The sequence below is a fragment of the Triturus cristatus genome, chromosome 4_2 (genome assembly GCF_964204655.1).
Source record: "Triturus cristatus chromosome 4_2, aTriCri1.1, whole genome shotgun sequence".
Lineage (NCBI taxonomy): Eukaryota > Metazoa > Chordata > Amphibia > Caudata > Salamandridae > Triturus > Triturus cristatus.
Genome location: NC_140586.1, coordinates 767,029,603 through 767,101,691, shown reverse-complemented (window position 1 = coordinate 767,101,691; position 72,089 = coordinate 767,029,603).

Sequence of the window (72,089 nt, the reverse complement as noted above, 5' to 3'; positions counted from 1 at the left end):
AATATGTTCATAGTAGTTCTTCCAATGCAGACATTTAAACCCGGGGAGAGTGAGGAGACAACAGCTTCAAGTGTACCGCCTATTTCCAGACTTTGCCACCATGGAAGAATGGAAGGTTTCTCAACACGAGTGGTTGAGACCATCCGCGACTGCCCGCATTGAGAAATCTCACCGGGAGGTTGACTGAAGTAAAATTTTCCTCGCTTATGCTCACCAACTTAATGTTGGCAAGCGAGGAAAAAACTCTGCTTAGCTGCAGGGAACAGTTTTTGGGAATTCCGTGCCCAACGTGGAGAGCGGAGTGGGAACAACTTTGCAAACTCTACCAGTGGAGCAGAATTTCACTCTCAGGCCTAGATTTATGTCATCAGCTGGAGCCAGATCTTCTGCCTCACAACTGAAATCCCACATCTATTACACCAATTGTTAAATTCATGGCAGTTCTTCATTTTGTGGCCACAGGATCATTTCAATACACTGTGGCAGTATCTGGTGGTATGTCGCAACCTACTTGCAGTGGTTTACTACAAGAAGTTCTTCTGTCAATGATGAGACACAACAACAGCTTCATCCAGTTTCCATAACATGAGTATTTTTCTAATGTGATGGGTGATTTCTATACTTTGGCTGCCTACCACATGTGGTTGGAGCAATTGATGGCACACATATTGCCTTTGTGCCACCACATGCCCGTGAATAAGTCTACTGGAATCGGAAGCACAAGTGTCTGTGTGAGTTTCCTTGGATCAGCCCATGATTCCTTTGTACTATGGTACAGCAGCATACCCCTGTAAATGTCACAACTTGGACCTGAGAGGGACTGGCATATGGTAAGTACAATCTGACATAATGTTTAGGAATCTCAGCTTATCCTAACCAACCATGGTTGTTGGTACCGCTAGGAAATGCAACAATGCCAGGGGCAGTCTGCTTCAATGAGGCCCATGGAAGAACAAAGAGGCCACAGGAGCAGGATTTGGGGTTCCTAAAGGCCAGATTTCACTCTATGGACAAGACCTGTGGAGCCCCCCTCTACTCACCCGATAAGATGTGCCAAATCACCATTGCCTGCTGCATGCTATACAACATTGCCCTGTGGCAGAACATCCCTTACATCGGAGAGGATGGATACCATGAAGAGCCACCGGGTGATCCTGAAATGCCAAATGAAGATGACAGTGGTGAGGAGGAAGGAGTTGACTTATGTAAGGATGCCATTGACAACTTCTTATCAAAAACAGTGGGAACAGAAGGGTAAGTTTAATGAGGTCCAATGTACATACCCCATCAAGGTTGTGTGCAAGAAAAGGTACAGAGTTCCTCTAGAGAAGATAAGAAAAAGTACTGTCACGTGTAAGGGGTACCAAGTGGGCCTAGCTGTAAGATAAGCAGGTCAGAAGAAGTAGAGAATCCCTTGTTGGAACTAGGGCTCTCACACACCCAGCAAGCTATGTGTCATGCTTCATCATTTGAGCCTGCCCCTCGTCAGGTCGTCGCTGCAATACCTGATGGGCACCCAAAATTGGGGCTCTTTAGCGGGGATCGCACGGTGCGCGCACGGCGGCAAAAAATTCATAAAAAAATAGAATTAAAAATCAAGTTTAAGTGTTTAGATGTTGGTTGGCTCTAAAGAGAGCCGTTGTGTTCATTGTGTGTTTTTTTGTACCTACGAGTAAGTACTCCCCCTCCATCACTCTCCATTACTCACTGCCATTCCCTTACTCATTCACTCTTCTTACCTGTATCCTCTACCCTTAGTCCTTTTGTTGCAGTCAGTCTTTCACTTCCCTTTCATGACTGATCATACTTTCCTTTTCTCACTCATTCTGTCTGTCCTTTCCTCCTCTTCACTCAGTCATTTCAATCATTTCAATCATTCATGTATACACTACACATTCATTCAATAACATTACAACACAGTATATTAGGAATATAGCTCTTCTTGGAGAAGTGAAGTGAGTTCTGAAAAGAACTGTTTTTTTTTGTCTTTTTTGTTTTGCATTTTTTTTTAGCTTTTTAACAATTTTGTATAAATTTTTTTAGAGCACCAAAAAAAAACTGGTAATGAAAAACTGTTCAACAGGAACAAAAATAAAAAATGAAAAAAATTATGGGCTGGAGCATGTGTGCTGCTGTATTTTGTTTTCGATCAAATTAATACTGGTCTCACCGTAGCAAAGAACAGCATTGCACACATTACAGTGTATGTGCACCTTCTGGAAAAGTGGGCGGATGTCCAGTGCCCTGGTACACGGAGAATCGGCGGCCGCAGAGGATGTGCTCGGCTGAGCAGGTGGAGGGTTGTCCCTTAGGGCTCTAGTTGACTCTCGAGCATAAGGTACAGGATGCACTGTCTTGAAGTGTCTCAGCATTGAATAAATACTAAAGGAGTATTTCTTGCTGGGATCTCCTCTGGATAAGACAGTTCCACAAATTGTGCATGTCACCTTCGGGGCATTGACCTTCTTTTGGTCCTCTGGAAAGGTGAAGAATTTCCAGATGAAAGAGTCTTTTTGTTTGGTCTTCCTTGGTGGTACCACAAAGGTCTCCTCCTCACTCCCTGAAGTAGACTGCTGTTCTGCCATTTTCAAGTAAGATTTTACTAGAGTAGCTGTTCAGCTCCTTGTCCCAGGAAATAAGAAGAAATAGTGAGCGGAGTGCGTGTGGTGTTTGAAGATTCTGGAACAGAAACTACTATGAACCAATGAAAAGTGTTGTTTCGTAATCACATGACTTGCCGTGCGCGCACGGTGCTAGCTCGCATGCGCGCACGGTGCACGCACGCATCAGAAATGAATTACTTTTAACCCGATTTCTAAAACATGAAAAGGAGGCAGGGAAGACACTCCCTGACCCCCTAGACCTTATCAGGGGGTCTCTAAAGGACCTCGTAAATAAAAAAAAAACATTTCCTTTAATAAAAAAAATTGCCGGTGCGCGCACCGTGAAAAACCCTTAAAAAAACAAAAAACATTTTAAACTGTTTATAAGTTTATAGAAGATATTAACTATGCTGTTCAACTTTATCCAAATTAAAAAACAAAAGAGCTGAGCCATTCCATATTACAGGATACAGTCAATCGATAACTATATACATAGGTAGTTTATTGTAAAATAAATATATAAAAAAAATAATAATACATACATAAATTAGCATTTAAAAAACCTTACAAAGTTACTAAAAAAACCATAGGTTTCACACACGTTATAGTTAGAAATTAGCATTTAAAAAACCTTGCAAATTCACTTAAAAAACCATAGGTTTCACACACGTTATAGTTAGGAATTAGCATTTAAAAAACCTTGCAAATTCACTGAAAAAACCATAGGTTTCACACATGTTATAGTTAGCTGCACATTCACTCGTAAAAAACCATTGAAATTCCACCGTTATAGTTAGTTCAGGTAACTTAAACTTGCGAGACCGCCACTCTATCACAAGGATGATGTCTTTAGTGATGTCATCAGTGATGTCATTTGAGATGTCATGAGTGATGTCATGAGTGATGTCACTGACCATGTCATGAGTGATGTAATATGTGACGTCATCAGCAGTGGATTGCGGTCGCGCGAGTTATAGTTACCTGAACTAACTATAACGGGGGAATTTCAATGGTTTTCTACGAGTGAAATGTCCAGCTAACTATAACATGTGTGAAACCTATGGTTTTTTCAGTGAATATATATATATATATATATATATATATATATATATATATATATATATATATATATATATATATATATATATATATAAATGCATAACCAATAAAGGCATAAAGAAATAGCAACAGATCGAGCATTTCTCACTATTAAAACATAAGCATGATTAAGACATATTAAAAATATTCACGCCTTTTTGGTAGAAACAGGTGGACAACGGGGAGGCGGTGGGATAGTGAGGAATCCACAGGCAGATACTGTATCCACCAGAAAAAGCGTTACGGAAGGTAAGTAACTTGCTCTTTTGAAGGAAACTTCTGCCTTTTGATTCGTCACCTTTTGAATAGAATCCTCAAGCCGTACCTCACCCGGTGGAGGGTGTCCACCTGACTAGACCAAAAAATCTTGTAAAACAGATCGAGTAAAATGGCCATCCCTCCAAACCTCCGAATCCAATAATAATCGAAAAAAATTTAGTCGAAATTATATTGAAAATAATACTTTAAAAATACTTTTATTGATAAATTTAGACAAACACTTAAAGGAAAACTTTTATTTCGAATTAATTTAAAGATATTTCATACTTTACAAATCACGCCGAAGTCGCGACCCCATCGCGACTTTTCAAAATGGCTACCAGAATGCACGCAGCCATCGTGTAGGGTGCGTGAATGGTGCGCGACTATAGATTTCCTTACTAAAAATTGTTCACAATTCTTTTAAATATACATATATGTATATATATATATATATATATATATATAGTCCGTCAAAAGGCTAACGCCGAAACGCGTCGTCCTTGAAAAAGCTAGCGCACAAATAAAGTTCTTCTGTGCCGTTTCCTGGTGTGCTGTCCCTTCATTCCTGGAATGGTGTTTTGGAGTTAAGGAATCCAATTATATATATATATATATATATATATATATATATATATATATATATAATATATATATATATTTATATTTATATATCACAGAAACACTTTGAGGCGCGTTGCTGGTAGTGAAGTATTTATTTGGCATCCAAACAACACTGCATGCTTTCCCTTTATCTAACGTTCTCATATTTATATCAGCATTAATCCTTCACTCAGCACAAGCACTGATGTAATAGTTGAAAATTGACGACCAGTCAGGTGAGTTAAAAATTGCGTAGTGCTGTAATTCTACTGGTGTCCTTACAAACCTTCACCTCCAGCACGATCGAAGCGGGGATGTTCTCCCCCCGAATCCCTTCCCCAGGCGCTCATAATTTCGCTTTCGTAGCCTCTCCCAAATGGGCTGGGCGCGTGAGTGGGTCATGCTCCTCCATCAACGTTCAAAAGCATTTCTCCTGTTCTGGAGCCTCCAACCCTTCAGGGCAGCCTCAATAACAATGGGCAAGGAGCAGCCCATCCATCAAACACCACAGAAACACTTTGGTGCCGATTATGATCCTGGAAAAAAATTCCCCGTACGACTCGTATCCGGTCTTTTTACCGTACGAATCGTATAAGTGCCGTACAAACTGCCAATTACGATTCGCATGGGAAAAACTCCATACGAGTCGCATTGGGAATAATTCCCCACACGTCCTCGGGTCGGAAAATGTGTCCTACACCTCCCCGGATGATTTACCGTACAAACGTGAAAAGTGAAGTCCGACCGCGCAAGTACGATCCATCCCGTGCGTCCAATGTCACAACCGTATGGTAAAAACACCGTCCGCACCGAACTCCCATTGCAACCATGGAGACATGTGCCCACATACGCGCCGACCCACCCCCCCAGCCCCCGTGAGTACGCGCCGTACCCCCCCCAGCCCCCGTGAGTATGCGCCGAACCCCCGTGTATGTACACCCCTGTACGTGTCGAACCCCCCGTGTATGTACACCCCTGTACGTGTCGAACCCCCCGTGTATGTACACCCCTGTACGTGTCGAACCCCCAGTGTATGTACACCCCTGTACGTTCGAGTCGTACCCCACCCGTGTATGTACGGTGCGTACCCCCAGCGTGTACATACACGGGTGGGGGTACGACTCGAACGTACAGGGGTGTACATACACAGGGGGTTTGACACGTACAGGGGTGTACATACACGGGTGGGGGTATGACTCGAACGTACAGGGGTGTACATACACAGGGGGTTCGACACATACAGGGGTGTACATACACGGGTGGGGGTATGACTCGAACGTACAGGGGTGTACATACACGGGGGTTCGACACGTACAGGGGTGTACATACACGGGTGGGGGTACGACTCGAACGTACAGGGGTGTACATACACGGGGGGTTCGACACGTACAGGGGTGTACATACACGGGTGGGGGTACGACTCGAACGTACAGGGGTGTACATACACGGGGGGTTCGACACGTACAGGGGTGTACATACATGGGTGGGGGTACGACTCGAATGTACAGGGGTGTACATACATGGGGGGTTCGACACGTACAGGGGTGTACATACACGGGGGGTTCGGCGCGTACTCACGGGGGCTGGGGGGGTACGGCGTGTACTCACGGAGGCTGGGGGGGGTACGGCGCGTACCGGGCCCCCTATTCTGGTCGTTTTGCGGCGTACTTCGCTTTTCCGGCACTTTTTGTGTGCCGTAAAAATATTGCCGTCCGGACTGCTGTCGGTTCGAATCGTACTTCCTGGGTCGTGAAACGCTTCCTGACAGCGTCCCGACATCACGTCGGGGCATTCCCGGATCACATTCGTATGTATATTTTTGTCGGACAGTGTTTTTTACGATTCGTACGGAAATGGTGTTTCCGTGCGAATCGTACTTCCATGTTTGTAAAGTTTTACAACTGGGTACGAGTCGGACGGAGAAAACGCTCCGACCGACGGTTCGTACCCGGTTTTTCCAGGATCGTAATCGGCACCTTTGAGGCTCGTTGCCGGTAGTGAAGTATTTATTTGGCATCCAAAGGACACAGCATGCTTTCCCTTTATCTAACGTTTCGGCATTTTGCCTTGCTCACAGAAGGGAAGTCAGATGGCAAAGTGCACTCATGTGTGCCTATTTAAGTCCAACATCACGTGACTGCATATTAGAAAATACTTTTCCCATAGTGCTTTAGTAAGTTCCAATCCTATTCTGCAAGTCCTCATATCTATATCAGCATTAATCCTTCACTCGGCACAAGCACTGATGTAATAGTTGAAAATTAACGACCAGTCAGGTGAGTTAAAAATTGCATAGTGCTGTAATTCTACTGGTGTCCTTACAAATCGTCACCTCCAGCACGATCTAAGCGGGGATGTTCTCCCCCCCTGAATCCCTTCCACATGCGCTCATAATTTCGCATTCGTAGCCTCTCCCAAATGGGCTGGGCGCGTGAGTGGGTCATGCTCCTCCATCAAAGTTCAAAAGCATTTCTCCTGTTCCGGAGCCTCCAACCCTTCAGGGCAGCCTCAATAACAATGGGCACGGAGCAGCCCATCCATCAAACACCACAGAAACACTTTGAGGCTTGTTGCTAGTAGTGAAGTATTTATTTATATATATCTATATATCTATATATATATATATATATTCACAGAAAAAACCATAGGTTTCAGGCACGTTATAGTTAGGAATTAGCATTTAAAAAACCTCAGAAATTCACTGAAAAAACCATAGGTTTCAGGGGTGTTATAGTTAGCTGGACTTTTCACTTGTACAAAACCATTGAAATTCCCCCGTTATAGTTAGTTCAGCTAACTATAACTCGCGCGCCCGCAATGCACTGCTGATGACGTCACATATTACATCACTCATGACATGGTCAGTGACATCACTCATGACATCACTGATGACATCTCAAATGACATCACTGATGACATCATCCTTGTGATAGAGTGGCAGACCTCCTCTCACCCTAATATAACCTTTGATACACACATTCAAAAATAGAGACAAAAAATTTCAAAACAATGGACATACCAATACCAGTTACAACAACCTCTTCAGTAATTCTAAGATCCACATACACATCCACACATTCACCAACAGTCCTATACAGTCACTCATACATATACTCACTCATCATATGTACTCATACACCTATACATCCTGTTACACAATGCCACTCATCCATAGAGTTACTCACACACATAGTCACTCATGCTAATAAAGAATCAAACATACATTTACTTGCATATACAGTTATACACACACCACCACACTTACTTCTACGGAAACTTACACATACTTAGTCTTTTAAACAATCACTTATAGAAACACATATTTATTCATACAGGAACTCTTTCAATCTCTCACTCTCACATATACTCACATATATACACCAATAGTCACATATACTAGTTTAAAACATATGTAGTTACTCATAAAGACACTACTGAGACAGTCATTCACTCACTAACACACCCATACACACACTCATCCACCCACACAGTCCTGCACACATGCTGTGTTCAACAATACAAACAGTGAGTCCCTCATTCATGCACCTATGCACTACGTAATACCCCCCACCGAACCATGCAGACACTCGGACTGATACTCAAAAAACCAACTAATAACCTATATAGACACCCATGTAGCTACTCACCCACCCATGCAGCCACTTATACACAAAGTGAGAGACTGATACAGATATTTACACATTTAAACATTACTCACTAAGCCATGTATTCACTAAGATACACTTAATCAGTCAGTTACACAATCAATTTTTCAAAAAAAATCATCCATTTAGACACTTATATACCCATTTATTCTTCCATCGACCTTGAGATATACATATATAAAACATTTTTAATTTTCAGAAAAACACACATTCACTGGATGATGTCATCAGTGATGTCATTTGAGATGTCATCAGTGATGTCATGAGTGATGTCACTGACCATGTCATGAGTGATGAACTAACTATAACGGGGGAATTTCAATGGTTTTTACTGATGACATTATCCAGTGAATGTGTGTTTTTCTGAAAATTAAATATGTTCCTTTTGCTTTCTTCATCTGAAACAGATCAATATTGTCTCCCATAACTTCTTTTGAATGAAGAGGATGCATGCTAAAATGTTCATAAATTTCTTCTTCCTTTGACTTGTCCACTTTTTCAATTTGTCCAGTTGGTGTTTCTGTGTCTTCTTGTAAACCTTCTTCTTCTTCTTCTTCTATATAAATTGATTCATACCATTTGTTATTCCTTTTCAAATACAAATTTGCTCTTTGTACTTTCCGTACATCTACCAGCTCCTGCCAAATCTTCTTATTCTTTGTAGGTACACCATTAACCAGAATAATTAATGGTTCAGTTTCCAAAGTATCCGCATCAATAGTTTCCATATTTTTTTTCAAATCCAAGGGCAAATACACCACTCTACCTTTTAAACCTCTCAGTAAATCTGAAGGAGGTAATTTACCAGTTTTGGGCTCCATACGTACTATGGTCTGGAACGGATGAACACATTGAATGAGTATAGACTCATATGTATTTAATTCAGAAAGTTCAGCAGGAATAGCATCCAATTCTAAATTATTATGTACAGCTCTGGTCGGCATTCTATTTTCCTCTAACTTGTTGTAACAGTATTTACAAATACGCTGAACTTCACCCAATTCAAAACAATTTTCAAGAAATATAAAGGTGGCAAAATCCTTCCACTTATAATTATCTTCATTTTCACTCTTTCTGTAGAGATCAACATACCTGGTTTGTTTTCTATAATGAGTTCTGCGGCAACAAATACAAGTTATATTTGGTCTTTCATTAGAGATTATTGCAAATTTTGTTATGTGATCATTAAATGTCTTACTTACAGAGGGTTCTACATTTTCTTCCACTTCTTCCTCATTTACTGTGTCCTTCTCTGCACTGTTTTGTTCAGGACCAAAGTAACAAAACTGAATTTCATCAACAACCTTCTCTACATCTGATACCGTTCCACGGAATAGAGCCCTATTCAATTCATCTAACTTTATTGCTGGACTTTTAGCAAAATACAACCGTCTCACAAACTTTCTCATTTCCGTATGATGAACAGCCAGCATCCTAAAATGATGGAAAACACTATTACACACTTTTCTAGATAGACAAGCCAGAGAATGACCCTGCAAACCAGTATTCTCTCTCACTCTGCATGGATCTAGACTTTGAAGCACCTTAATCTTCTGTTTCACACTTTTTTTGCTATATTCTCTTAGAAACTCACGAAATTTATCAATAGATTCCTGACGCACAGTGCAAATACTACTACAATTCCAAGTGTACACTGGGGCTTTAAGACGTCTCCCCATAGCCTCATCCGCCATCACTTGTACCTCATCTCTTGGAACCATTATCTCCTTCTCCATTATGCAACCATTTTTCACTTCATAAGCACGACCTCTGGTGTCAACTGCATGCAGCAAACTATTACTTTGAAAATAGCTCTCTTCATTAAAAAAAGGTTCACTACTTGAACTATGCATCCATTTTCCTAAAAACACTTTACAAAAGTTTGTTCTGTTCACTACTCTTTTCCTTTTGCTATGTGATTTCAGTACATTAACCATTTTGTCTAATGTACGCATCCTATTCAAAATTAAAATGAATAGTTTCCTTTTTAATGCTAATGCCTTTGCTGCAATGGCTTCAATTTCTTTTTTTCTCTTAAAAAACTTTGCCTTTTGCTTATATTTCTTCACATCCTTTATCAAATTGGACATAACTCTCCTCTGAAACATTTTTCTACGTATCTCTTTAAACGCTGTTTTTCTGTTTAAGTTTATCTTTTGAGTTGCAGAAGGTGTATTTGCATTAACTAAATTCTCAATTTTTTCCTGTCCTTTTCGATTCAAATCATTCTTTCCAGTACAGACATTTTGTACATTTTTCCTTTTTTTGAATATGTTCCTTAGAAAATCTTTTTTTTGCTTACCAGAAGATTTTTTCTTCTTCCCAACATGAGCATCTTCAACTAACTTAGGTCCTCCAGTTGTCTTCAAATATAGGTTTTTTTCTGCTCTTTTTTTGCTCTGGATTTTGTAGGCATCTTAAATTTTGTTCACTGCTCTTCAGCAATACCTGAAAAAAACTAAAAAAAAATTCCTTTATTTTATTTAAATATATTACTACATTTATTTTCACATTAGTCACAAAACGAAATTTCTTTGCCAATTTGAAAGCACACTTACTGCTCTTTTTTTTGGCAAGTGATAAACACTTTTACAGACTGACACATTATGAATCCACTTTTCAGATTTTTTACAAAGCACATGTCCAAACTGCTTTTCAGACCAGCATCATTTCTAACCTGGGTGTCTGCCTACACTCCAGCAAGGGCAACCAGCCTTAGTGATGCTGAATGTATTTGCATTACTGACTGAAACCTCAAACCCCACTCGCTTGTGAATACTGTGCATGATTCCACATGGTAAGCAGCTACCTGTGTGCTAAGAGTCTGCTTCTGCACCAAAAAATGGCTCCCCCTTTCCATCTAATGCAACTGTGAAATCACCAGAGCAATACGCAATAAATCTATGCCTGTAATTCCTATTTGCACACAGAGTCATGTTTTCACATTAGTCACAAAACAAAATTTCTTTGCCAATTTGAAAGGACACTTACTGCTCTTTTTTTTGGCAAGTGATAAACACTTTTACAGACTGACACATTATGAATCCACTTTTCAGATTTTTTACAGAGCACATGTCCAAACTGCTTTTTCAGACCAGCATCATGTGTAACCTGGTTGTCTGCCTACACTCCAGCAAGGGCAACCAGCCTTAGTGATGCTGAATGTATTTGCATTACTGACTGAAACCTCAAACCCCACTCGCTTGTGAATACTGTGCATGATTCCACATGGTAAGCAGCTACCTGTGTGATAAGAGTCTGCTTCTGCACCAAAAAATGTCTCCCCCTTTCCATCTAATGCAACTGTGAAATCACCAGAGCAATACGCAATAAATCTCTGCCTGTAATTCCTTTTTGCACACAGAGTCATGTTTTCACATTAGTCACAAAACGAAATTTCTTTGCCAATTTGAAAGCACACTTACTGCTCTTTTTTTTGGCAAGTGATAAACACTTTTACAGACTGACACATTATGAATCCACTTTTCAGATTTTTTACAAAGCACATGTCCAAACTGCTTTTTCAGACCAGCATCATGTGTAACCTGGGTGTCTGCCTACACTCCAGCAAGGGCAACCAGCCTTAGTGATGCTGAATGTATTTGCATTACTGACTGAAACCTCAAACCCCACTCGCTTGTGAATACTGTGCATGATTCCACATGGTAAGCAGCTACCTGTGTGCTAAGAGTCTGCATCTGCACCAAAAAATGTCTCCCCCTTTCCATCTAATGCAACTGTGAAATCACCAGAGCAATACGCAATAAATCTATGCCTGTAATTCCTATTTGCACACAGAGTCATGTTTTCACATTAGTCACAAAACAAAATTTCTTTGCCAATTTGAAAGCACACTTACTGCTCTTTTTTTTGGCAAGTGATAAACACTTTTACAGACTGACACATTATGAATCCACTTTTCAGATTTTTTACAGAGCACATGTCCAAACTGCTTTTTCAGACCAGCATCATGTGTAACCTGGTTGTCTGCCTACACTCCAGCAAGGGCAACCAGCCTTAGTGATGCTGAATGTATTTGCATTACTGACTGAAACCTCAAACCCCACTCGCTTGTGAATACTGTGCATGATTCCACATGGTAAGCAGCTACCTGTGTGCTAAGAGTCTGCTTCTGCACCACAAAATGTCTTCCCCTTTCCATCTAATGCAACTGTGAAATCTCCAGAGCAATACGCAATAAATCTCTGCCTGTAATTCCTATTTGCACACAGAGTCATGTTTTCACATTAGTCACAAAACGAAATTTCTTTGCCAATTTGAAAGCACACTTACTGCTCTTTTTTTTGGCAAGTGATAAACACTTTTACAGACTGACACATTATGAATCCACTTTTCAGATTTTTTACAAAGCACATGTCCAAACTGCTTTTTCAGACCAGCATCATGTGTAACCTGGGTGTCTGCCTACACTCCAGCAAGGGCAACCAGCCTTAGTGATGCTGAATGTATTTGCATTACTGACTGAAACCTCAAACCCCACTCGCTTGTGAATACTGTGTATGATTCCACATGGTAAGCAGCCACCTGTGTGCTAAGAGTCTGCATCTGCACCAAAAAATGTCTCCACCTTTCCATCTAATGCAACTGTGAAATCACCAGAGCAATACGCAATAAATCAATGCCTGTAATTCCTATTTGTACACAGAGTCATGTTTTCACATTAGTCACAAAACGAAATTTCTTTGCCAATTTGAAAGCACACTTACTGCTCTTTTTTTTGGCAAGTGATAAACACTTTTACAGACTGACACATTATGAATCCACTTTTCAGATTTTTTACAAAGCACATGTCCAAACTGCTTTTTCAGACCAGCATCATGTGTAACCTGGGTGTCTGCCTACACTCCAGCAAGGGCAACCAGCCTTAGTGATGCTGAATGTATTTGCATTACTGACTGAAACCTCAAACCCCACTCGCTTGTGAATACTGTGCATGATTCCACATGGTAAGCAGCTACCTGTGTGCTAAGAGTCTGCTTCTGCACCAAAAAATGTCTCCCCCTTTCCATCTAATGCAACTGTGAAATCACCAGAGCAATACGCAATAAATCTCTGACTGTAATTCCTTTTTGCACACAGAGTCATGTTTTCACATTAGTCACAAAACGAAATTTCTTTGCCAATTTGAAAGCACACTTACTGCTCTTTTTTTTGGCAAGTGATAAACACTTTTACAGACTGACACATTATGAATCCACTTTTCAGATTTTTTACAAAGCACATGTCCAAACTGCTTTTTCAGACCAGCATCACTTGTAACCTGGGTGTCTGCCTACACTCCAGCAAGGGCAACCAGCCTTAGTGATGCTGAATGTATTTGCATTACTGACTGAAACCTCAAACCCCACTCGCTTGTGAATACTGTGCATGATTCCACATGGTAAGCAGCTACCTGTGTGCTAAGAGTCTGCATCTGCACCAAAAAATGTCTCCCCCTTTCCATCTAATGCAACTGTGAAATCACCAGAGCAATACGCAATAAATCTATGCCTGTAATTCCTTTTTGCACACAGAGTCATGTTTTCACATTAGTCACAAAACGAAATTTCTTTGCCAATTTGAAAGCACACTTACTGCTCTTTTTTTTGGCAAGTGATAAACACTTTTACAGACTGACACATTATGAATCCACTTTTCAGATTTTTTACAAAGCACATGTCCAAACTGCTTTTTCAGACCAGCATCATGTGTAACCTGGGTGTCTGCCTACACTCCAGCAAGGGCAACCAGCCTTAGTGATGCTGAATGTATTTGCATTACTGACTGAAACTTCAAACCCCACTCGCTTGTGAATACTGTGCATGATTCCACATGGTAAGCAGCTACCTGTGTGCTAAGAGTCTGCATCTGAACCCAAAAATATCTCCCCCTTTCCATCTAATGCAACTGTGAAATCACCAGAGAAATACGCAATAAATCTCTGCCTGTAATTCCTTTTTACACACAGAGTCATGTTTTCACATTAGTCACAAAACGAAATTTCTTTGCCAATTTGAAAGCACACTTACTGCTCTTTTTTTTGGCAAGTGATAAACACTTTTACAGACTGACACATTAGGAATCCACTTTTCAGATTTTTTACAAAGCACATGTCCAAACTGCTTTTTCAGACCAGCATCATGTGTAACCTGGGTGTCTGCCTACACTCCAGCAAGGGCAACCAGCCTTAGTGATGCTGAATGTATTTGCATTACTGACTGAAACCTCAAACCCCACTCGCTTGTGAATACTGTGCATGATTCCACATGGTAAGCAGCTACCTGTGTGCTAAGAGTCTGCTTCTGCACCAAAAAATGTCTCCCCCTTTCCATCTAATGCAACTGTGAAATCACCAGAGCAATACGCAATAAATCTCTGCCTGTAATTCCTTTTTGCACACAGAGTCATGTTTTCACATTAGTCACAAAACGAAATTTCTTTGCCAATTTGAAAGCACACTTACTGCTCCTTTTTTTGGCAAGTGATAAACACTTTTACACACTGACACATTATGAATCCACTTTTCAGATTTTTTACAAAGCACATGTCCAAACTGCTTTTTCAGACCAGCACCATTTGTAACCTGGGTGTCTGCCTACACTCCAGCAAGGGCAACCAGCCTTAGTGATGCTGAATGTATTTGCATTACTGAGTCCAACCTCAAACCCTTAAACTATTCTTTTATTATACCAGTACACCTTAATTTATTGTGAAAACATAGTCCATATTATTTTACATGTTCCTCACATTTACATTTCTCCCAAAACAGAAAATAATAAACACAACTTCAACAAAAAGAATTGCATTTCTATTATTCATTTCTTAATTTACCATATACATCCCCTCTCAGACTCTAAACTCACCTTTAAAATTAGTTAGTTGTGAAAGAAATGTGGCACTCAAACAGCAGATTATCAGAGCCAGGATCTCTGTTCTCTACACCTCTCTCCTCTCAGCAGAACCAGATAATGGCAAACTTTCCCTCTCTTTTTCCACACATATACATGTTAGTTTCAAATCTCAGTGCTTGCCCCTTTTTTTCAAATGTAATCACACATTTCTATTGGTTGAAAACCCAACCCTTTTCCAAAAGTACCCTTCCCCCAACTTGACTTCTGCCTAGTACCCTTCCCCCAACTTGACTTCTGTCTGCTACCATAGCAACAGCTCATGGAACACTGCTGTGTGGAGTCAGGTCAGAAGTTCGCCAAACAATGTTTCAATTCCAAAGAGCAAGAGTGCTTGACTTTTCAAACCTAACAGCAAATCCATAGTACTGTTCTTTGGTAACACATTTTTCTGTACCAATACAAAACATGCTTCTATTAATTTACACATACAGCCTAGTTTTTATTCTAGAATGGTATGAAACAGCCAATCAGTTCTTTGTTTTTTGAAAAAAATATGTATGCCTCCATTTCCAAACTGTCTTTCTTTTCATATTGCCATTCTACTGAAAGACACCTCCTGAGTGCATCCAGTTCTCCTTTGAAGATGTTCACAGTGTGGATTGTAGGGCACAGCTATGTCTTCTGGAGTGAAAAGTATGCAGAGAAAACAGATATGGTGAGAGACCTTGCTTTGCCAAATGTAAACATTAAATGGATTGGTCAGAGAGGGTTAAAGTGGCACCGATTGATGCCATTGGTGAAATCCTTCATGCACATCCAACACCCTGACCTCATAATAGTGCACTGTGGTGGCAATGACCTAGGCACTTTGACTGGGGTAGGTCTGGAAATGCTTATGAAGGACACCTTTGCACAACTGTTTTCACTTTTCCCTAAAACTGCCTTTGTGTTTTCTAACATATGCCAAAGGCAAAAATGGAACTGGTCCAATCATTTCTGTCCGCAGATTGACAAAGCAAGGAAGCACGTCAACAAATCTGTTTCTGCTTTCCTCCGTGACTATGGTATGGGTTCCATTTACCACAACAACTTGCGTTATGACATGCAAGACATTTATAGAGGAGATGGTGTACACTTCAATGATGAAGGGAACAGAGTCTTCCTCTTGAACCTTAGACTCTGCATCGGTACTTACTTGTAGGTACCACTAAAAAATCACTTAATAAACACAACGGCTCTTTTTAGAGCCTCCTAATATCTAAACACTTAAATCTGATTTTCATTTCTTTTTTTATTTTCTTTTCTACCGTACGCTTACCGTACGCGTACCCCGTGATTTTTTTTAAAATCAATAAATGTTTTCTTTGTACTTTTCTGTCCTTCTTTGACCCCCTTACAAATGTTAGGGGGTCTGTAACTCTCCTCCTTGCCCCCTTTTCTTGTTATCACTCTTTTTTTTCTGAGTGAAACACACGAAATGGCGGCCGCCGCTTCCTGGTTTCGACCGATTCGAATGTTTACTAAGATCTAAGAGCCAATCAGAATCGCGCTCGCGCACGCCACCGTACGCGTACGGTAAGCGTACCGTAAGCGCACCGTAAGCTGGCTCAGATATATATATTGATTTAAAGGCTATTTTCTCAGAATCTACTGAACAGATTTACACCAAACCAACAAAAGGCACTTCCTTGACCTGAGGACTACCTCTCTGCCAAATTTCAAGTAATTCTGTTCAGCCGTTCGGGCTGTAGCTGTGTCTAAAGGTCCTATGGAAAAATGGATGGGAAAAACGCATTTTGGGACCCCCCTTTTATCTCAGCCCCCGCTTGACGAATCCCCCCGAGACTTTCAGGGAAGGAGCGGAGCATAGCGCCCCACCTATTTTGAAAAATTCGCGAGGATTCGTCGACCGGCGCCAAAGTTATTCAAAATAGAATGTTGCAGATTTCCTATGGAAACGTTGTCCTAACTATAACTACCTACTGGCGACCGCCAGTAGGTAATATATATATATATATATATATATATATATATATATATATATACATATATAAAATAAAAATAACATAGTATTGGGGTACATTAGACTTACAAATTTTCATTTAAATAACCTTTGAAATTCACTGGAAAAACCATAGTTTTCAGGCACGTTATAGTTAGGAATTAGCATTTAAAAAACCATAAAAATTCACTGAAAAAAACAGAGGTTTCAGGCACGTTATAGTTAGAAATTAGCATTTGAAAAACATAGAAATTATCTGAAAAAACCATACGTTTCAGGAACGTTAAAGTTAGTCGGACATTTCACTCGTACAAAACCATAGAAATTCCGGCGTTATAGTTAGTTCAGCTAACTATAACTCGCGCCCCCGCAATACACTGCTGATGACGTCACATATTACATCATTCATGACATGGTCAGTGACATCGCTGATGACATCATCCACGTGAAAATCTGATGCACCTCCTCACACCTGAATATAACCTTTGATACACCCACTCTAAAATACAGACTACCATTTTCGAAAAAATTCGATACATCAATACCAGTTACTAAATACGCTCTGACTGATTCCTAAGTCTACACACATATCCACTCATTCACCCATACAGTCACTCATACATGCAGTCACTCATCAACACAACACTATCATATGAACTCATACACCTATACAGACACTCACACACTGCGACATATCCAGAGTTACCCACTCACTTAGTCAGTCATGCAAAGAATCAATCATACTTCCATTTACTCACCTATGCAGTTATACATACACAACCTCACTTATTCAGACAGATACTAACACATAATTACTCTCTTCACTGATACAAATGCACACTCATCCATGCAGGCAATCTCACAGGCAATCTCACAATTACTGACTCTCACATATAGTTATTTATATACACCATCGCTCACATATACTGCCTTTTACATATGTAGTTACTTGCACATGTACCACTAAGACATCCATTCACTCACCAACACACCCATACACACACTCACCCACCCATACAGCTGTATCCATATGCATTCTTGAACCCATACACCCAGTGAATCAACCACTCACACATCTATGCACAGAGTCATACACCTCCCACCCACCCACACACACACTCAGGCAGCCATACAAATACTCAGGCAAGCAATCAATAGCCCATATAGACACTCATGCAGCTACTCACCAACCCATGCAGCAGCTTACAAAACAAACAACAGACAGACTGATACAGACTCTCACACAGTTTAGTCACTAACCCATGCATTCAGTAAGACACATTTAATCACTCACTTATACAGTCAGTCACATACCTACTAAATCCTCCATAAGGACACTGATACACCCACTCATTCTTCAATACAGCTTGGCATATATATAAAACAAAATTAAACTTTACAGAAACACACAGTCACTGGATGATGTCATCAGTGATGTCATTTGAGATGTCATCAGTGATGTCATCAGTGATGTCACTGACCATGTCATGAATGATGTAATATGTGACGTCATCAGCAGTGCATTGCGGGGGAGCGAGTTATAGTTAGCTGAACTAACTATAACCTTGGAATTTCAATGGTTTTGTACGAGTGAAATGTCCAACTAACTATAACGTTCCTGAAACCTATGGTTTTTTCAGTTATATATATATTACCTACTGGCGGTCGCCAGTAGGTAGTTATAGTTAGGACCCCTTTTCCATAGGAAATCCGCAACATTCTATTTTGAATAACTTTGGCGCCGGTCGATGAATCCTCGCGAATTTCTCAAAATAGGTGGGGTGCTACGCTCCGCTCCTACCCTGAAAGTCTCGGGGGGATTCGTCAAGCAGGGGCTGAGATAAAAGGGGGGTCCCAAAACGCGTTTTTCCCATGCATTTTTCCATAGGACCTTTAGACAGAGCTACAGCCCGAACGGCTGAACAGAATTACTAGAAATTTGGCAGCAGAGAGGTAGTCCCTATGTCAAGGAAGTGCCTTTTGTAGGTTTGGTGTAAATCTGTTCAGTAGATTCTGAGAAAATAGCCTTTAAATCAATATATATATCTGAGCCCGCTTACGGTACGCTTACGGTACGCTTACCGTACGCGTACGGTGGCGTGCGCGAGCGCGATTCTGATTGGCTCTTAGATCTTAGTAAACATTCGAATCGGCCGAAACCAGGAAGCGGCGTCCGCCATTTTGTCTCTCGCACTGAGTGTTATTTATCAAACATGATGCCCAAAAACATGTTACGGGGCTGTTTTGACAACTCCCTCCCACATAGTCATGTTGAGGGAGTCCCCAAACATCCCCCAAGAGCAAAAACGGTTTTATTTCTTTTTCGGCAATTTCGCCGAGTACGCTTACCGTATGCTTACCGTAAGCGTACGGTAAAAAATAGAAATAAAAAAAACACTATCCACACTTACCCCACCCCCTGTGCTTTTGGTGGCCGTAGGCCACCAAATGTACAGGGCTTATTACATCAGTAAAAAAACTATATTTTGGCAACATGAAATTATAAAATCGAAATAAAAAAAACACTATCCACATTGACCCCACCCCCTGTGCTTTTGGTGTCCGAAGGCCACCAAATGTACAGGGCTTATTAAAGTTGATAAAAACCGTGCACGGAACGCACTGCGTTAAGTGGGCGCGCACGCCTCGAATGGCGTAAAGTAACTTAGCATTTAAAAAACCGTACAAATTCACTGAAAAAACCATAGGTTTCACACACGTTATAGTTAGGAATTAGCATTTAAAAAACCTTGCAAATTCACTGAAAAAACCATAGGTTTCACACATGTTATAGTTAGCGGAAATTTTACTGATAAAAAACCAATGAAATTGCCCCGTTATAGTTAGTGCTGGCAACTATAACTCACGCGACCGCAATCTTCTGCTGATGACATATGTGTCTTTATAAAAAAAAATATTTGTAATATATGTATAGCTAAAAATGTATGGAAGAAGACATGGGCAAATAAGTGTCTAAATACAGTATTAGCATCAGCAGAGGATTGCGGTCGCGTGAGTTATAGTTGCCAGCACTAACTATAACGGGGCAATTTCATTGGTTTTTTATCAGTAAAATTTCCGCTAGCTATAACATGTGTGAAACCTATGGTTTTTTCAGTGAATATATATATATATATATATATATATATATATATATATATATATATATATATATTCCTCACTCCTTTCTCCCGTAGGTTCCCCGTAGGTTCCCCGTATTTCACAAAAAAGGCACGAACTCCACTTGATTTGCGCTATTTTTTCATTTATTTTCGCCATGCATAGCCACCATGACACGTTTCAGACCGCCAGGGTCCTTGATCACATCCATATATATATGGAACCACCCTCTAAAAAATGTTTTTAAAACTTCAGGTTCGCCTGTTACAATCTTGCAGCCAACAAAAACTCATCTTCAAAATCAGCATCAAGAAAAGAAGTTTACTCAAATTTAAATACTCAAGGTCACCCAGGCGCCTGATTTAGAACCATGATGAAACATTTATGGCTTAATGTGCAGTCATTTTGTAATAGCAGACCCTGATATTTGCAAGCTCACAGGGTTTGCAAACACAATATAGATGCTTTGTATCTATGAAAAACATTTTTCAAGTCATAAAAGCATTTCCGACTTCCATAGTGGTTTTACCGACCCATATTGAATCAGAATTAGGAGTGATATAAAAGTGGCGTTTCTTCCTAACTGTGAATCGGTATCAGTGATGGCTGACACTGAACAAGGGTAGAGGGGCTGGCATTCGAAAGGCCACTGGCTCTCCTCCATCATCATCTCTCGCTCGCTTCTCTTCCAGTCCAGAGTCAGGAAACACACAGGCTCTCCTTAGCCGATCGCAACGCTGCTGTTGGCAGCGTTGTGATTGGTCTGAGCACTGTGGTTCCCTGCTCAGACAGGCAGTGGGAGGCTGTGTATGTTCTCCTCCCAGGCTGTGCATTACATCCCGGTGGAGAACATGCTAAGTGCGCATGACTGTTTTGGCCGGCCCAAGACAGCCGGCCAAACAGTCATGCGCACTTAAGTGCACCAACCACTCCTCCCTCTGCTGGCTATGATGACAGCCGAGCCCTGCCCCCGACACTCTGCCACAAAACCTGCTTCATCACAGAAAAATAAAATGATAACATTTTGTTTTTCCTTCTGTGCACTGCTGAACAGCAGTGGGGCGGTGCTCATGTGCCTTAGCGGAGGAGCTGCCACTGTTCGGTATGATATGTAACAATGATTTATGACAGCAATTGCAGTCACAAACCATTGATAAGTTACTGACCTTACAAAAGAGGTGATAACTGATTTGCAGAGCAAAAGGTGTTGCTATGGTGACATCTTCCCCTTTTGTGAATGGTGTCTGCAGCCTCTGAGAGAGTAGGCTATGGTCTATGAGATCAGTGCTAGTTTCTCCCGATGGTTTACTACAGCCTTAGAGCCCATAGTAGTGGGCTCTACCAGCCTTTAGCAAGAGAGTAAGCCTATAATTGGCAGTAGAGCACACTACGGAGGGCTCAAAGGCTATTAGAACATTCCGTCCCTAGAAGGCAGAATGTTCTAATTTGTAAAACAAAGGCCTTGTGGAGCTCAAGGGGGTTGAACTTCCCCAGGCTCCGTGAGTCCTTTCTTCACAGCTGTTGCTGCGAACAAACATTGGAATGTTGACGCTACTGGCTTTTTTTCCGGCCATTTGAAACCCGAGCACTCCATTTTCTTCAATAGAGAGCTCAACATTCCAATATTCTAATGTGTTAAACTTTAAAAACATAAAACAGTGCCTCGTTCTTTAAAGTACACTGGCTGCTTTAAAACAAATTCTGTTTTGGAAGGCAAACACAGGGAAAGTGATCTGTTTTTCCTTGCAGACCATCCTCTTTGTGTTTCTAGCCAATCGTAGGTAGCCACAAGGTGGCCTGCATAGTGAATATTCATTAGTCAGGCTGCTGAATAGCAACTTGGCTAATTAAGAATCATTATTCAAGTCATTCTGTGAAGCCCGTGCAACTGGAGATTTTGCGACAAAACCCATTGGTATGCAACACGTCAAATTACAAAATCGGACACTGTCCACAATAATAATGAACTTTTTGTACGCTGTCTATTTGTATTGCTTACTTGGTAATAGATCATTAATCTACAAGCAGTCATTCCTCTGTCCAGTGATTTTCCCCATGTAACAGTAAAAAACATACTGGCATAATATGGATGGAGAGATTTGCACTCAAGTGAGTGCATTGGCCAAAATATCTCTCCTCCTTTTAAAACGCTTCGGTTAGTTTTCCAAGTGTTTTCATTCCTCCATAGAATACTGGCAATTATCATGGAGGACTATCATACATAGACTACTCGAATGGTCTTTAGCTTGGTCTTGCAAATTCCTTATTGCTCAAATTCGATCTGCTCCAAAATTATGCAATGATGCTTGTACTTCAGCTCTAAACAAAATCACCGTGCGTTGCACATAGGGCACATCTTGTAAAATAGCTACTATTACTATGAGCAAAGATACCGTTCGTAGCACATACTTTAATCAATATGTGCAGACCACCTGAATGTCCAAAGGCACAACTAAAACACTTCTGCAGGCCTTCCTTTTAAGCATACATCACAAAACTCTGGAATAATATTCCTAGGCATTGCTGTGCTATTCACAGTCACCTGGCTTTCTACAAAGCACTTAAATTGGATCCTTCTTGCTTGTACTGCCCTAATGGCACTTTATAAGTCCAATCAGAAGGGTTTGCCTGCATGAAGAACACTAGCAGATCAACAGCCTCATGACCAATTTCCATAGCAATGGATGACCATTAGTAACCAGCAGGTACAATCAAACCAGACACATGGATTGGGCTAGTTCCAACAGAAAACTCACTGATTTATAACTGATAAAGGTCTCCACTAGGGCCTGACTCCAAGCGGCCCATCAAAATGCCTGCCATTGTGTGCCTGACCATTAGCCTCATTCAACCATCACCTGGTCTTCATACAAGACTCATGCAGAACACTATAACCCATGGGCATGGCCACAAACCTGAACTTTCTATACTTAATGCAGGTTGATACGCAAATGATCACTATTGACTTCACCTGCTCTTCATTGTTGTCATTTCAAACTAATCTAAACAACTTGATGCGTCATAGTGCTCTGTGTTAATGGCTCAGGTCAATGGCTTTTACCTGGCTTGAATAACCTGTTTGTTTAAACCTGTCTAAATAACCTGTCCTTACTGAGTCTGGCTTCTATACTAGTCCCTTAATACAGGTTACCTGGTAGCTTGTTACTGTCTGGCTAGGCAGATAACCCTTATCGTCCACCAATAGCCATGGCTAGACTATGGGGTTAAAATTTTCACTACCACTTTATTCAGTGTTATATTGTTAAAATACGTAATGCATGGACTAGCTGCACGTTTAGGTATTGAAATGGCCCACCAATAGATTATTGGGCTAAAATTCCACTACTCACTTCACAACATGTTAGTCTGTTGATATGCTGTTAATATGCTAAATGCATAGACTAGCAGTACGTTTATGTATTGCAATGGCCCATATTACATTCTATGGTACAATGGTACATATTACATTGGTCCATATTACATTCTACAGTATTACATTCTATGGTACATTCTATGGTACAATGGTACATATTACATTCTAATCGCACTCAGTTCTCAGTTCTTAGATTATGAAGTTTATTATTCCTTAGCCACAGGCTGGACTCATGCGTCCAAGATATTTTTGTCTGACTCCCATGGGAGAGGAGTTCTCTTCCCTTGTCACCACACCAGTTATCTACCTTCAGGGTTGGGTGTGTGGGTTAGGGATGAGGGTGGGTAGGGTTAGGGTTTTGGATCTTGTGTTCCTTATTCTATTTTCTTTTATTTACTGTTTTTGTCATGCTGATAATTATTTTCTTTGCTCAAATGCCTTGCCTCTCTCCACAAGTGACGATTTTTGCAGGGATTTTCTCAGCAATTTTCGCTGTGATAACCTTACACATACAGGTGATACTACAGGTGATATTACATTGAAAGGTATGCTCTACGGACATTACGTATCTTCTTACCTAAGTGCTGTGTTCTTTCACTCACGCGCACTGTTGTACAGTATTATCTTTATATTAAAACAACATATTTTTCTACTCAAGTACCAGGTGTTCTCACCCAAGCGCCATCCCCCGCTGTGATAACCTTGTGCGCAAATGGAACAATCCATTGTATGGTATGCTCTATATTCTTCTCTACATTCTTCTCTTAAGTGAAATGTTTTGGAGTGACTACCCTGTATATACATGTGGTAACTCTTCATATGGTACGCTTCAGATACACAACATGTACATAAGGCTAACCAATTCAATGCAACTATGTCCATTATCTTCATTACAAATACAAATACAAAATGGAGTCACAACCTCCTCTCATATAGTGAGTAAACCGCACAAAATTTACTCCAAAGTTAGAGAATCACTTACAATATATATAAAGCACTTATGATGTCGCAAAAAAACCCAGGTGCTTTAGCCCATAACAACCTCAAAATAGTCTCACTGAATGTAGAGGGCTTAAACCAATCTATCAAAAGGAGAAAGCTCCTTGATTATCTTCATAAACAGAAGGGTGACGTTTTCCTACTGCAGGAAACGATGATCGACTCCAAACAATTTAATTCACTTAGAAATAGGTTTTATAGTGATGTTGCTGGCTCTGATGCAATAGGTAAGAAAAACGGTGTTCTGACTTTGGTAGCTAAAAAATCAATCATAGATATGGTGACAAGCACATCTGACACTAAAGGGAGGTGGGCCACAACAAAACTGACAAAGGATAATTCAGAATTTTACATTACTAATATTTATGCCCCCAACAGGGATGAATTAGACTTCTGGGAAGACCTAAGCAATCAAATTGACACAATCCCAGATACTGCTTTGCACATATTAGCGGGTGATTTTAACCTACCCGGAGACACGACATTAGACAGGGATTCACTTTGTCCTTTTCATTCCAACAACTCCCACAAAGCCTTTGTAAATCTTTGCACACACTTCAATCTGATGGACACCTGGAGGCTACAAAATCCCACAGGGAGGGAATATACCTTCTACTCATCCCCACATAGTTCCTATTCACGCATTGATTACCTATTTACTTCAGGCAACGCCATAGCCAGGATCGGACACACTTCGAATGAACCAAGAGGTGATCTCAGACCACTTATGTATTAGCCTGTCTATATCTGACCCGAAGCCTTTTAAAAAACAACCTCTCTGGAGACTCAAGAATGAAGTCTTAGGAAAAGAATCTCATAGACAAACCATTGACGACGTGATACATAACTACCTCATAGCTCATAAAATAGGAGACACGTCGGAGCTCACAAGATGGGAGGCATTGAAGAGTACCATCAGAGGAGAGATCATTAAAATCAGAACTGCCATGAATAGGGACTCCAATAACTATCTTGAAAAGTTAGAAAAAGAGATTGCCATGCTAGAAGAAAAACATGTAATATCCAGAGATACCTTAATCTTGAATGAAAGAGTGAAGAAGAAATACGAGTATAATAAAATAGTCAGTGATAAAGCAGGAATATGGATAAAAAAACAAAAAAGCATGAAGTTTTGTGATTCCAATAAGGCAGGGAAGAGTTTAGCATCGTACTTAAAGTTTAAAATACAGAAGAACACAATTAAAAGTCTAATAGGCCTAAATGTTTTGGCCCACTCTGACCCTGACAAAATTGCAGAAATTTTTAAGGATTTCTACAGCACTCTGTATAGTGTGAACCAGGATCTAGACAATACAAAAACTCAGGAATACCTCAATAACTGTACTCTACCTGCCCTCTCCGAACAAGAAAAAACTGAAATTAACAGCCCAATTACTGCCTCGGAAATTGAAGGCTCGATAAAGGACCTCAAATTTGGGAAGGCTCCGGGCCCTGATGGGTTTAATGCCAAATTTTACAAGTGCTTCTCCTCGACTCTGACTCTCCCACTTTTAAACCTATTCAACAAATTTAGTGAGTCTGGCCAGATCAATGGGACACTAGCAGAAGCTATCATAGCAGTAATTCCCAAAGAGGGGAAGGACCTAACACTCCCTAAAAATTACAGGCCGATATCTCTAACCAATTTAGACTGAAAAATGTATGCAATAATCCTCGCTAAGCACCTTCAAAACTTTTTACCCAAACTCATTCACCCTTTACAGGTTGGTTTTTTTAAAAGCAGACTATCTAGTGATAATACTCGTATCTTAGCTGTTGTATTAGAGAAAGCCAAACTTACTGACTCACCAACAGTCTCTATCACTTTGGAAGCCGAAAAGGCTTACAACAAAGTTGATTGGGCCTACTTGGAAGCAACACTTGATAAATTCAATCTGGGTGAGAATTTTAAACGTATGGTAATGGCACTATATTTAATCCCTCGGCTACGGTCAGAGCGGGAGGTTGCCTCTCATCTTCCTTTAAATTAGAACAGGGAACAATGCAAGGCTGCCCTCTTTCACCCTCTTTATTCCTCCTTGCAATTGAAATTTTCCTCTACCATCTTAGAAACAATCAACAGATCACAGGGATACATTTCTACAATTGCACGGTCAAAATAACTGCCTATGCCATTGACGTGTTAGTTGTCTCCGAGAATCCGGAAGCTGCCATCCCTGCACTTATGTCCTCAATAGATGATTTTGCTGCAGTATCTGGTTACAAGTTGAATAAAGACAAGACGGAGGTAAAACTCCTGAACAACCTTGGAGGGAATTAAATTATTGGTGACTCGGGTCTCTTATGGCAACCTAAATGCTTTAAGTACCTAGGCTTGGATTTCACGAGAGATCTGATCGCCACCCTCCAGACCAATGAAATGGCTCTCTTCAAAAAAATCTCTACACTGTTAGATGGCTGGTCACCTAAATTTTTATCCTGGTGGGGAGGAGCTGAGACTTTAAAAATTATGATTACTCCTCTTGTCAACTATCTAGCTAGCATGCTACCAATGACGTTTTTAAATGAATTCGTGAGTAGGATATCTAAACTTTTTAACACGTTTCTTTGGCAAGGTAAGAGACCCATAATATCTATGAAAAAACTTCAATCACCCAAAGAAAAAGGCGGTCTGGGCCTTCCGAACTTTAGGAACTATCAAACTGCGTATCTGTGTAAACAGGGATCTAACTGGCTACTCCCTCAGGCTGACTACACCCCAGTCTGGATGGACATAGAAAGATCAATCATCAACGATATGCGCTTGCCTGCTCTCCTCACCATGGATTTATCCTCCATACCCCACTCAAAGTATATGTTGCTCAATACTAAAAGAGCCCTTCTACGGCTGGAACACTTATCCACATTAAAAATTAACAAATCCAACTTGTCCTCTCTCTGGCACAACCCGAACCTGAAGGTTGATGAGGGATGCTCCATTGGAAACACTGGTCTAAAAAAGGCATAAATCTAGTAAAAGACCTTTTTATGGGGACCCTCCCCTTACCTTTTTCCATGCTACAGTCCCGGCATGGGCTAAACTCAATCGATTTTTATAAATTCCTAAAGCTAAAATCTCTCCTCACGATGCGCTTTATTAAACCTTCCGACCCGTTGATACTCTCAAAGATGCTACAGCTACTAAAGTCAGGACACACCTTCTCTAAAATATATAAACTCCTATCTCCTAAGCCTAGCAAATCTCACATGAAATGTGAAGAAAAATGGAAATTCGAAGCTAACTCAAATCAAATCTCTCCAATATTATCACAAACCAAACTAATGTTAATATATAGGACATACTGGACCCCTGAGAGGATCTTTAAACTCAATGTTAGTGAGAGCCCCACATGCTGGAACTGCAAATCTCATGTCGGTAACCTTGCACACATGCTCTTCCATTGCCCTATCCTACAAACATATTGGGATAAGATTTACGGATGTATAGGCAACACTTTCAATATAGCCCCCAAAGGGAATTTCCCTATATCCTACTAGGTGCTTTGGACACTAAGATCACATACTTGTTAGATCTTATGCTCACATTAGCCTGTAAAATTGTTCTGAATAAGTGGAAAAACTCCAAAGAAGTCTCATTTAGAATGTGGCAAGAATGGTTATCCTTCCTTAGAGGAGCAGACAACGTTGCACTCCACGCCTCTCCTTGGCGTAAATCACACAGGGAGTTGTGGAAGTCTCTTGACGCCTTCTCCTTCTCATATGACCCTCCGTGAAAACAGACTCAATCCCCACAATGTAATACTTATAAAATGCTATATTTGCCGTGTTACTCCTATAATGTATTGTATTTTCCACCATTACATCTCTGAAATTTGTATTTGCTTGATACACTTGTATCGTATTTTTATTACTAGCCGTATGATAATTATGCTTGGCTGTCCACCTGTATGTCACTGCAGCTTCACTGCGTTCACCGTGGAAAGGCACTTGAGTAACTTGTTGTTGTTGTTTTCTATTACTTTGTATTTGTTAGGATTTGTCAGTACTCTCTTTTTCATTTCTGGTTATCATCCCACCATTATGTTTAATATCACTATTGTCTTTATCAATATTTATTTGTTTATTTCTTGAAAATTTAATAGAAAAAAACTGAAATTATTTTCACCAGCAGGTACGGTAAATCCGAGGGTGGAGTGAAAATTGGGAGTGCAAGTTTTTGAGGAATAACATGGAAGAATTCCTCTTTCCACACCAATTCTTGCAAGTTTCTCCCCCAGACTTTTACAGCTGGTAAATCCATTTGAGAAACAAAACCTTTTAATTCCGATATGCCTCATAACTCTTGATACCGAGTTCATCAAAATGTACTATCCACTTGCTTAAGTTCCTTACAATGTGATATAATTTGCATCTCACTCCTCTACCAAAAAGCAAAGCTGCATTGACTTTAGCGAGCACAACTTCACAGGGACTTTCACATGTCTTCCTACCTGCAGCTTGGCAAGGTGATTAAAGGAAGTTGGTTGACTGGAAAGTGTAGAGTGGAATTTCCCTCAAATTCTCGTTGCTTCACTACTTATTTATTTATCTAAACGTCATAATTTTTTTCGAACACTTTTTATGATCATAATTCACTTTTTAAGAAGAATTAAAAATCATAGGCAGTAAACTGCTTATCATAGCTCAACAGTGGTAGAATCGTATTCCAGTTAATGGAACCCATTTGCAGAGCACTGACGCATCATGGGTGTAACTCCTACCAAGTAATCTTTCATGCTCACAGCACACCATCAGTAAACACAGAGAAGTTTATAAAACTTTTCACAATGGCAATATTTCCCCTAAAATCTATTGCCCTAAAGGCTACAGTACTCAACCCAGTTACATATTGTGGGGCAGATTTACAAGAAAGTGACGCATCTGTAGAGATGCGTCACTTTCCCTGAGCCACCCTGAAAAACCCTTGCACCATGGCGCAAGGGTTGACAGGTGCATCAGAAATTCAGATGCATCTGTTGGGGCAAAAGTCACGCATTGCTGGAGTCGTGCAACCTGGTAACATGAAAATCAAAGGGGAAGAGTCCCAAGCCACATTCAGCCTCCGGTTACTCACGTCATATTCTCAGAATATCTATAGTTGTCTATGGTACTGTAGCATGCCGGGGGGCAAGGTTACCAATTTTAAGACGTCTTTACCTTGCTTACCCTGTTGATGCTGTGAGCCATTAAGAACAGTGTGAGAACGCATTCTGATATTTTCTATGTTCTATTTCAGCTTTGAGAGTGTTCCTTTCTTCTGCGTTGCAGGCTTTTTATATGGAGCATTGTGGGAGTGTGTATTGAGTGTAGAATACAGTGCATCAGTCAAGAGCAGTTCAAAAACTGAAGGACCTGCTTGTGTTTGACACAGTGACAACGTGGAGGAGATTGAAACAGCAGGAACACTGTGCATATATTGATTGGTATACTTGGACAGGCATGCACTTGTATTAGAGATCAGGTAGAACCATTTTATTGGGTCTGTGTTATATTTACACGTTTTGCTGAATACTACTATATTTATACCTGCGTATTTCTGCAGCAAGTTTGTCAATTTTGATAACAAATGCAAAAGGAATGTTTTGTTGATTTTTTTGAATGAATTCCCGTGCCATATGAGACAGAGGTGCTTCTTTATTTTAGCTATTTTTTTTCTTTTCTATGCTAGGACTAGGGTAACTACTTTTATTGTTTTAGTTTGTTTTTTAGATTCTGCGAAATATCTAGCATAGGTCCTCAGCTATCATTTCTAATACTCATCAGAGAACCTCATGTGGATTAGCGAAATATGGAAACCTCTATTTTTAGCATATGTGGTAGAGTTGGAAGGAGATGAATGTGCTCTTGATGGGAATTCATCCCAGCTAAACCATTGTCTTGAGGCTTTGGGATTTAAAGAACTTAAAAACCTTTTTGCCCTAGAAAGACCTTGGAATATAGATGCGTGCACAAGTATGCTTCTAGTCAGAAGGAATTGAACTATGTGAAGAAAACAAACATTGTACTTGAAATATATCAATTTTACTCTCGAAAGCAGAGAGCAGAAGACTATGGGGCTTATTACGATGTTGGTCGGAGTTGCCTCCGACCGACACCATCTTGACTCGGGACCGACTGACCTCAGGTCGGCGGATCCGACTGCCTGATTACGATGCGACCGAACACTGTTCAGCCGCATACTCACTTTTCTGTGTAAAACCTGTCACCCTGTGGCAGGCACCCCATGGTGCCTGCCACACAGTGCAGGGTTTTACAGGGGCGTACCAACTGTAGACCACGGAGGAAAAGTCACTTTCCAACAGCCTTTCCGTGTCGAAAGGCCAGCGCGGAAAGGCTGTGGGAAACCGACATCGTAATCCCGACGTTGGATTGAGGTGCGGTTTCGACCGGCTGGAAGACTCCGAGAGCCGGTCGGTACAGAGTCGGAATGACCAGCCAGTTTATGTTCCAACTGCCGACATCGTAATCGGGCAGTCGAACGGCAAACCGACTGTGTTGGTAAGAAAGCATCCGATCGCGGTCGGAAAGCTTCCGACGAGCAGTCGGAGGCTTTCCGACTGACACAATAAACAGCCCCTCTATAATAAAACTATGCACCATTGTTGGACCTGCCATCTTTTTGCATGATTTCTCTTATCTTCTGTATTTGACTGTGTGCTGAACTTCGATTTTGCTAGTTTAAGACTCTGGACACTTTACCTCTGCTGACCAGTGCTAAAGCGCTTGTGCTCTGTGTCTAAAGTATAACAGCATTTGGTTTCTCCATGATCGGCATGTTTGAATTACTGATAAGTCCCTAGTACAGTGCACTACATGTGCCCAGGGCCCATAAATCAAATGCTACTAGTGGGCCTGCAGCACTAGTTGTGCCACCCACATGTATAGCCCTTCAAGCATGTCCCAGGCTTGCCACTGCAGAGCGTGTGTGTGCAGTTTTAAACTGACATATCGACCAGGGAAGTTCACCTACTTGCCAGGTCCAAACATTCCCTTTCATTACATGTAAGGCATGCCTAAGGTAGGCGGTTGTAGGCAGCCCCATGGGCAGGGTGCAGTGTATTTAAATGGTAGGACATGTGCATTTCAGTTTTACATGTCCTGGTAGAGAAAACGGCTAAATTCAGTTTTCACTACAGCAAGGTCTATCTCTCCCATAGGTTACCATTGGAGCTGCCTTGTAACACTTTACAAGTGTATCTTCCAATTGGGAGCCGATAGAAAATTGAAGTTTGGTATCTCTGGACTCACAATTTAAAAAAACATCTTTTAGTAAAGTTCAGCTACCTTTCGCCACAAGTGAGTCCACATGAGTAAGACACACTGTCATGTTTAATTGTGTTAATGCAAGCCAAGTTTAGGTCAGAATACAAAAACAATGCAGAAATGAGTAAAACTAATACCAAAGTACAAGCAGAGAAAGTGAACCTTATGAAAAATGGCAACATATTATATAGGGTACATTTTTAATTATCCCTAGCTAATCTCTGTGAATCAAAAGTACTGCCATAATGTGGATCAGCCTTTCAGAAGACTTAATACACATTAATAGTGATACTTCAATTATGCTTGTCTGGTTATCAGGCCGGTATGCACAACAAGGCTGCGTTATGTTTGCATTAGAAGAGATAATATGGGACAATCAGGCAGCCTAGATGCTGGGGCTAAGCTTAGATTTGGGTAAGCTAAGCATCAAGAACGGAAAGGGTGCATGATTTGTAGGGGTGTTAAACATGGATGACAAAATTTTCAGGTCGTTTAAGATCAGCTGAATCATGCCAGAGCTGAAATGTGTCAGCAGCAAGCATTGTCTTTCGTTCTGGCTCCTCGAAGGATGGAGTTAATGGTGGAAAAAGAAAGAAGGTAAACGTACACATTTGCACATTGTGGTTAGTGGTCCCCACTTCTAATTCAATGTGAACTTATCAGATCTTACCTCAGTATGGTTGGTGTCATCAGGCTTCAGCATTAACACTGTCCCATTTTTCAATAGTGCCACAGTATGAACCAGGAAGGGAAGTGCACAGAGGTACTAAATGATGTGGATATAGGTATATGAAAACATTTAAATGTTTAAAAATATGGTCAAAATCAAAGATCAATTCTAAATTAAAATTCCAATGTCCAACTTCCTCAAATAGATGGTATATGAGATAGGTTACTCTTGGTTGAGCGCCAGCGCAGGGAGAAATGCAGGGGGGCACCGTATTATTGTAAATACAGCGCATCCCTGTGTTTCTAAAGTTATGGAGCAGCAATTTTGGAGCTAACCCACGCTCCACCACTTTCTAATACATATGACCCAAGGTGCCTTGTGCAACATTTAAAGTTTTGAATTATGCCTGAATAATTTGAAGACCTGTATTCTAAAGCACCTGAAACATGATGCTTTAAGCATGCTTGCCACAGCTTTTCTGCACTCTTTGTCTGACTACATTAAGGTGATGCTGCTGTTGTGTGGACATTTATAACTTTCAAGTATGCCCATTGCAAGTGTCTCACTTTAAGTCAGACATGACCTTTCAACAAACATTACTTTGTATTCTGGGACTTGCAGTTTTGATGTTAATATTGTAATTAATGGCTCAAAATCACATGCATTAAAATGCAGTTTGGTAAACAATTGTGATTAAAGGAATCACACATAGTAATGGAACACCTTTGCAGCTATGAATTTTGTCAGTTTGTGGAAGGCCTTGTGTCATATTTTCACTACTATCGCATGGTGATAACATTTTTGTCAGATGTACCTATCACTAAATCTTGCAGTGAATGTTTAAAGGTTTAACGACTGGTGTGTTTAGTAGATGACCTAATATCAATACTGTCTTGTTAGAAAGAAGGCTTAATGTATCAAAGGGTTTTACCCATTCTGTTTCTGTTGGGAAATGTGATAGCAAATATTGGCCAGGATTCTTATGACCCAGCCATTTCACTAGTCAATAAAAGAATTAAACACCAACAAAAGATCAAATATGATTTTCATTTTGCTAGATTCTCTCCAGTGTGTAAAATAATTAAATAATACTTATACCATGCTTCTAATCCCTTGCACCGTTAGTTCTAGCACAGAAAACAGGAGGAAGCAAAAAGAATAGGAAACAATATTTCAGTGACTTCTCTAAACAGCAAACTCAAATAGAATAGTCTTAGACCAGTGTATCTTGCTGCTACCTTGTATAACAAAGTGACATTTTAGTGGCCCCTTCAGAAAGAAAGACATTTGACTCATTATCTCTCACAATCCTTTCTTTGAATGGCATTTTAGTTTGTTTACACTGATAAGTGTTGTTTCTCTTTTGATGGAGCTTTTTATCAGTTGTTATAGGTTTAAACCTAATACAGAAGAGCCTGTCTATACTCAATCATTTTGGGGATTTCTTGAACAAAAAGGGTATCAGGAAGAATGAGGATTTCTTTGTTGTTCTTGCATGGCACACGAATGGCTTAATTTCTGTTCCTGTATGTCTCAGCCTGTTTGGTGGAGTGCTCCTCCAATTATGGAGTTCTCCGTCCCTGCTACAGACTTCTACACAAACCTTTCAGTGGTAAAGAAATCTGCCATATATGAGGAATATATACATACATGAAGTAACTGAAGGGAAACATGTGTGAGGTTCTAAAAGTCTCCTCAATGGTACCTAACAACAAATTAGAATGTTGTTACTTTAAGGATACAGAAGTAGATGAATGAGAAAATAAAAATCTGTTAAAATCTGTACATGTTAAGTATTATTCTCCATGCACTACATATGAGATGTAATGATGTGAATTTCCAAATGTGGGTGAACGATGTATGTAGTTGTACGATTGACTATATGGATGAATAAGGAAGTGATGTGTTTGCAGACACATATTACATATAGACTTATGATGTTTAAAGTTTGGACATGAAATCATGCTTTTGCAGTAGTGATGGCTCAGGTTGTGTATGTAGATGGTGCAATATTCCACCAAATATCATTGATTCAACACATCCCAGTCACTATTATGCAGCAATCAAACTAGCAGCTCAAGTGAAATGTGAGGCCACTAATTGATCATGCAGCTGCAGAACCTGACCTCTGTTACGTGTCCCAGCATTGGAACCTGGATGAAGTTGTAGTTCAGGGACAACATCTACATGTAATCCCCATCACACAGGGGATGTTGTGCAGCATACATTAGGCTACTAAAATCTTGGTCACTAATAATGGGGAGTACTGGAGTACACCCACCCAGTATAATCAAGACCTCTAATGCGTCGCTTAGTGATACCAAAAGTAAGCACAATAATGTTTTTAGTATGTTTTTGTATTATATAATACCTCTGTTGTGGGCGTGTGTGATTAAACATTGGAAGAGGATTAGGAGATTATGAGAGAGAACATAATCTTCATAAACTGAAATAAAGACATCGCTTGGTTATTATGTTTGTACCATAAAATGTAGCAGAGTTTATGTATATATTCATGTATTGAATGTTAGTCTTATTAATGTACGTGATAGGGTGAAGTTATGAGTGCCATTGGAAATTAGATAAACTGTCCTAAAAGTCATGTTACCAAAATCACTACAATAAACTGATATGAAGTAGCAGAATGTCAGAAAATATAAGGTTTGTATCTGTGCTCAAGAAAGGCAGTCTATAAATTAGCGAAGCTTTTCCTGGTGTCATGGGCAGATTGCACATTGATGAAGTGCCAGTGGTATCTGTTGAGGAAAAGGTGTTCCCTGTAGCAGGCTGGCTAAAGTCTCAGGTATGCACAATCTTTGGCACTTTATACCTGAGGCATATGGACAATGGCATAGCATTCCCTTACCACCTGTTTCCATGTGCGAGTGACTGTGCCATTAAAAGAACAGGTGCACATTGCTGGTGATAATTTTCAGCATCTATCGCAAGCACTGTGATTCACTTGTCTGGGACATACCCATGGTGTCCACATTGACCCTCTCGAAAGATCCAGAGGTGAGGAAATTGAGTGCAGCCGGAGTTGCAACCTGTGCAGGGATGGCCTGGGAGTGAACTTTAGCAGTAAGCTCCTGCTCCCACTCTTCAACCATGCACATTATGTGTAGAATAACATCCATCCAGAAGCAGTGTCTAGCAATTACTCCTTTCCTAAACATCCGTAAACCAGGTTACTGGCTTCAAATAATTGTAGCTTAATTCTTTCTAGCAAATAACAAACAAACACAAGATTTACCTTCAATCCAAAGAAACCATAACACGTGAGCTTCCAGTACACAGACAAGAGTACAGCGCACATAAGTTGCCTGGTCCTCTTATTTTTCTTCTCATTTCAGGAATCCGAGTAGTTCTCCATAGCTAGTAATTCTTTTTGAGCAATATTACAAATGTAGTTATGTTGGTACTTTACAACATGGATGCCTTATTTAAGATAACCACTGCACCGCTGTTATACACAAATAATGTTATGCTTAACATCTAATTTGTTGAAGATTAGAACACGTATAAGATTTGGAATTAATTTGTCACATTTCATAAGATTTTTCTTTGGTTGTTATCTTTATCAGAAACAACAATCTTTTCAGAATTGAGTAAGTTGAGCATGTTCTAATGTTTGATATGGAAACCCTTGAGTCAGGGGATGTATTATACAATCTATTCGGAAAGGCTGAAATATTGAAAAGATAAACAGTGAGGCTCAGATTGTGTTAGAGCTGGTATTCCAATTTGAGGCTGAAACAGGATGACAACAAGACTCGCAAAACTATCTTTGAGGCAGGCGTTTACTCTCTCAGCATGTGGCAGGTAAAACCTGCAGCAAGATGTGGATGCAAATTACAGGAAATGTGTATATCTATCACAGTGCAAAATCACTGTAAAGTCATGACACAGCATCCAAAAACACCTGGGGGGATATCAACAAGGTGGCGATAAAAAATGATTGCCGCTTTTGCGTCCGTTTTTGCACAAAAAGCGGTGATAATTTTATCGCTTTATCAGCAAGGTCACGCTATCGCGTGAATCCTTGCCTTAGTGCCCTTTCCCGTAACGCCCACCTTTGCATCTCTAAGGAGATGCAAAGTGGGCATTCCGTCCCAAAATAACTGGAAAAATGTCGCTAACCGACATTTCTCCAATTATCAATGAGCACGCTAACAAGCATAGCAATAGGAAAAGTAGCGCTAACCTTGGTTATCGCTACTTTCCTTACGCCTGCTTTTCCTTTGACTAAACAATGTTAGTCAATGGGTGGTGGATTATGGGGCTGAGACCACCCAGCCCTATCAACAGCCCTAAACCAGCGATGTTCCATGGAACACATCGCTATCACAGGAATAATTATCGCCATTGCGCTATGCGTTGGTTCATACAGCGCTAGCATGGCGATAATTATCTGCGCTAGCCGGCAATAAAATTCCTCACGCTAAGGGCGGCCAGCGATAATTATCGCTGCCGCTTGTTGATATGCCCCCAATTACTTTGTGACAGCGTTTAGTGCATCGGGACTATAGCAATTTAAATCTTCCTGCTTATAGTGATTTTACAACTTTTCCATGTAACACTGACAAATTATTTTTTATAGTAACCATATTTGGGAACTTTTTCAGAAGTCCCAGGGCAGTCAGGGCTTACTGGGCTCAAATGGTAACAACAGAGACTTTGACTACTGGTGTTCTGGGGCTCTTCCTTACGATTGAGCCAAAGCCTGAGCACTGAGTAAACCCTTTTAGCACTTGATCCTCAGTGGAGCAATGTTGAGCAGTCTAATGAAACTTAAGGAAGTGGTTTGTTGTAAACACTCACAGCTCACTAAAGTAAAAATCCAGAGTCAAGAAATTATTGTCCATCTAGTGCTTTTTCTTAAGAGGGAAAAGTACTTTATTTCAGCACACACAACTGCATAACAGTTGTCAAAGCTACATGAATGTACACCATCTTCTGCTACTCTTACCCATCTCCTCAATAGCCTCGGTTCTCGACATATTTCCTTTCATGCAGGGGCACCTTGAAAGTCCCTTTTCAGCAGACCCTAGGCTCCTTCCCTCAAGATAGTTGCAACAGCTGTTTGTGGCAAAATGCTAACTTTCCCAAGTTACTTTCCCACACCTAGCAGCCACTGAACCCAGCACGGATTTAGTTGATGAGAATGGCTGTCACAATGATGGGGGTTTCGGCAGGATCTGTATTCCTAGTTCACAGAGGCAGCTGTGAATTCCAGTGCCTCAGCTCTGAGGCCAGTTTCAGGAGATTCTGTGTTTTTTTTATAATCCTCCGAGACTGCTGCAGCCACAGTCTTTGTTTCATAGTGTCAGTAGGAAGTTGAAGGTGGGCTAAGAGGTCCCTCTCAGTGGAACCCAAGACATAGGCACAAAAGAGGGAGAGGCTTCCCATTTCTATAACCTTTTGAGGGTAACACCTCTGAGGGATGAATGGAGCAGGAAGGAGATATGGGAAGTCCCTCTATTACAAAGCGATCCCCTGTCCCCGACATCAAACACTCTTGTGTCTAGACTACTACGAGGGGCCTTGTGAATGCTTTGGAAGAACATTGCAATCAACATTACTGGCTGTCAAACTCTCGCCAAGCACCATTGAATGTACCACTCTTGCCCAGACAATACAAAATGGATTCCTGTTTATCATAATTAAATACAGTAGACTCACTCCATGCTTAATCTGTCACACATGTATGTCATAAAACCATGCAACATTAGTATCCTACATAAATGTAGTCAATGGCCCTGTTACAGGAGACTGACCAATCAACTTAAACAGGAGATGTCAGTATGCCACTCTTCTAGTGCAGGGGAGTAGTAAAAAGGCCAGTTTTGCTACTAAGATCACCATACTGCCACCAGTCACCCCCTTCATCACAGTGAGATGATGGTAGTCATGCTCAGTAAAGAATACATGGTTGCCACCTCAGACTACAATACACAGATGTGGGTTTCACTCTAGGGCATAATGGGTACTTAGCATACATGTGTTCGCTCATGAGCACTAAGGTCTAGACCGCATCAACCGATGAATACAAGGCTGGGCTGCACGCTGTTATGCAGGAGGCAATTTCTGTTCCAACATAATAATACCTCTTTGTCTGCATGACATTTCTCTGGGTGGGAACACAATGGGATTTCCGATTCAGCTGTAATGACCAATTTTCTACTAAATTTCCCATCGCCATGTGGCGCCAATCCCAACAAACATCAGAAAATATATCAGAAAACCTTTAGTTAACTTTAATCAATCTAAAAAAGATAAATAAATGTCATTCTCTGAGTATATCACAGCAATGCTGTTCACTGTCATGGGTAGCATTTGGTAAAGGTATTTCTTTCTCATCTGAATTCAATTACGACGTCTTGTAGGTCAATCCACAATGTGCTACCTGAAAAAGTATAATCTATTATAGTATAGGACTTTAAGGTCAATAAAGTCTACAGTCGTTCCATGAGAGTCCATATAAAGCCATCAACTACTTCTTCAGTGAAAAAATACAGAAGATCGAACAGTATATCAAAAACATCAAACCTGTTTCTCCTCTGACATACACTCCTTCCCACTGCATCCCACAATAAACATCCTTCCAACCCTAATCTATCTTATCAACATCCTCAAATCTGCCAAAATCACTGTTAGAAATGGGATATCTGGTTGGCTAAGGCATGCGCGTTAGCCAGGCAGAACCCACCACTCTAGTCAGGGAAAGGGAGTTACACACTGAAGATAACCCCTGTTCACCCCCTTGGTAGCTTGGCAGAGCAGTCAGGCTTATCCCAGAGGCAATGTGTAAAGTATTAGCGCAATCAATCAATCAATCAATCAATCAATCAATCAATCAATCAATCAATCAGAACATTTGTAAAGTGTACTACTTACCCGTGAGGGTCTCAAGGCGCTGGGGGAGGGGGAAGTGCTGCTACTGCTCGAATAGCCAGGTCTTGAGGAGTCTTCTGAAGGTTAGCAGGTCCTGGGTCTGCCGTAGGGGGATAGGGAGGGTGTTTCAGGTCTTGGTGGCGAGGTGGGAGAACGATCTGCCACCGGAGGTCGCACTTAGGATGCGGGGTACTGTGGTGAGGGCGAGGTTGGCGGAGCAGAGCTGGCGGTTAGGGGGTGTAGAAGCTGAGTCATCTGTTGAGGTATGCTGATCCGGTGTTGTGGAGTGCCTTGTGTGCATGGATGAGGAGCTTGAAGGTGATCCTCTTGTTGACAGGGAGCCAGTGCAGGTCTCTCAGGTGGGGTGTGATGTGGCTGTGGCGAGGGATGTCGAGGATCAGGCGTGCAGAGGCGTTCTGAATGCGTTGAAGTCGTTTCAGGAGTTTGGCCAAGGCTCCTGCATAGAGGGCGTTTCTGTAGTCCAACCTGCTGCTGACGAGGGCCTGGGTGACTGTTCTTCTTGTTTCGGTGGGGATCCACCTGTAGATCTTGCGGAGCATGCGGAGGGTGTTGAAGCAGGACGACGAGACGGCGTTTACCTGCTTTGTCATGGAGAGGGTAGAGTCGAGGATGAACCCTAGGTTGCGTGCGTGGTCGGTGGGTGTTGGAGCTGTTCCCAGTGTGGTCGGCCACCAGGAGTCGTCCCAGGCCGAGGAGGTGGATCCGACGATGAGGACTTCTGTCTTGTCCGAGTTTAGCTTCAGTCAGCTGCTCTTCATCCACTCGGCGACGGCTTTTATTCCTCCGTGAGGTTGGTTATGGCGGTGTGGGGGTCCTTGGTGAGGGAGAGGATCAGCTGGGTGTCGTCGGCATAGGAGATGATGTTGAGGTCGTGCAGTCGGGCGACGTGGGCGAGCGGTGCCATGTAAATGTTGAACAGTGTTGGGCTGAGTGATGAGCCCTGAGGTACGCCGCAGATGATTTAGGTGGCTTCGGAGCGAAAGTGGGAAGGTGGACGGTCTGGGTTCTGCCGAAGAGGAAGGAGGTGGTACAGTCCAGGGCCTTCTCTTGGATCCCAGCGTCATGGAGGCATGTGCATAGGGTGCGGTGGCAGACCATGTCAAAGGCAGCTGCAGGTCCAGGAGGATGAGGGCCGCGGTTTCTCTGTTGTCTTGCAGGGCTCTGATGTCATCGGTGGCGGCGATGAGGGCAGTTTCAGTGCTGTGGTTGCTGCGGAACCTGGACTGGGACGGGTCCAGGATGCTGTTTTCCTCGAGGTAGCGGGTCAGTTATCTGTTGACGGACTTTTCGATGACCTTCGCCGGGAATGGGAGCAGGGAGATGGGCTGGAAGTTCTTGAGGTCCTTGGGGTCAGTCTTGGATTTTTTGAGTAAGGCGTTGATCTCGGCGTGCTTCCAGCTCTCCGGGAAGGTCGCTGTCTTGAAGGAGATGTTGATGGCTTTCCGGAGATGGGGTGCGATGGTGGTGCTGGCTTTGTTGACGATGTGGTGTGGGCAAGGGTCTGACGGAGATCCGGAGTGGATGGTGTTCATGATTTTGATGGTTTCGTTGTCATTTATGTTGGTCCAGGAGAGCAGGTAGTCGTTGCGGATGGTGGCTGTGGGGGCGGAGGTCTCAGTGGTTGACAGGGCGGTCGTGGCGTTGAAGCTGTCGTGGATGTCTGTGATCTTGCGATGGAAAAAGGTGGCAAGGGAGTCACACAGGTCTTGCGAGGGTGGGATGTCGTTGGTGTTGGAGCTGGGGTTGGAGAGTTCCTTCACGATGTTGAAGAGTTCTTTGCTGTTGTGTGTGTTGTTGTCTAGGCGGTCTTTGAAGGAGGCCCTTTTGGCGGATCTGATGAGGTGATGGTGTCTGCGGGTGGTGTTCTTGTGGGCTGTGTAGCTGCCCGGTGTCCATTCCTGGTGCCATTTCTTCTCAAGTTTTCGGCAGGTTTGCTTGGAGGCCTGAAGGTCTTCAGTGAACCAGCTGGCTTTCTTGCTAGTGTGACTTTTGGGGGGTTTCTTAATCAGGGCGAGGGTGTTGGCGCCGTCATCGATCCACTGTCTGAGGTTGCGGGCGGTGGTGTCGGGGTCGGTGGAGTCGGCAGGTGGGCTCTGGGTGATAGTGGTTGTTAGCTGGTCTTCGGTGACTTTGCTCCAGCAGTGGCGGGGGATCTGTTGGGTGCAGTGGTGCGTGGTGAGTTTCCGGAAGGTGAAGTGGATGCAGCAATGGTCGGTCCAGTGGAGTTCAGTGGTGTGGTTGAAGGAGATGTAGAAGCTTGCGGAGAAGATGGGGTCAAGCGTGTGGCCAGTGGAGTGGGTCGTTGTTGTGATGAGTTGTCTGAGTCTGAGGTTGGCGAGGTTATCGATCAGGGTGGTGGAGTTGGTGTTGTTGTTGTTCTCGAGGTGGAAGTTCCGGTCGCCGAGGAGGATGTAGTCTGTGGAGGCGAGGGCGTGTGTACTGACAAAGTCGGCGATGGAGTCACCCAGCTGTGGTCAGGGTCTGGGGGGTCTGTAGATGAGGGTTCCTCTGAGGGTGGTTTTGGGATCGGTGTGGATCTGGAAGTGCAGGTGTTCGGTGGTGCTGAGGGTGTCGTCGGTGTTGGTCGAGACTCTGAGAGTGTTCCTGTGGACGATGGCGATTCCTCCTCCTACTTCGTTTTTGCGGTCCCTGTGGGAGATCTTGTAGCCGTCCGGGATGGCTATGGTGATGTCGGGTGCCGAGGAGGGAGAAACAATAAACAAATAGGGCAATACAATTACGAAGGAAACAGAAGGCAAAAGGGCACAGGGTACAGAATCAAAACGGGGAACAAGGAGGAAGAAACAATAAACAAATAAGGCAATACAATTACAAAACACAAATCAGAAGCAATATTATTACAGCAAGACAAACCTACGGCCTACCACTGGCCACCAAGGATGAGGTGGCAGCCTGCGGGTAGAGGAGGGCCTCGAAGTCTCCTCAGCAGCGGCAGCTGGGGCTTAAGGGCAGGACACACAGGCGGTGCTGTGCGGCGTGGGGACCGACCTGCCTATGAAGGGTCAAGGGTCGTTCCACACACACACACAGCAGCGACATACTAGGCACACCGCAAAAGAAACTCCACACAAGGTTATATCACAAATAGCCTTTGTATTACTCATTAAACACTTTAGAACTTAATCACATATATACACTGTGCCACCTGGCACTAGCCATGAATTTACAGGGATTATATACACTACAGGGCCAATCGGGCCACTTTCATCACCATCATCATTCACAGTTAGTGAAAACAACCAGTAACTACTGGTAAGGGTACACTTAGCATAAACATATTAGGCAAAAGTATCAGCAACAGTGCACCAAAGTAAACACTTTCAGTACACATATCATGAGCACCTCCTAGGCGTGAACATTACCTAATACAGCATCTTTTGCAGAATATAATCAGCAGCAGTGTACCACAATAAACACTGCACATATGGGTACTCAGCATAGCACATTATGTAAATAAATCAATAGCAGTGCACCTTCTGCATAAATATAATTAGCTCTGCACCATAGGATAATACTTTGTAAATTGCACACTTATCATCGATCAGGGCAACCGTAAGAATGGCACCCCCTCGTAGGCTCTTTGGGCAACGTGCCCTCCTACACCATGAAGGGCAGTAATCCCCTCGGGCCCCGACCTGGGCTCGCCCCAAAATGCCCCTTCCCACACGAGGACTCCAACCTGGCCCCCAGCTTCAAATGCAGCAAGACAAGGCTCCGAACACACCCGGTAAGGGTGCAGCTGCCCACGACCATCCGGCGCAGCTTCACAGTGTTAGACTTGTGGGTTCCGTCACCACCGCGGCCCGGGTTAAACAAAAAGAGGCTCAGCCCCACTCACCACTCCTTGGGGGCTGAGTGAGATAGGTGGCAGCTGTCATCCGGGATATTTGAATCCCCACCCGAGGTACCCCCCACCCGGTACCTTCACTCTTTGTTGGTCTCTTCCGTGAGACAGGCCGCCCTTCGTGTCCTGCCTCGCCCTCCAACAGGCGGGGGAAGGCAGGAGGCTGCAGAAATGGAGCCTGCGAGCCTCTGGTCCAACTTCGCCATCGGCCCAGGCAGACTGAGGAACCTGCAGGGCTCACTTCGTGGTCCTGGGAGCCCCGCCCACAGACAGGCTGCACCTCCGCCTGACTTCCTTTTGCGGTCCAGTTGTCGGGAACATCCCGAAGTTCCTGCGGCGCACCACACTTTTAGACTCCACGGGTGCCATAGGTGAACATTTGACTCCAGGCACAGCACAGAGGAAAACAAGCCCACACAAGGGCTTGGGAAACATGTGGGGCTCTTCTTGCCCTCACGAGAGCCCCGCCCACAACCAGGCAGCTTCCGCCTGGCTTCCTGTTTGTAGCCCATGTTGTGAGCAAAGATGGAGCCCCCCTCCTCGGGCTCTGGAAATGTAATTTAGAAAAGCGCCTATCACGCGCTCTTAGTGTGCGGAACAGAGCTGAGGGGCACAACTGTGACAAAGTGCTCCTCATGCTCCAGGCTTCCAGGCCACACATGGCCCAGGCAGACCAGCTCACAGGGCCCTCCGGCAGAAGGGGAGTCCTTCGCGGTGGTTCCTCCTGGCGCCCAGTAGTCCTTCAACAGCACAGCTCCAAGCAGATGCTACTTTACATGGGGTCACAGCCCAATATTTATGTCACCTACAGTCTTTGTTCTGCCCTGGCACAGGGCCCTGGATCTAGTCCAAGCCAGATCTGGTGGGTAGCACACAGAAATGCCCACTTCTAAAAGTGGCATTTCTAAAATTGTGATAATAAATCTGTGAAAACCAGTATGCCGCATTTATCACCACTATTCCAAACATACCAAACTTGATCACGCCACTCCTCTCATGTCAGGAAGTACAACTGAAACACATATTCGGGATTCCCCAATGCATTCCTATGAGAGGGCAGCCTCACAGCAATGAGAAACCAAATAGGCTGTTTGTCACTACCAGGACATGCCACACAGTTAAGGCAAATATCCTACCTTTTACCTACAGCGCACCCTGCCCATAGGGCTAGTAAGGGCCTACCTTAGGGGTGACTGATATGTAGTAAAAGGGGAGTCACAGACATGGCAACCACTTTATGTGCCTCGTCACAGCAGCAGTAAAGTGTGTGCACAGGCCCTGCAATGACAGAGGCCTGAGACAGGTTTGAAAGGCTACTTTGGTGGGTGGCGCAAGCAGCGCTGCAAGCCCACCAGTAGCATTTAATTTACTGGCCCCGGCTATATGAGATATGACTTTACAAGGGACTGATAGGTAAATTATATACGCCAAACAGGAGTAGACCAATCTTACCAAGTTTACCATAGAGAGCACATGCACTTGAACACTGGACAGCAGTGATAAAGTGTCCAGAGTCCTAAAACCACCAACACCAGTTCAAAAACAATACCAGGAGGAAGGCAAAACGTTCTGGGACGACCCTGCAAAAAAGGACAAGTACAACAATCACCATCTATCAAGATGGTGTCTTATCCTCATCCTTCATCAAAACCCTCTCTGAATAAGCTCTGTCAGCCCTCCTCACCATCAATGCCTCCCTTACTTACATTTGTAAGACAGACCAGATCCTTTACCCAATAAAACCCAAACTAGACTCTGACTACCTTGACAATTATTAACCAATCACTCATCTACAATTCTGTGGCAAGATCATCTAAAAAGCAGTCTGTAAAACCTCCGGATTACATCAACACCAACCATCTCCTTCACGACTAAAAATTTGGCTTTAGATGACAATGCAGCAAGGAAACAACTACATAATAAATCATAAATAATGTCCTACTGAATGCAGATAATGATAACCCCTGCTTCCTGACACTACTGGACGTCTCAGCTGTTTTCAACACTGTCTACCAACTCACCCTCCTCCAATCTGACCAAAAACAATTTGTTAACATGGATAATCCCTGATCCCAGAACATCTCAATTACCTGTGCATTTTCCCAGTGTTCCATCTTGTTCACTGCCCACTTCAACCTCTACATGGAGCCCCTTGTTGCTCTCCCCACAGATATCAACATCAAAAATCACTAATAGTTCAATAACACACAAGTGAATTATGAAAGTATGCTCAACAGAATACATACATTGCCTCAAAGACTACTTGCACCTCATCCAGACCTGGATGTCTGGCACATGCCTGAAGCCTAACCCTACCAAAGCAGAATTACTGCTATTCACCATTAGCAACAACTAAGAACTACTTCAAACCCAGCTCACCATCATAAACCCTGGATGGATTCAAACCCCAAATCTCACCAAATAGAAAATTGTCTTGATTTCATACCAGGCACAGATCTCCCCCTCAAGGAGCGCATTGCCAACATAACTAAGACAGCAGCTCTCTACTAAAGAAAATAAAAAAACGCATCTGAAAAAATCACTTCAAAATTTCGGTTCAAGCCCTCATACTCTTGCACCTGGATGGTGGAAATGCCCTGCTTGATGGCCTCCCAGATTCCACACTGCCATCTTTAGGGACATTCTACGTATATCAGTGCATCTCATTAAGAGCCTGAAACAATATAACCACATCACCCTCACTCTGATTTAACTTGACTGTCTTCCCTTGCTAGGCCACATCATCTTTACAATCTGTTGCATCACCTATTAAGCAGTCCTAACTGGCACCCCTGCTTATGTGGCTGAGAAGCTCATAATTTGTGGTGGGTCTCTAAACACCTGTAGCCAAGAAACCCTCAGACTGGAGACAAAGTCGCTCAAACAAGTAGAAATAGGATGAAAAACAGATTCTGGAACAACATTGCTATATCCATCAGGACTGCCCGAATTCTGCTCAAATAGTTGGGAAATATATAAAGGCACACCTCTTTAAACAATGCTACTTCATGATGAAGTAGCAGTCCACACTTTCTCATTCTGTCACATGATGATTGTGTCTTTGTCACTGCCCATGTACAGCACTCTGCTGCCTTTTGGCTAGGTTTGTGCTTTATAGATACCACATACAAACATATATGCATACATATGAAATCAGGTACTCTATGCTACTGAACTATGTGAAAAATCAGTTTGTTAATCCTAGATACCACTCTTGTATTTACATTTCCAGATAGAATTATCAAATCTGTAGTAAAAGTGTATTTCCAGAATAGACAACATTAAATGTAACTCAACCACACATCCTGAACCATTCTGGAGGGAGGAAAAATCATTTCTTCTGAATTATGTTTGCTTTGCACAACAATCTGTTAGATGGCCAGTCAATAGCACATTAATTGACTAGACAGGCTTAGTGAGTTCATAGAAGAGGCTACCTTTCGAACAATTACTTGACCTCTCCACCCTCTGTGTGTGCCCGCAATCCCTATTTCGTTATTACAATATTGCCAGATTCGTCAAGGTTTAACAAGCTTAACACTGGGTTATTTTTAAGATATTTAGCAAATATTTATCGAACTGCTATTATGAAATTCTATAAAATCAGCTCACTTCCTAATTCAGTTACAGAAGGGTGCACTACCCGAACTCACATAGGGTGGAGTGTTAGCAAAGATGTGACCTTGCTCCTTTTCTATTTTGTCTTTTTATTAATGAGCTTTAATCCTCCTTACAGAACGTTATCTCTGATATTCCTAAAGTGGGGTCCAGGAACCTCCCAGTTTTGATGTATTCAGACTAACTGTGTTTTAATGGCAAGAAGTGTGCTAAGTATACAGAGCTTGTTAGACAGCTTGTACTTTTTATGAATAATTTGTACATTTCCAATTAATACCTCTAAATCTTATTCTATGATATGCAGGCGTCACCTTGACAAAATGAAATCTCTCCATGTAAACAATTCTAGGCTGCTACGTGTTTCCACTTTTGCGTACTTGGGAATTCCTTTTGATGACAAAGGTACCTTGTCTCATTTAATAAAAGTTAGGAAAGCACAGTTGGAACAACCTATAGCAGCAATCTTTAGGTTTGCTGATAGACTAGGTCCTAGCCTCATCGATGTGATGACCACTATTTATTGGGCTAGGGGCCAGATGTATAACCATTAAGTTTAGCGAGTCTCAGATTGCGCAAAATTGCGACTAGATAAACTTAATGTACAACATTGTCTCAGACACTGTTTGCGATTCCCAATGGGGTCACACATTGCATGCCTCATGAATATTAATGAGGCTGTCGCAATTTGCGACCCCATAGGGAATGGCTAGCACTCCCAGGGATGGTGGCCTGCTGGAGTCAGCAGACCACCATGTCTATGACTGCTTTTTAAATACAGCAGTGTTTTTTTAAAAATGCAGCCCATTTTCGTTAAAGGAAAACGGGATGCATTTAATAAATTAAAATAAAACTTTTCATTTTCATTTTTTAAGGGCAGGCAGTGGTCCCGGGGACCACTGCCTGCTCTTAAAAAGTATTTGCAAATCCATTCACAAAGGGGAAGGGGTCCCATGGGGACACCTTCCCATTTTCAAGTGGCTTACCCCCCTTTGAAGAGGGTGGTAAACTGCGAGTGTTTTGAGACCGCAAATGTGGTCGCAAAACAATCTTACATCCCATTTGCACTCGCTATTAGGAAGGTACGCCCTTGGCATGCCCCATCCTAATAGCGAGTCACTAACCATATTTTGCGAGTCACAAATAGTTTAGCGGCTTGCAAAATAGGGTTAGTACATTGAGCAGACGTTTTTTGCGGTTGCAAAGGGGCAAAATTCCACTTTGCGACCTCAAAAAACATCGTACATCTGCCCCATAGTCTATTTCAATGGTCACGTTTGTGGTGGACATTTGGAGTACACAAGAGATTCCTGATTTTCAGAAAACCAGAAATCATTTTGTGAGGCAGCTGCTTTTTGTTTCCCCTGGTTTGCTATCATACCTATGCCACACTGAGATAGGGTTAACGTATCTGGAGGATTACGTGAAACTCAGTACTCTGGGCGCGATTCACAGAACTAACTTAAGACAAAATCCTAAACTTACTACCATTTTGATATTCACAGAAGGCACTTACTCATTTCGGTTTTCACAGAAGTTAGGAGTCCTAACTTTAGTACTCCTAAATGCCTTCTGTGAATACCGAAAGCCTTAAAATTAGGATTTTTCTCAGTTTAGTAGTATAGTTAGGACTCCTAACTTTAGGACTCCTAAATGCCTTCTGTGAATACCGAAAGTCTTAAAATTAGGATGTTTCTCAATATAGTAGTATTAAAGTTAGGACTCCTAACTTTAGGACTCCTAAATGCCTTCTGTGAATACCTAAAGCCTTAAAATTTGGATTTTTCTCAGTTTAGTAGTAGTAAAGTTAGGAGTCCTAACTTTAGGACTCCTAAACTGAGAAAAATCCAAATTTTAAGACTTTCGGTATTCACAGAAGGCATTTAGGAGTCCTAAAGTTAGGACTTTAAAATTCTGTGAATACCGAAGTGAGTAAGTGTCTTCTGTGAATACCAAAATGAGTAAGTGCTTTCTGTGAATACGAAAATGGTAGTAAGTTTAGGATTTTGTCTTAAGTTAGTTCTGTGAATCGGACCCTCTGTTACTATGGCTCTCTGTATGGGCTAAGCCTGAAACTTTGCTTAATTGATCCATAATTTTAGATTGTCTTAGCCTTGATAGAGCTGACAATTTCCCATTGGCTAATGTACATTAATGCTCAGCTTGCTCTATTAGAGAAATTAGTACTCTTTGATAATCCACAGAGTATCAACTCCTCTAGCCAAGCCACTGCCAAGGCAGCAGAATGCAGCAGAGTGGCGGCCTATCAACTGGTCTCAACCACAGATCACTTGGAACCCTATCTCTGTTCTTTCTCTACTTATCATTTCTGCTTTTGTCTGGTGAGGTATCACTTTATAGCTCAGTCTTTCGTTTATTATCCTATAGCGATGTGTAGCAATTCGGAAACAATACCCTGCCCTTGTGAATCTGTGACCCCGGAGTCGTTTTTCATTTCATGTTTTTCTGTGAACTCTACACAGTCACCAGGAAAATGTAACTATCACCATTACATTGGCAAATTAATTTTAGTGTTTGTATTTTCAAGTCCTAACCTGCCATATTTGTCCTAATGGATTTCTGACTTCCGCACCAGATTTAGGTATTTTCTGAGCAGATTTTCATTGTATTTTTACTCTGCTATATGCACCTTTTTATTGTTTCATGACCTATTATGTTTTAGTGATTTTAGCAGATCAGTTTTATAGCTGCAGGTGTGTATTTTAATCTGCCATGTTTTATTGTGGAGAAGTGTGGCTCAATGGTTAGAGCGGCAGTCCCTGATGCAGAGGTCTGGCCTGGGACCAGGGTTCAATTCCCACATCGGTGGCTCTTGGATTCAATTTCCCCGTACCTGATAATTCTCACCTCAGTGCCTATTCTAATCATGGGTCCCACTCTGCAACTCAGGGCAATAGCTTGCTTAATCTCCACAACGGCCCCCACAGTGCTAGGATGCCTGGCTTCACCTTGGGGGTGCCCAGGAGTGGACATCTCACAGGAAAACCAGGAAGGGTTCCACAGCAGTATGAATACAGCGCTACGAGACCCCTGGGTAGAAGTGCGCTATATAAGTACAAACACATTTACATTTACATTGTATATTTTAACCAGTTTTTTGTTCTTGTTGATGCCAAATGGCCAAATAAAGTAAATTTGATGATAATGAATTGCATGTAGTATTTTACTTAATTTATTTTATAAACAGGAAAGCGTTGAATAATATTTTTCAATTTATGACATGATCCTTTCTAAGGATCCCCTTCACAAAAGTATGAATCCTCATCCACAAGCAAAAGACATGGAAGATTTTAGGTTTAGGGTTGGGTAGGGGTTTAGGGATGGGTAGGGGTAGGGATATAGGGTGGTAAAGGTATTTTAGGGTTTAGGAATGGGTAGTGGTATATTGTGGTAAGGGTATTTATAGGGTTTCGGGTGGTTAGGATTTTAGCGATGGGTAGCGGTATAGGATGGTAAAGATATTTTAGGGTTTTGGGATGGGTAGTAGTATAGCATGGTAAGGGTATTTATAGGGTTTAGGGGTGGGTAGGGTTTTAGAGATGGGTAGCTGTATAGGGTGATAAAGGTATTTTAGGGTTTAGGGATGGGTAGGGGTATAGGGTAATAAAGGTAATTTTAGGGTTTACTGGTGGGTAAGTGTGTTAGGTGGTAAGGGAGTTTTTAAGGTTTAGGGGTGAGTATTTTAAGGTTTAGGGGTGAGTATGGGTATTTGGTGGTAAGGGAGTTGTGGGTGGTTTGGGGTGGGTAGTTTTAAAGGGTGGTAAGGGTGTTTTTAGTGTTTGGGGGTTGGTAGGGGGTAACGGGATGTAAGGGTAATGAAAAAGGGGTATAAAATGTTTATATTTACATATATATTTTACCTTATATGTAAAATGTATATATATATATATATATTATCACATATATAAATGATATATATGAACACTGAATACAGTTACCATCCAGTTCCTGGACACCAACACAGGGACTCCGGTTGTGATATATATATGTATATATATGTATATATATATATATTCACTGGAAAAACCAAAGGTTTCAGGGGCGTTATAGTTAGGAATTGGCATTTAAAAAACCTTAGTAATTCACTGAAACACACATTCACACACTTGTACACCCACTCATTCTTCAACAGGCCTTTCCCAATAAATATATAAAACATATTAAAACGGTTCAGTAACACATACTCAATGGATGATGTCATCAGTGATGTCATCAGTGATGCCATTTGAGATGTCATCAGTGATGTCATCAGTGATGTCACTGACCATGTCATGAGTGATGTAATATGTGACGTCATCAGCAGTGCATTGCGGGGGCGTGAGTTATAGTTAACTGAACTAACTATAACAAGGGAATTTCTAGGGTTTTGTACGAGGGAAATGTCCAGCTAACTATAACGCCCCTGAAACCTATGTTTTTTTCAGTGAATTTCTAAGGTTTTTTAAATGCCAATTCCTAACTATAACGCCCCTGAAACCTTTGTTTTTTTACGTCAATTTCAAAGGTTTTTTAAATGCCAATTCCTAACTATAACGTGCATGAAACCTATGTTTTTTTCAGTGAATTTAAAAGGTTTTTTAAATGCTAATTCCTATCTATAACTTATCTCTAAAGATATCATGAAAAGTATTCTTTTTTAAAAGTAGGGTGCACATTAGTTTTGTGGAAAAGCATCTTTGTGATTGGTTAAGAAAAAGCAGTTTCAACGTGGAACGAGCATAGAAGTTAAAACCACGCTGCATTCATACAGGATGTGTACAAAGGCCAGTCGTTGGTGTTGTGGGATGTCTGAGACCGTGGTCATCATGGATGAGATGCCCAGCATGTGGCACATGATCGAGTTCACTGTGTGTTATGTTGCCAAACGCCTGCTCCTCACTCCCACGAGCCCCCACACTTTTGTACGGTGAGCTGTTGTATCTCGTGCACTCGTACGGCACGCCATTGTAATGCCTATTTGTGCATGTCCTACTACATTCCAACTACAACATCACAGTGCCGTTTGGAGGTGGTGCATGCCATTTTACAACATTGACTGCTGCGGCTCTTGTAACAGGCCACACCAGAACACAGAGACACACTTAACGCACTTACTGTACACGGACATGTCCGAGACACCCCATTCCCCTTGCCGGATAGGCACACCCCTGCACTGACCTGTGAACGACAGACCAGCACACGGCAGTTGTGCATGCAGGAGGATGCGTACGTTGCTAACCATCCAGGCTCACTGCCAACGCTGAAGTGACAGCACACTGTGATGTTGCAGGGCTCATGCCTATCATGCTAAGACAATGACCACAGGGACACACTTGCTAAGATGTGGGTTTGGGGGGCATTGGCAGTGCTGGAGTTGTTGAGATGAGTCTTCTGGCCCTCATGGGTATCCCTGTATCATGCTCATTGACTCTATGTCACCTGTGGGTGTTCTGGTGTGGCTCTTGGCTGTGTTCCCTTTCAAGGTGCAGGTAGTTGTCCTGCTTAACACCAGCAGAAAGCAGGTGTAAAATCCCCGGTGCTAACGTGTCTTATCGCCGGAATTTGTTTCGCATTGCAATTGGTGTGAAAGTTGTGATGTGATGTTTTTCGTGTGCACAACAATATACGAACTGTGCAGTGTATCTCGTCAAGATGCAGCACGTGATGCACTATTCCCAATCAATATAAATACAATGACATTTCTAAATAGATTTTGTGTGTACACTGTAAGTGCAGCCAATACCTCAGTGCAATACAATACAGGATTTTAGTATTTAGAATAAATCGCAAAGGTGCACCTCGTGTCTTTTTGCACGGGAACGGCTACTCTCCATTTCATTATCAGCACTTTAACGGAAGTAAAGTTGAGATAAATCTAACACACTATTCAGAAGTTGGTGCAAACTGCAGATATCACCAGTATTCCAGCGATAAGTACCTCAAAATTTAACACCATGGTGGACTCATCAAATAACAGTAATAAGAACAAAAAAGAGTCACACAGCAGTTAAAAGAACAACCAAAAACATTATTAATTTTTTTCAAACTTTATTTTTTATAATAATAAATATATAAACGATAAACTAGTTTCAAACTTTATTTTTTTATTAACATAAATATAAACAATAAACTAATAAACAAAATGTAACAACAATAATACAAAATAACAAGGCGGAACACTCCTGTGGGAACCACGAATGTCGACGACAGACCTGGAAAATCAGAAAGATTGAAAAAAAAAACCAATATGGTATTCTCAACAAAATACCACAAGAAACAAATCACAGATATATAAAATGCATACAGCTAACAACATTTTATACGTTTAACTTACAAAAACTGTCAATTTTGCCGCTTTAAAATATATACCGAATCTGAGGAATTTTTTTTGCAGAAGGCACCACGCCCACAACGCTTTTCTTCAGTGGTGAAGAAATTTTTAACTTTTTCCAAGGGGCAAACAAAGACCAATGCCACCTTCTTCATTCGCAAGATTTGCCAAAGAGTTCTGTTACAAGGGAATCCTAACAAAAAATACTCGTACAGCAAGTATGATGAAACAACTAAGGACCCTTCATCCAAACAATATTGCACGAGAAGAGTGCAAACAGATGAGAAACACTCCTGTTCTGTATCTGTAAAAAAGAATCACAAATAAATGTATTATAATAACTTTCAAATTTACACTATTCCATTACTGTACAAACACATTTTATATAAAAACTGACTAAGAAACTATAGCCCTGAACCACAAGTGTGACGATGGTTAAAACACTACATGCATAGTGCATACTACTTTGAAGCAGTTCATGCCGTAAAGCCTACCTCACTGAAAGACTACATGCTAACTGACTAAGGGCCCGATTCACAGAACTAACTTAAGACAAAATCCTAAACTTACTACCATTTTGGTATTCACAGAAGGCACTTACTCATTTTGGTATTCACAGAAGGCACTTACTCATTTCTGTATTCACAGAAGTTAGGAGTCCTAACTTTAGGACTCCTAAATGCCTTCTGTGAATACCGAAAGTCTTAAAATTAGGATTTTTCTCAGTTTAGTAGTAGTATAGTTAGGACTCCTAACTTTAGGACTCCTAAATGCCTTCTGTGAATACCGAAAGTCTTAAAATTAGGATTTTTCTCAATTTAGTAGTCCTAAGTCTAAACTTAGGACTACTAAATTGAGAAAAATCCTAATTTTAAGACTTTCAGTATTCACAGAAGGCATTTAGGAGTCCTAAAGTTAGGAGTCCTAACTATACTACTACTAAACTGAGAAAAATTCCAATTTTAAGGCTTTCTGTATTCACAGAAGGCATTTAGGAGTCCTAAAGTTAGGAGTCCTAAACTTAGGACTACTAAATTGAGAAAAATCCTAATTTTAAGACTTTCGGTATTCACAGAAGGCATTTAGGAGTCCTAACGTTAGGAGTCCTAACTATACTACTACTAAACTGAGGAAAATCCTAATTTTAAGACTTTCGGTATTCACAGAAGGCATTTAGGAGTCCTAAAGTTAGGACTCCTAACTTCTGTGAATACCGAAATGAGTAAGTGCCTTCTGTGAATACCAAAATGAGTAAGTGCCTTCTCTGAATACCAAAATGGTAGTAAGTTTAGGATTTTGTCTTAAGTTAGTTCTGTGAATCGGGCCCTAAATGATTACAGTACTATAAGGAGACACATTGGGTGAGTGACAGGGTGTTTGCTAGAAGTGTATGAATACTAACTAGGGAATTGAAGGTGTGAAAGACAACTGTGTAGGTGGTTAGAGGACTGCATGCATACTGGATAGGCATTTGAAGCAGTCCATGTGCTAAGGCCTGGCTCAGTGCATGAATACTTAGGCACTGACTGAATGATTAGAGTACTGCAAGGAGAGTGCCTTGGTGAATTTATAAGTGTTTGGGTTATGGCACAGTGAATGGATTACTACATGATGCTGAATGGGTCACTAGAGGACTGCAAAGGGAGTGACAAGTGCTGGACTGTATGGATACTGACTACGAAATTGAAAGTGTGAAAAACAAGTGTCTAGGTGATTAGAAGACTAAATGCATAGTGCATAGGGGTTTGAAGCAGTCCATGTCCTAAGGCCTGGCTCAGTGTATGAACACTTAGGCACTGACTGAATGATTAGAGTACTGCAAAGATAGTATCTTGGTGAATTTATAAGTGTTTGGGTTTTAGCACAGTGAATGGATTAGTACATGGTGCTGAATGGGTCACTAGAGGACTGCAAAGGGAGTGACAGGGTATTTCCTGGAAGTGTATGGATACTGACTAGGGAATTGAAGATGAGAAAGACAATTGTGTAGGTGGTTAGAGGACTGCATGCATAGTGGATAAGGATTTGAAGCACCGGGTAGACCGATAATTTCAGCCATCAAAAGCATAATGGAAAACACCTCCAAGTACATAGACTTTTTCCTACAGGAGTGGGTTCGTAATTTACCCTCATATATACAAGATACTTCGGATTTTCTCCGCAAAATTGAACACGTAATGTGGGGTGATGATATGTTCTTGATGACTTTGGATGTCACATCCCTTCATACTTCAATCAGGCATTGTGATGGTCTCAAAGCAACTGAACATTATTTAAATTTGAGACCTATGAACTGTGTGGCACATAACAAAATGCTTATGTCAATGATATCCACTTTTTTGGAACAGAATTTTTTCCTGTTTGATAATCAAATTTATCATCAGGTTAGAGGCGTTGCGATGGGGGCCTGTTTCTCCCCCAGCTACGCATGTTTACACATGGGGCTGTGGGAGGAGCAGGTCCTGATGGGTGACCACCTGGCTATCATTAGGGAACATGTAGTGATCTATTTGAGGTATATTGATGATTTGTTTTTTGTTTGGAGGGGCACAGAGCAGAGTGCACAGGATTTTGTAAACAATCTCAATATTAATTGTTTCAACCTTGAATTTACGTCCCATATAAGCAACGAATCTATGTGTTTCTTAGATGTCGAGATCTTTGTGGATAGCAATTTATTAGCCACTAGACTATACAGGAAGTCGACTGCGGGCAATACTATTTTGCATGCCTCAAGTCATCACCCTCAACACCTCATTCGCAGCATCCCCTACGGGGAGATGCTCCGCATCAGGCGTATTTGTAGTTCAGATTCAGAATGTGACACTGCCCAGGAGGCAAGTAAGCTAAGATTTCTTGCTAGGGTTACTCTCTCAAAACAGTGGTCCATGCCATTCAGAAAACTAAACTCATTTCTAGAACGGAAGCATTAACACCTAAGGCCAGACCAGAAAAGTAATTGGAAATAACTTCCGGTTTCCAATCGAGAGTTATTCTCTCATTTGGCAGACAACATCAAGAATTAAGAAAGATCTTCAATCGGAATTGGAACTTGATTCAGGGCGACCCAGTTATAGGTGGTACTATGAATAGCATTCAGAAAAGCATTTTCAATGAGTGATGGGTTAGTAAAGAACAACAGTCCTGACACTGTTCCAACTGCCACCTGGATGTCCAAAATGAAAGGCTTCAGGAAATGCCCTAGCTGTAAGGCGTGCAAATTTGGTTGCAGTAAGACTCACTTTTTAAGTCCATTCAAATCGACACCAATTGAGTTAAATAAACAACTCACGTGCAAGACTGATTTTGCAATTTATGTGCTTGAATGTCCCTGTGGGCTTAGATACGTGGGCAGCACTAAGCTGCCGGCCCATAAAAGAATCTTGCAGCACATCAGGGCCATCTCTAATAAAGATCAGGCCTACCCTGGGGCTAGACATTTTGAACATAAGCACAATGGCAACCCCAGTTTCCTCCAGTATTATGTCATCGACACAGTATTACCCATGAAAGGGGGTGGTAATCGGGAGGCTAAACTCCGATTACTTGAAACTAGATACATTTTAGAACTGGACACAAAAAATCCGATAGGTCTTAACTCAAGTGAGGACTTTTTTACCTGTTTGTAGCTCTCTCTATCTGAAGCCATTCCTTGAAGGTTAGACCATGTGGGCCCATTTGGTAACTCTGTAAGGAACGGTAGAGTTTTTTTATTTTATGTACCATAGGAGTTCCTTCCATCTTTCCCTACATTTATTAACAGAAGCAAGCAGGAACTTTATGTAGCCTTCTTTTGAAGTTCATTATGAGAAGGGACACAGCTTGTAATTGAGTAGAAAATATGTAATCTACTAAACTTATTATTGCTCTAGGGTAAACAGGAACATTAGGAATAAAGAATAACAATAAACAATAAAGAATAATAAACAATGTATAAAAAATATATAACAAAAATGTGAGAATTAGTAATAATGGAAAATTGTAAGAACTCCAATCTTGACAGTAACAACTCATGGATAGTTTTTTTAGTTGGATTAATTGTTTTACTCTCGATGAGGGAATTGCCACAAGACGGGGCGGATACTCCTTGTCTTGTTTGCCACTGGGTGTTTTTTTCATACATTTATGTCTATTTTGGTTCCATTACACCCTGTGAGCTTAAGTAGGGGATGTTGGGATTAAATAATAAGGTGACCTTACGGCCAATAAGGCCTGCATCAGCCCACTTGGGCATGAATCAGCTAACAGAAGGACAGCTTGCATGTTTACTCCTGCCATTATTTGTGGCCAATGCTGTTACGAATTAGCTTATTTGCACATTTAGATTTTCTAATTTAGTCTTAACTTACAGACTCATGTGGTTTAAACTCTTCACCATTGGTATTTTATGGATTTTGCTGCTTTTATGAGATTTTATATATCTGAAATATTTATTTCAATGTAAATATTTATTTTTGTACATGTGGATATTTATTGATATAGATGTATAAATGAGTCGAGATATATTTTGTTCCATATTGTGCAATATATTTCATTTCCTAGCATTGTAAATAGGAGTTCATACTTGTGAGGAGTTTCTCAGTTGAGTAACTCTTCGCTGTCCATGTTTGCTTTGCACTAAGGTCACACCCGGATGTACTTCACCTTTAAAAGCTGCTATTTCCCTTCGCAACGCGTCATGTGATCAAGGCCCGAGTGGGGGCTGAAACGCATCATGTCGGACAGGCTCGATGTAATTCTAATAAATCAACTTTGATTGGCACTGATCTTGGGTTCGTTCCTCGTCTTTTCTACAGAGACAGCAACTCAGAAGATTTTACCTTCAAGGATTTGAAGCAGTCCATATACCAAGGCCTGGGTCACTGAATGAGTACTTGGGTACTGACTGAATGATTAGAGTACTACAAGGAGAGTGCCTCGGAGAATTTATTAGAGTTTGGCCCAGTGAATGGATTAGTACATGATGCTGAATGGGTCACTAGAGGAGTGCACATGGAGTAACAGGGTGTTTGCTGGACGTGAACGGATACTGACTGGGGAATTGAAGGTGTGAAAGACAAGTGTGTAGGTGCTTAGAGGACTGCATGCATAGTGGATAGGGGTTTGAAGAAGTCCATGTGCTAAGACCTGGCTCAGTGCATGAATACTTAGGCAGTGACTAAATCATTAGAGTACTGGAAAGAGAGTGTCTTTGTGAATTTATAAGTGTTTGGGTTTTGGCACAGTGAATGGATTAGTACATGCTGTTGAATGGGTCTCTAGAGGACTGCAAAGGAAGTGGCAGGATGTTTCCTGGAAGTGTATGGATACTGACTAGGGAATTGAAGGTGTAAAAGACAAGTGTATAGTATGTTAGAACACTACATGCATACTGCATAGACATTTGAAGCAGTCTATTTGGTACTTAGAAACTGACTAAATAATCAGACTACTTCTAGGACAGTGATTATGTAAAAGTTTAAAATTTTCAGTTCTGCCACAGTAAACAGAATAGTACATGGTACTGCACCTTAGTGTCAAACCCTGACTCATTTTATCAATGCATAAGCAAAAACTAGCTTCAAATGCTACTAAAACTTGACAACATGAGAGGTTTGAAATTAGTTATCTGTCAGCAAATACACAATGTTACCAAATACTTCTCTCACAGTGGTTCTCAAATGCACACAGACTCACAGTGTGATTCTGGACAACAACCACTATACCTAGGAGTTTACCAAAAATCATTCACTACTGTGGAAGTGGTAAGCGAACTGCACACAATCTTCATATTTCAGGAGTGCACTTTTGAGTCAAAGCCTGACTCATTTAATCAAAGCATAAGCAATAACTGTCTTCTAATGCTACTAAAACTTGACAACATGACTGCTTTTAAAACAGTTATCTGTCAGCAAATACACAATATTACCAAATGCTTCTCTCACAATCCTTACCCAAATGCACACAGACTCACAGTGTGATTTTAGACAAGCAACACTATCCTAGGAGTTTACCAAAACTCATTCACTAGTCTGGAAGAGTTAATGGTACTGCACACAATCTACATATTTAAGTACAGCACATTAGTGTCAAAGCATGACTCATTTAATCAACGCATAAGCAAAGACTGGATTCTAATGCCACTAAAACTTCACAACATGACAGGTTTTAAAACAGTTATCTGTAAGTAAATACTTGATGTTACCAAATGCTTCTCTCACACTGATCCGAAATACACACTAACTCACAGTGTGATTCTAGACAAGCACCACTATCCCTAGGAGTTTACCAAAACTCATTCACTACAGTGGAAGTGGTAAACGTACTGCACACAATCTACATATTTCACGACTGCACTTTAATGTCAATGCCTGACTAATTTTATCAACGCATAAGCAAAGACTGGCTTCTAATGCTACTAAAACTTCACAACATGACATGTTTTAAAACAGTTTTTTGTCAGCAAATACACGATGTTACGAAACGCTTCTCTCACACTGGTTCCCAAATGCACACAGACTCACAGTGTGATTCTAGACAAGCACCCTAGGAGTTTACCAAAACTTATTCACAACAGTGGAAGTGGTAAAGGTACTGCACACAATCTACATATTTCATGTCTGCACTTTAATGTCAATGCCTGAGTAATTTAATCAACGCATAAGCAAAGACTGGCTTCTAATGCTACTAAAACTTCACAACATGACATGTTTTAAAACACTTTTCTGTCAGCAAATACACGATGTTACCAAACGCTTATCTCACAGTGGTTCCCAAATGCACACAGACTCACAGTGTGATTCTAGACAAGCACCACTATCCCTTGGAATATACCAACACTCATTCACTACAGTGTAAGTGGTAAAGGAACTGCACACAATCTACATATTTCACGACTGCACTTTAATGTCAATGCCTGACTAATTTAATCAACGCATAAGCAAAGACTGGCTTCTAATGCTACTAAAACTTCACAACATGACATGTTTTAAAACACTTATCTGTCAGCAAATTAACGATGTTACCAAACGCTTCTCTCACAGAGGTTCCCAAATGCACACAGACTCAGTGTGATTCTCGACAAGCACCACTATCCCTAGGAATATACCAAAACTCATTCACTACACTGAAAGTGGTAAAGGAAATGCACACCATCTACATATTTCACGACTACACTTTACTGTCAATACCTAACTCATTTAATGAAAGCATAAGCCATAACTGTCTTCTAATGCTACTAAAACTTGACAACATGACAGGTTTTAAAACATTTATCTGTCAGCAAATACACCATGTTACCAAACAGCTCTCTCACAGTGGTTCCCAAATGCACACAGACTCACAGTGTGATTCTAGACAAGCAGCACTATCCCTAGCAGCTTACAAAAACTCATTCACTACTGTGCAAGGGGTAAGGAGACTACACACAATCTACATATTAAAGAACAGCACATTAGTGTCAAAGCATGACTCATTGTATCACTGCATAAGCAAAGACTGGCTTCTAATGCTACTAAAACTTGACAACATGACAGGTTTTAAAACAGTTATCTGTAAGTAAATACATGATGTTACCAAATGCTTCTCTCACACTGATCCCAAATACACACTAACTCACAGTGTGATTCTAGACAAGCACCACTATCCCTAGGAGTTTACCAAAACTCATTCACTACAGTGCAAGTGGTAAGGGAACTGCACACAATCTATATATTTCACGACTGCAATTTACTGTCAATGCCTGACTCATTTAATGAAAGCATAAGCCATAACTGTCTTCTAATGCTACTACAATTTGACAACATGACATGTTTTAAAACATTTATCTGTCAGCAAATACACGATGTTACCAAACGCTTTTCTCACAGTGGTTCCCAAATGCACACAGACTCACAGTGTGATTCTAGACAAACAACACTATCCCTAGCAGATTACCAAAACTCATTCACTACAGTGGAAGTGGTAAGGGAACTGCACACAATCTTCATATTTCAGGACTGCAGTTTTGAGTCAAGCATGACTCATTTAATCAACGCATAAGCAAAGACTGGATTCTAATGCTACTAAAACTTCACAACATGACAGGTTTTATAAAAGTTATCTGTCAGAAAATACATGATGTCAACAAATACTTCTCTCACACTGATCCCAAATACACACTAACTGACACTGAGATTCTAGACATGCACCACTATCCCTAGGAGTTTACCAAAACTCATTCACTACAGTGAAAGTGGTAAGGGAACTGCACACAATCTACATATTTCAGGACAGCACGTTTCTGTCAAAGCCTGACTCATTTAATCAAATCATAAGCCAAAACTGGCTTCTAATGCTACTAAAACTTCACAACATGACAAGTTAAAACAGTTATCTCTCAGCAAATGCACGATATTACCAAATGCTTCTGTCACAGTGGTTCCCAAATGCACACAGACTCACTGTGTGATTCTAGACAAACAACACTATCCCTTGCACGATACCAAAACACATTTCTTCATCTAGAAGAAGTACTACATTTTAGTACAGAAACATAACATAACTCATTTCACAAATTCACAAACAATGACTAGATTCTAATTCTACCAAAACATAAAAACAGCACAGTTATCTTTCTACCAACACATGAAAAACACAAATGCATATCACAGAATGGTTTCCACATGCACACATACTGTCAATAAGATTGTAAAGAAAAAAAGTAGTCCCTAAACTTTAGCAGGAGAAATACATTAGTCTGATTAAAATCAAAATAGTCTACATACATCCCCTCACAATTAAAAAACTCATCTTTCAAGTTCTTTTGTAGATTTAAAAGTATATCAATCACTCAACATATTTTCTTTTACAGAATCTCTGCACTGTGCACCTCTCAGCAAAAGCAAAGAATGGAAAATGTTCCCTTTCATTTTCCACACATATACATGTAAACATCAAATCACAATCCTTCACACATAAACTCAAAAGCAAACTCATTTCTATTGGTTAAACATTTCAACCCTTTCCAACTGAAATACATTTCAACCCTTCCCCCAATCTGCCTTCTGCCTATTACCATAGAAACAGGTCATGGAACACTGCACAGAGCTCACAGGTCACAATTTCAGTACACAATGTTCCTACACAAGACAGGAAGTGTGCTTGACTTTTCAACATATCAGCTTATCATATATAATGTTCCTTACAATCTGTTTTTGTTAACCAATAACAATCATACCTTTAAAAAACAGAAATATACACCCTACCTTTCAGTGTAGAAAGTTGTCATACAACCAATAATTTCTTGTCCTTTTTAAAAAAATGTTGCCGTGGATCCGCGCACCCACCGCGTGAGAATCCGTGCATCCAACGCAATAGGATGCGCGCACCGTGCGCGCATTTCGCCGTATTTTTTTTTTAAAAAGGGGGGCCCCAGAGGGTCCTTCTGGGACCCCCTAAGCACCTCTAGAGGGTCATACTATTTCCACTCTGCCCCCTTTATATGTTTTACACACTTATTCCCCTTGCTTCTTCAGCCTCGCTTCTACCGAGGCAGAAAATGGCCGCCAACAATTCCTGGTTTCGAATGTGGAGTGCCAATTAGCATTCAGCGCGCGATCGGGAGGGTGCGCGCTCGGTTCGGGGAGGGTGCGCTTACAGTGCGGGTACGGTCCGCGGATCCTCCGTGGCCATAGATATCACTAACTTTTTTACCCTAATTTTCTCAGGAACTACTGAACAGATTCACACCATTTATGCAAAAGGCACGAGTCCGAACTGAGGACTACCTCTTTGCCAAATTTGGTGCCATTCCGTTCAGCGGTTCGGGCTGTAGCTGCGACAACAGATCCTATGGGAAATTGCATGGGGAAAACGCGTTTTGGGACCCCCCTTTTTTCTCGGCCCCCGCTTGACGGATCACTGCAAAACTTTCAGGGTAGGAGCGGAGCTGGCCAAAAGTATGGAAAATTTCGCGAGGATTCGTCAACCAGCGCCAGACTTATTGGGAATAGAATGTTGCGGATTTCCTATGGAAAATAGGTCCCAACTATAACTACCTACTGGCGACCGCCAGTAGGTAATATATATATATATATATATATATATATATATATATATATATATATATATATATATATATATATATATATATATATATATATATATATATATATACACACACCAAGTCTCACGTTACCGGAGCCCAGGACCCTTCAGGGCGGATTCAGTAAAATGGGCACGGAGCAGCCCACAAATCACACTCGCCATGCAGGAAAATATACTGAAGCCCAATACTGCAGTCAGGTACCACGCTCAGTCCAGCAGCGTCAACTTCCTTTGCCCTAACGTTTCAACTTAATAGCCTTGCTCACAGGTGGAAGAAGACACCTACGTGCGCTCTGACATTTTTTAAAAGGATGTTTTAATCACGTGACTGATTTATAACACTACATATCCCACAGTGCACTGTAATTTCATTCAGGTGTACTCACTGGAAGTCCTCGAAAATTTTCATTTATAGTAAACAGTTACTTTCGATACATGCACTGGTATTCAAGTGGAATCCATGAAACAACAGTCAGGTGAACGAAATGTGCTGTAGTGTTTTTACTTCTACATGCGACCAGCAGAAGCCCTGTGCTGCAGCACGATCATAGCAGGAGTCATCCTGCTTGAATCCCTTCCAAATGCACTTCGTTTTCGCTGAGTAGCATTCCTCTGTAGGTCGGGTGCATTCGTGGATCAGGCTCCTCAATTTGAACACACACACCAAGTCTCACGTTACCGGAGCCCAGGACCCTTCAGGGCGGATTCAGTAAAATGGGCACGGAGCAGCCCACAAATCACACTCGCCATGCAGGAAAATATACTGAAGCCCAATACTGCAGTCAGGTACCACGCTCAGTCCAGCAGCGTCAACTTCCTTTGCCCTAACGTTTCAACTTAATAGCCTTGCTCACAGGTGGAAGAAGACACCTACGTGCGCTCTGACGTTTTTTAAAAGGATGTTTTAATCACGTGACTGATTTATAACACTACATATCCCACAGTGCACTGTAATTTCATTCAGGTGTACTCACTGGAAGTCCTCGAAAATTTTCATTTATAGTAAACAGTTACTTTCGATACATGCACTGGTATTCAAGTGGAATCCATGAAACAACAGTCAGGTGAACGAAATGTGCTGTAGTGTTTTTACTTCTACATGCGACCAGCAGAAGCCCTGTGCTGCAGCACGATCATAGCAGGAGTCATCCTGCTTGAATCCCTTCCAAATGCACTTCGTTTTCGCTGAGTAGCATTCCTCTGTAGGTCGGGTGCATTCGTGGATCAGGCTCCTCAATTTGAACACACACACCAAGTCTCACGTTACCGGAGCCCAGGACCCTTCAGGGCGGATTCAGTAAAATGGGCACGGAGCAGCCCACAAATCACACTCGCCATGCAGGAAAATATACTGAAGCCCAATACTGCAGTCAGGTACCACGCTCAGTCCAGCAGCGTCAACTTCCTTTGCCCTAACGTTTCAACTTAATAGCCTTGCTCACAGGTGGAAGAAGACACCTACGTGCGCTCTGACGTTTTTTAAAAGGATGTTTTAATCACGTGACTGATTTATAACACTACATATCCCACAGTGCACTGTAATTTCATTCAGGTGTACTCACTGGAAGTCCTCGAAAATTTTCATTTATAGTAAACAGTTACTTTCGATACAAGCACTGGTATTCAAGTGGAATCCATGAAACAACAGTCAGGTGAACGAAATGTGCTGTAGTGTTTTTACTTCTACATGCGACCAGCAGAAGCCCTGTGCTGCAGCACGATCATAGCAGGAGTCATCCTGCTTGAATCCCTTCCAAATGCACTTCGTTTTCGCTGAGTAGCATTCCTCTGTAGGTCGGGTGCATTCGTGGATCAGGCTCCTCAATTTGAACACACACACCAAGTCTCACGTTACCGGAGCCCAGGACCCTTCAGGGCGGATTCAGTAAAATGGGCACGAAGCAGCCCACAAATCACACTCGCCATGCAGGAAAATATACTGAAGCCCAATACTGCAGTCAGGTACCACGCTCAGTCCAGCAGCGTCAACTTCCTTTGCCCTAACGTTTCAACTTAATAGCCTTGCTCACAGGTGGAAGAAGACACCTACGTGCGCTCTGACGTTTTTTAAAAGGATGTTTTAATCACGTGACTGATTTATAACACTACATATCCCACAGTGCACTGTAATTTCATTCAGGTGTACTCACTGGAAGTCCTCAGCTACTCAGCGAAAACGAAGTGCATTTGGAAGGGATTCAAGCAGGATGACTCCTGCTATGATCGTGCTGCAGCACAGGACTTCTGCTGGTCGCATGTAGAAGTAAAAACACTACAGCACATTTCGTTCCCCTGACTGTTGTTTCATGGATTCCACTTGAATACCAGTGCATGTATCGAAAGTAACTGTTTACTATAAATGAAAATTTTCGAGGACTTCCAGTGAGTACACCTGAATGAAATTACAGTGCACTGTGGGATATGTAGTGTTATAAATCAGTCACGTGATTAAAACATCCTTTTAAAAAACGTCAGAGCGCACGTAGGTGTCTTCTTCCACCTGTGAGCAAGGCTATTAAGTTGAAACGTTAGGGCAAAGGAAGTTGACGCTGCTGGACTGAGCGTGGTACCTGACTGCAGTATTGGGCTTCAGTATATTTTCCTGCATGGCGAGTGTGATTTGTGGGCTGCTCCGTGCCCATTTTACTGAATCCGCCCTGAAGGGTCCTGGGCTCCGGTAACGTGAGACTTGGTGTGTGTGTTCAAATTGAGGAGCCTGATCCACGAATGCACCCGACCTACAGAGGAATGCTACTCAGCGAAAACGAAGTGCATTTGGAAGGGATTCAAGCAGGATGACTCCTGCTATGATCGTGCTGCAGCACAGGGCTTCTGCTGGTCGCATGTAGAAGTAAAAACACTACAGCACATTTCGTTCACCTGACTGTTGTTTCATGGATTCCACTTGAATACCAGTGCATGTATCGAAAGTAACTGTTTACTATAAATGAAAATTTTCGAGGACTTCCAGTGAGTACACCTGAATGAAATTACAGTGCACTGTGGGATATGTAGTGTTATAAATCAGTCACGTGATTAAAACATCCTTTTAAAAAATGTCAGAGCGCACGTAGGTGTCTTCTTCCACCTGTGAGCAAGGCTATTAAGTTGAAACGTTAGGGCAAAGGAAGTTGACGCTGCTGGACTGAGCGTGGTACCTGACTGCAGTATTGGGCTTCAGTATATTTTCCTGCATGGCGAGTGTGATTTGTGGGCTGCTCCGTACCCATTTTACTGAATCCGCCCTGAAGGGTCCTGGGCTCCGGTAACGTGAGACTTGGTGTGTGTGTTCAAATTGAGGAGCCTGATCCACGAATGCACCCGACCTACAGAGGAATGCTACTCAGCGAAAACGAAGTGCATTTGGAAGGGATTCAAGCAGGATGACTCCTGCTATGATCGTGCTGCAGCACAGGGCTTCTGCTGGTCGCATGTAGAAGTAAAAACACTACAGCACATTTCGTTCACCTGACTGTTGTTTCATGGATTCCACTTGAATACCAGTGCATGTATCGAAAGTAACTGTTTACTATAAATGAAAATTTTCGAGGACTTCCAGTGAGTACACCTGAATGAAATTACAGTACACTGTGGGATATGTAGTGTTATAAATCAGTCACGTGATTAAAACATCCTTTTAAAAAATATATATATATATGTATATATATATATATTCAATGACAAAACCAAAGGTTTCACACATGTTATAGTTAGCTGGACATTTCACTCGTAAAAAAACAATGAAATTTCCCCGTTATAGTTAGTTCAGCTAACTATAACTCGCGCGCCCGCAATGCACTGCTGATGACGTCACATATTACATCACTCATGACATGGTCACTGACATCACTCATGACATCACTGATGACATCTCAAATGACATCACTGATGACATCACTGATGCCATCATCCAGTGAATGTGTGTTTTTCTGAAAATTAAATATGTTTTATATTTATGTATATCTCAAGGTTAATGGAAGAATAAATGGGTATATAATTGTTTAAATGGATGTTTTTTTTAAAAAAAAAAATTGTGTAACTGACTGATTAAGGGTATTATAGTGAATACATGACTTACTGAGTAATGTTTAAATATGAAAATATCTGTATCAGTCTCTCACTTTGTGTATAAGTGGCTGCATGGGTTGGTGAGTAGCTTCATGGGTATCTATATAGGTAAATAGTTCTTTTTTTAAGTATCAGTCTGAGTGTCTGTATGGTTCGTTCGGTGGGGGGTATTACGTAGTGCATTGGTGCATGAATGAGTGATTCACTCTTTGTATGTGTTGAAGACAACATGTGTGCAGGACTGTATGGGTGGATGAGTGTGTGTATGGGTGTGTTAGTGAGTGAATGACTGTCTCAATAGTGTCTCTATGAGTAACTACATATGTTTTAAACTAGTATATGTGACTATTGGTGTATATAACTGAGTATATGTGAAAGTGAGAGATTGGAAGAGTTCCTGTATGAATAAATATGTGTTTCTATAAGTGTTTGTTTTTTAGACTAACTATGTGTAAGTTTCCATAGAAGTAAGTGTGGTGGTGTGTGTATAACTATATAAGCTAATAAATGTATGTTTGTTTCTTTATTAGCATGAGTGACTATGTGTGAGTAACTCTATGGATGAGTGGCATTGTGTCACAGGATGTATAGGTGTATGAGTACATATGAAGAGTGAGTGCATGTATGAATGACTGTATAGGACTGTTGGTGAATGAGTGGATGTGTATGTGGTTCTAAGAATTACTGAATAGGTTGTTGTAACTGATATTGGTATGTCCATTTTTTTGAAAATTTTAGTTTCTATTTTTGTATGTGTGTATCAAAGGTTATATTAGGGTGAGAGGAGGTCTGCCACTCTATCACAAGGATGATGTCATCAGTGATGTCATCAGTGATGTCATTTGAGATGTCATCAGTGATGTCATGAGTGATGTCAGTGACCATGTCATGAGTGATGTAATATGTGACGTCATCAGCAGTGCATTGTGGGCGCGCGAGTTATAGTTAGCTGAACTAACTATAACGGGGAAATTTAATTGGTTTTTTACGAGTGAAATGTCCAGCTAACTATAACATGTGTGAAACCTTTGGTTTTTTCATTGAATTTCTAAGGTTTTTTAAATGCTAATTCCTAACTATAACGTGTGTGAAACCCATGGTTTTTTCAGTGAATTTGCAAGGTTTTTTAAATGCTAATTTTTTTTTTTCATTTTTTTTTTACATATTTTTATTATAATTTTCTATCCTTTTTTAAAGACTATGGTTAAATTTTATAAATTCTACAATATGTTTTTTTTTTACCATTTTTATAAAATAAACAGATAAGATTTATTAGTATAACATATTGTTTTTTTTTTTTTTTTTTTTAACGTGCGCGTACGGTAAGCGCACGTCTTGCTTTCATTACGTTAGATTTCTACGCTGTTTGCGTTCATTTACGCAATTTGCGTAGACGTACGTCGCGCGTACGCGGCGCGTAACGCGTACGCTGCACGCGCATGTTACGCAGAAGTGAAGGGGCGTGCCTGTTTTGCGCATGCGCGCGTGCGCGTGTCTTTTTTACGCGCATGCGTACTTTTGCCGTAAGCGCTCCGTAAGCGCACCGTAAGCGTAACGTACGCGCACGTTGGGTCATGTGATCAAGAAACAAGACTTTTGATTGGTTTTTACTACTTTCAGTTCTAGAACTCTCCTACACCACACCCATTCCCCTCATTTCTGCTTGTGATCCCTTAGGAGAAGGAGCTGGGTTGTCTTTGTGATACGATGGCAGAACAGCAGAGCTCTTCTGAGAGTGAGGCTAGCAGCACTACCTTGAGGCAGAGAAGGAGGAAACAAAAGAGCTCTTTCATATGGGAGTATTTTTCTTTTCCAGAGGACAAGAAAAAGGTAAATGCACCCTTAGTGACTTGTAAGCTTTGTGGCCGTGTACTTTCAAGAGGGAATCCCAACAAGAAGTATTCCTTCGGGAATCACACCATGTTGAGACACCTTCAAGATGTACACGGTAGAACATTTGCTCGACATACTGAAGGTAACCCTTCAGTAAGTCAACCAAGCACATCCACAGCAGCTCAGCCTGGTCCATCATCTGCAGTGCCGAGTCCATCTTCGGCAGGTCAGCTGAGCCCTTCATCTGTGGGGGGAGCATCTCCTTTTTCTCGTCCTCTGGAAATCAACCATCGGTTTTCGAGGGTTTTAGTTCGGTGCGCCACTTGTCATGATCTAATTGCTCATAGGGAGACCAGTGTTGCCCTAGTGAACAATTTAATAGATCAGCACATTTGTCGTAGAGACTAATATTCCCAATCTTTCTTTCCTCTGTCCCTGCATGAACACAACGGCTCTTTTAAGAGCCAACCTTACCTTTTAACTTTTTTTTATATATTTTTTTAAACTTTTTTTTATTTTTTTTTACCGTACGCGTACGGTACGCGTAATTTTTTTTTTTTTTTTTAAAAAACACTCAAAATCAATTATCACATTACAAGGTCCTTGAGAGACTACAATGATAAACTTAAAATGTGATTGTTGAGAAGTGGAAAAAAGGGAACATGAAATTGTTGACTTACCATACCCACTCAAAAAATTATTTATTAATTAAAATTTAATTTTTAGTGCTTTAAAAATGGTTCAAGTTTTCGAAAATTTTCTATCTCAATCTGAAAAAAAAGAAAAAAGTATTAATATTTAATAAAACATTTTATAATACAGTACACATATTTACATATTTTCCCATGTGTAACCTGGGTGACTGACTACACTCCAGCAAGGGCAACCAGCCTTAGTGATGCTGAATGTATTTGCATTACTGACTGAAACCTCAAACCCCACTCGGTTGTGAATACTGTGCATGATTCCACAGGATAAGCAGCTGGCTGTGTGCTAAGAGTCTGCTTCTGCACAAAAAAAATAGCTCCCCCTTTCCATCTAATGCAACTGTAAAATCACCAGAGCAATACGCAAAAAATCTCTGCCTGTAATTCCTCTTTGCACACAGAGTCATGTTTTCACATTAGTCAGAAAACGAAATTTCTTTGCCAATTTGAAGGCACACTTACTACTCTTTTTTTGGCAAGTGATAAACACTTTTACAGACTGACACATTATGAATCCACTTTTCAGATTCTGATAAAAGCACATGTCCAAACTGCTTTTTTCAGACCAGCACCATGTGTAACCTGGGTGACTGACTACACTCCAGCAAGGGCAACCAGCCTTAGTGATGCTGAATGTATTTGCATTACTGACTGAAACCTCAAACCCCACTCGGTTGTAAATACTGTGCATGATTCCACAGGATAAGCAGCTGGCTGTGTGCTAAGAGTCTGCTTCTGCATACAAAAAAATGGCTCCCCCTTTATATCTAATGCAAATGTAAAATCACCAGAGCAATACGCAATAAATCTCTGCCTGTAATTCCTATTTGCACACAGAGTCATGTTTTCACAATAGTCACAAAACGAAATTTCTTTGCCAATTTGAAAGCACACTTACTACTCTTTTTTTTGGCAAGTGATAAACACTTTTACAGACTGACACATTATGAATCCACTTTTCAAATTCTGATAAAAGCACATGTCCAAACTGCTTTTTCAGACCAGCACCATGTGTAACCTGGGTGACTGACTACACTCCAGCAAGGGCAACCAGCCTTAGTGATGCTGAATGTATTTGCATTACTGACTGAAACCTCAAACCCCACTCGGTTGTGAATACTATGCATGATTCCACAGGATAAGCAGCTGGCTGTGTGCTAAGAGTCTGCTTCTGCAGAAAAAAAACCTCCCCCTTTCCATCTAATGCAAATGTAAAATCACCAGAGCAATACCAAACAGCTTTCTGAGACCAGCAACATGTGTAACCTGGGTGACTCACTACACTCCAGCAAGGGCAACCAGCCTCACTGATGCTGAATGTATTTGCATTACTGAGTGCAACCTCAAACCCTTAAAGTATTCCTTATTTTTACCAGTACACCTTAAATTTTCGTGAAAACTTAGTCCATATTATTTTACATGTTCCTCACATTTAAATTTCTCCCAAAACAGAAAATAATAAACACAACTTCAACAAAAGGAATTCCAATTCTATTATTCATTTCTTAATTTACCATATACATCCCCTCTCAAACTCTAAACTCACCTTTAAAATTAGTTAGTTGTGAAAGAAATGTGGCACTCAAACAGCAGATTATCAGAGCCAGGATCTCTCTTCTGTACACCTCTCTCCTCTAAGCAGAACCAGATAATGGCAAACTTTCCCTCTCTTTTTCCACACATATACATGTTAATTTCAAATCTCAGTTCTTCCCCCTTTTTTTCAAATGTAATCACACATTTCTATTGGTTGAAAACCAACCCTTTTCCAAAAGTACCCTTCCCCCAACTTGACTTCTGCCTAGTACCCTTCCCCCAACTTGACTTCTGCCTGCTACCATAGCAACAGCTCTTGAAACACTGCTGTGCAGAGTTAGGTCAGAAGTTCACCAAACAATGTTCAATTCCAAAGAGCAGGAGTGCTTGACTTTTCAAACCTAACAGCAAATCCATAGTACCGTTCTTTAGTAACACATTTTTCTGTACCAATACAAAACATGCTTCTATAAATTTACACATACAGCCTAGTTTTTATTCTAGAATGGTATGAAACAGCCAATCAGTTCTTTTTTTTATAAAAAAAAAATATGTATGCCTCTATTTCCAAACTGTCTTTCATTTCTTTTTACCATTCTACTGAATTACACCTCCTGAGTGCATCCAGTTCTCCTTTGAAGATGTTCAC